This window comes from Leopardus geoffroyi, chromosome C1 (genome assembly GCF_018350155.1).
Source record: "Leopardus geoffroyi isolate Oge1 chromosome C1, O.geoffroyi_Oge1_pat1.0, whole genome shotgun sequence".
Taxonomy (NCBI): Eukaryota; Metazoa; Chordata; class Mammalia; order Carnivora; family Felidae; genus Leopardus; species Leopardus geoffroyi.
Window position 1 is genome coordinate 33,960,148 of NC_059328.1, and position 66,131 is coordinate 34,026,278.

General features: G+C 51.8%; 4 protein-coding genes, 1 long non-coding RNA gene and 1 pseudogene across 8 annotated transcripts in view; 4 read left to right on the plus strand and 2 right to left on the minus strand.

Moving 5' to 3' along the window:
* Positions 1 to 3,384, plus strand: part of CFAP57 (cilia and flagella associated protein 57) — an 81,034-nt gene extending 77,650 nt beyond the window's left edge. The window contains exons 24-26 of the mRNA XM_045476954.1: positions 1,284 to 1,514; positions 2,838 to 2,987; positions 3,235 to 3,384. The gene's annotated coding sequence lies outside the window, so the exon portion shown is untranslated. The remainder of the gene's footprint in view (positions 1 to 1,283; positions 1,515 to 2,837; positions 2,988 to 3,234) is intronic.
* TMEM125 (transmembrane protein 125) lies at positions 3,375 to 4,651 on the plus strand. The gene has a single exon (XM_045476956.1). The coding sequence runs from the start codon at positions 3,375 to 3,377 to the stop codon at positions 4,032 to 4,034; it is 660 nt and encodes a 219-aa protein (XP_045332912.1). The 3' UTR covers positions 4,035 to 4,651.
* A 9,543-nt stretch (positions 4,652 to 14,194) lies between these two features.
* CC1H1orf210 (chromosome C1 C1orf210 homolog) lies at positions 14,195 to 17,926 on the minus strand. Of its 4 annotated transcripts, none has more exons than XM_045476960.1 (4): positions 17,623 to 17,926; positions 16,044 to 16,205; positions 15,208 to 15,325; positions 14,195 to 15,086 (listed from the first exon to the last, which is right to left on the minus strand). In XM_045476960.1, the coding sequence occupies exons 3-4, from the start codon at positions 15,224 to 15,226 to the stop codon at positions 14,767 to 14,769; spliced, it is 339 nt and encodes a 112-aa protein (XP_045332916.1). In that variant the 5' UTR covers positions 15,227 to 15,325; positions 16,044 to 16,205; positions 17,623 to 17,926; the 3' UTR covers positions 14,195 to 14,766. The 4 variants fall into 4 exon arrangements, with proteins under 4 accessions (XP_045332916.1, XP_045332913.1, XP_045332914.1 ...); XM_045476957.1 differs by having other exon boundaries at positions 16,112 to 16,205; positions 17,623 to 17,925; XM_045476958.1 differs by having other exon boundaries at positions 16,112 to 16,205; positions 17,528 to 17,634.
* Positions 17,927 to 19,989: 2,063 nt separating this feature from the next.
* LOC123597737 lies at positions 19,990 to 23,792 on the minus strand. Its single transcript, XR_006712234.1, has 3 exons — positions 23,332 to 23,792; positions 23,056 to 23,133; positions 19,990 to 20,256 (listed from the first exon to the last, which is right to left on the minus strand). It is a non-coding gene; the product is annotated as an uncharacterized LOC123597737 (long non-coding RNA).
* A 6,054-nt stretch (positions 23,793 to 29,846) lies between these two features.
* Positions 29,847 to 50,910, plus strand: LOC123596787 (annotated as a pseudogene).
* On the plus strand, positions 40,143 to 60,559 carry TIE1 (tyrosine kinase with immunoglobulin like and EGF like domains 1). The gene is made up of 23 exons (XM_045476961.1): positions 40,143 to 40,298; positions 42,520 to 42,831; positions 42,921 to 43,031; positions 44,409 to 44,564; positions 44,709 to 44,840; positions 44,993 to 45,133; positions 45,323 to 45,451; positions 46,249 to 46,394; positions 46,634 to 46,778; positions 49,123 to 49,281; positions 49,427 to 49,564; positions 49,765 to 50,061; positions 50,637 to 50,927; positions 51,175 to 51,365; positions 53,885 to 54,095; positions 54,258 to 54,368; positions 54,548 to 54,738; positions 55,711 to 55,824; positions 55,926 to 55,996; positions 57,163 to 57,203; positions 57,292 to 57,388; positions 57,473 to 57,572; positions 60,063 to 60,559. Exons 1-23 carry the CDS (start codon positions 40,241 to 40,243, stop codon positions 60,132 to 60,134), a joined length of 3,414 nt encoding a protein of 1,137 aa, XP_045332917.1. The 5' UTR covers positions 40,143 to 40,240; the 3' UTR covers positions 60,135 to 60,559.
* The last annotated feature ends 5,572 nt before the right edge of the window (positions 60,560 to 66,131 follow it).

Consider the following 66,131-nt stretch of genomic DNA (forward strand, 5'->3'; position numbering starts at 1 on the left):
TATTGGTTACCTCCCAAGTGCCAGGCAAAATGCTGGCTTCTAAGGTCATGATGGTTAGCAAAACGGACACTAAGGGCACCGTGTGTGGGGGGGGGGGATGTGGGGAGGTGACCAGTAAGTAAATAGGGGCAATTACAGCACATGCACCAAGAGCAGCTGTGGGGGAAGCACAGGGGCCATGGGTGCACCAGAGAAACCTAAACCGGCCTCAAAGTCCGAGAGGGCTTCCTGGAGGAGGTGACATCACAGTTAAAGAATTCGAGTTGGCCACACGGAGCCTGGGTGGCAGGACGTACCCCATGCAGGGGAACTCGGAGTTCAAAAACCAACCAGAAGGGCAAAACAGTGGACAGAGCATACAGAACTGAATGACGTGACATGCAATCTGGCTGGATGGCAGGGGGCCAGTGGCAAATGACTGGTCTGGTTGTAGATGGCAGGGGCTGTGTGAGCCCTGCAAAGGAGTGTGGCATATATCCTGAAGTGTTGATTCTGCAAGAGTTTTAAGCAGGGGAGCTCTGGTGTACTCCTGAAAAGCCTTTACCCCACCTCTTCCTCCTCCTCCTCCTCCTTCTCCTCCTTCTCCCCCTTCTCCTCCTCCTCCCCCTCCTCCTTCTCCTCCCTATCTCCTCCTCTTCCTCCTCCCCCCCTTCTTCCTCTCCCTCCTCCTCCTCAGGGGGGGCTCCCATCCCACCTCCCCCAGCAGGAACCACATCCAGGAGGCAAGCCTACTGCAGTCACATACTTGGGGCTTTAAGGAGACTGATCAAGGGGCTTGTAGGGACTCCAATCCAGGGATGAGTGTACTGGGACTGGGTTTGGGGATCAGCTGGTGTTGGAATTTGGGGCCGAGGCAGGATTTTAGTTAGGGGCTGGGACTTGGGGGCTGAATTGAGGGACAAGAGTCAAGGTTGTGGTCTAGGACCTAATTCCAGAATTTGGAGCTGGGGTTGGGGTGAGGAACTGGAACGAGGTTTCAAGCCAGATTTGGGGTCGGGATCTGGAGTCGGGATTGGAATTGGATTTGGAAATGGGGCTGGGGGTTGGGGCTGAGATGTGGGGGAGGGGTTGCAGCCGGAGCTAGGAATTCTAGTTAGGGTTTGAAACTGCAGCTGGGCTCGGGGTTAGGTTTAGGCTGGAATGAAAGTTAAGCTGGGCTTGGAGCCAGGGGATGGGTTAGGGTCCAGGCTCTGGGGCAGATAGACAACATTCCTCCAGCTACCCAGAACTGGGAATTGTGTTCGAGCCCTAACAGCAGTTGACAGAAGCCCCTCCCTTCCCAGGAATGCCTCAGCCCAGCCGAAGGAGCTTTGCCACGTCAGCCAATCGGCTCAAGCCCTGCCTTGGAAACACCTGTTGATCCCCCTCCCCCCCCCCCCACACACACACCCGAGAGGCTCACCTGGACGCAGGTTAGGCAGGTGAAGCGCCTCCCCTCCCCGGAAACGAAGCTGGAGCGTCCCACCTGCCTGGCCCAGCCCGCTCTGGTCGGATCCAGCACTTCCAGGTTTCTTGTGAGTGCCCCATGGTCCCCTGACCCCCCACCGCCCCCACTCTCTCCCACTGGCGCTTCCTGACAACCTCCACCCCACCCCCGGCCTGGCCCCGCTGTCCCTGTGCCAGCACTTTCGGACCCCGTGAAGTCACAGCCCTGAGGAATGCCGGGACTGACTCCAGGTCCCCTCCCACGGCCCCTCCCCCACCTCCCTTGGGGGCACCTGCACCTGCTCCTCCCACCTCAAGTGCTAGGCAGCCCCTGGAGTGGGGTTGCGATGGACCAGTAACCTCATCAGAGGTGTAACCCATGCACAGCCACATTAATCATTTTCCGGGACTGATCCAGGACCTGCATCCTATATGAAGCAGGAGTCCTCTCCTAAATTAAAGAGGAGAACATTGTGTTCTCTGATTCAAAAAGCACGCTTTGGGCATCTGTGCGGGCCCAAGAATTCCCACTGGAAATTTGAAATGGCCGTGTCAACTGACTCGTCCCCATCCTTCAAGAAAATGTTACTGTCCTCACTTCTCAGATAAGGAGCCTGAGGCGCTAAGAGGTGAAGTCATCCGGGGCTTCTCTGACCTTCCCCTGAGCCCCTCTTCTGACTAACCCACACCCAGCATTTATCACATACACACACCTGCTGTAAACTCGGGCTCCTTGAGGGCAGAGACCACAGCTGCTTTATTTCACCCAGTTTGAGTCATGCTGACTGGTCTCTAGAGGACATATTAAAAGAGTGACCACCGTCAGGTCCCTTGCCCAAGTCCCATGGGTGGTAAGAACAGCAGCTGGGGTTCCAGCACAGAGCCCTCCTTCTCCCTTTGCGCCACTTTAGAGAAATCGTGGAGGAGGATGTCATGGGGGATTGGTGATGGGGAGAACGGAGAAGAGTGGGAGGCAGGAAGACGGGTGTGGAAGAGGGTGATGAGGCAGGAGCCATGGGGATGGAAACAGGGACTGGATGGAGAGAGGTTTGCAGGTGGCCTCCCTGGGATTACACTCCACAAGGAAGTAAGGAACATGAGAGGGGGAGGAGGTCTGGGCTAAGAGCCTGGGATGTGACCCGTTGCATCAGAGGTGACTATGGAACATCCAGGTAACAATTGGCTTCGGGGTCTGGAGCTCAGGAAGGAGATCCAGGTTTGAGGGAGAAAGCGATTAGGGCACCAGCGGCTGTGGATGGAAATCAGAGGAGATGTTGGGGAAGGAGAGATCTAGGGGTTAGATCCTGACCCACAAGAGAAGTAGCCGCAGCCCGAGAGAGAGAGAGAGAAGATTCAGGGTCAGGCTGCTGGTTCCAGAAGAGTTAAGTCATTAGCCCCCTCCCTCCCCACAGCCCTCCCCCCAGGAGCCAGTGGTGACAGCTGAGGCCATGTGAGTCGGATCCTGAATGAGGCTTTATCTCTGCTCTTGGTCCCATCATCCACTGTGGCACCAGTTCCTTCGCCAGCCGGGATGGGACAGGCAACTGAGAGAGCCCGGAGAGGTCAGGGGCTGGGCCAGGGGCTTCCCTGGAGGGGTGGGAGGTGTGCTACGTGGGGGAAGTCCCCGGGGTCATTAGAGAAGCATTCCCAAGTGGCAGTGGGGGGGGGGGAGGCGGCGGGGGGAGGCCGTCGGGGGACACTGGGGTGGATTCCCTGGGATCATCCCCAAGGCTCCCAGAAGAGACCATAAAGGCCGAGCAGGCTGGGGAGGTGACAAGTGCGATTCCCACCCCCCCACCCCCCCCGCAGGTGATGGTGGCCATACCCTGGACTGGGAGAGGAACAGGACTCTGGGCCTCTAGCTGCCGAGCTGGTGGGTGGGGCTCTAGGCCATGACCCGCACCCTCTGACCCCTGATACTGACCTCTGTCCTCTGCCCCGCCCCCTCTATGCCGGAAGGAGAGGCTCAAGCCCCGCCGGGCGGGGGGCCGCCCCCGGACGCGCTGGCGGAGCAGGTAGAGCTGTGGTGGTCCCAGCAGCCCCGGCGCTCGGCGCTCTGCTTCGCCGTGGCCGTGGCGCTCGTGGCGGGCTGCGGGGCGGGTGGCGTGGCGCTGCTGTCCTCCACCAGCAGCCGCTCGGGTGAGTGGCGGCTGGCGACGGGCACCGTGCTGTGCCTGCTGGCCCTGCTGGTCCTGGTCAAGCAGCTGATGAGCTCCGCCGTGCAGGACATGAACTGCCTCCGCCAGCCCCACCACGTGGCCCTGCTGCGGAGCGGCGGCGGGGTGGACGCCCTGGTCGTGCTGCTCAGCGGCCTGGTGGTGCTGGTCACCGGCCTGACTCTGGCCGGGCTGGCCGCCGCCCCGGCCCCGGCCCGGCCCCTGGCCGCCATGCTGTCTGTGGGCATCGGCCTGGCCGCCTCGGGTGCGCTCTTGCTGCTGGGCTTGCTGCTCTATCAGGTGGGCGTCAGTGGACACTGTCCGCCTCTCCGTGCGGCCGCCCCCTCCACCCACGCCCACCACGGCGGCGACGGCAGCATCTTCAGCATCTCGGGACGGTTCTCTGCCGGGCGGCGTCATGAGACCACGTCCAGCATCGCCAGCCTCATCTGACCGAGCCCGAGTTCCCCTGCCCGCGACCTGCCTCAGCGACCACGGCGCCGTGCCAGGGTGGGAGTGGGTGTGAGTGTGTGCTTGCACGCGCACGTGAGTGCGTAGGTGTCCCCAGGACCGTCCAGCCCGCCGTGGGATTGCGTGACGCGTGTACCCACACATCCATGCCACAGGAAGGTGGAACTGGGGGCTTGTGGCTGTGGAACTGTCAGAGTCTACCCGTCTGGACCTGGGGCCCCTGAGGATTCTTGGCCCCTGTTCCCAGCCCCCCTCAAATCCAACCCTGCCTTGGAACACCTATCAGATTTCCGGGAGCGACTGTCCTACCCCAGAGACCATACGGGCGACTTCACTGAGGAGAGTACCCGGTGACAAAGTGCAAAGAACGCGGGCTCCACAATGTGACAGGACTGGACTGGAATCCCCCACCCGCTGGGGGGCCTTGGGCAAGTGACTTAACCTCTCTGAGCCTCAGTTTCCGGAGAGTCACAGTCGTGGTCGTGGACCACATCGTATACGGAAGGACTGGGCACGCGGCAGGTGTGCAATAAAACTGGTGGCCGTTGTCACTGTCGCTGTCGGTACCTCACCATCTCCCCTCCCCCTCGGCTTTCCCCTCCCCGACAACTACCGCTTCTACGGTGCACACTGCCTACCTCAAGCTGACAAAAGCTACCCTGACGTGTCCCCTATCAGGCCTGTGATTTCTCCTCACAGGTATGAGGAAGCTGGAGGGGAGAGGGGGGTGTGAGAAGGGGGGTGGGGAGGAGCGTGGCCCGAGTCCTTCACATTTGCTCCCGTGCTGGTTCAAGATGAAGTCTTAAGTGCCGGGGTTTTACCAGCTAGTTTCTCTGGAGGTTGCCACTCCCTGCCCCACCTCTGGAATCAGATCGTCCTGGCCTATGTAGTAGCTGCAACTGCTGGCCTTCCTCCGGGCCCTTCCGCCCCCACCCCGGGTATGGGAGGGTTGTTTGAAACCCCCCTGGGGGGTAAGAGTCACTGCCAGCTTGGGGTCAGCCCCAGGATCTCCCATCTACGGTGCAGAACGGCCTATGTGGCACCCATCACCTTCCACCAGAACAGGAGCTACGGTTAGTTTCATCACTCCCTGCTTCTCGAGGTCAGATGCCATGCAGCCCCGCCAGGGCACCAAGATGGGCTGGGAAACCAGACAGGCCTCCAGGGGGCCCCAAGTGTGGAGACACAGGTTCTCCAACAGGAGGAAATTGCTTTCGGGAGTCAAGACCTAGGGGGCCTCCTGGAGAAAACGCCGCCGGGCAGATGGATGAGGGAAGGGTGTTGCCAGCCAAGGAGGGAGCAAGGTGAGTGGGAAGAAGAGGGCATGTCCAGGAGGACAGTGGAACCTCTCCCCAGGACCCGTGGCATCTCAGACCCCACATATTCAACATCGGATCCCCCTCCTCATCCTGAACCAGCTCCTTGTCCCACCCAGAGGGGGCAGTGGGGGGGCACCCTTCACCCAGCACCTGGGTTAGAAAGCTCGGTTGTGGTCCCAGACGGCACCCTGCCTCCCTCCTTATCCTGTGTCCAGTGAACATCACCTGCAGACTTCCCCACAGATGTGTGTGCGGTGCTCAACCCTCCACACTCACCCCCCAGCGCCCTGTCCATCTCTGCCTCATTTGTGCAGCCTCCCGCCTGGGGTCCCTACTTTTGCTTTTTTTTTTTTTTTTTTTTTTTTTTTTAATGTTGGTTTATTCCTGAGAGAGAGAGTGAGCAGAGAGAGAGGGAGACAAGAGGATCCAAAGATCTGTGCTGCCAGCAGAGAGCCTGATGCAGGGCTTGAACTCACAAACCATGAGATCATGACCTGAGCTGAAGTCAGACGTTTAACTGACTGAGCCACCCAGGCGCCCCTCTTTTCTTCTTCAGTTCACCTCTCTCCCAAGCCCAACACATACACCTGAGCCACAGTGACTGTTAGGGAGGTATTGGCGGGCAGAGGGGTGGGGTGGGAGGACATGACCACCTGTTCACCCATGAGCCAGACCCAGGTGATGGGAGGCTCCTCACCCCTTCCCCTGCCCTTGGAATGTGTGTCCCACTTGCCTTTCTGGCTCCGAGAAGCTGCCCCAAGGACAGAGCCTTGGGACAATGATACAGCATTGAGACTATCTGGACTGTACATGAGATGGAACCCAGTTAAGGCCTCTATATAAACTTTTAAGATATGAGAGGCAGATGCAGCGGTCTACTCGACTTGTGGCCACTCAAGACAAGCCTCTAAGGGAGTTTCCTTGCCTGTTACACCTGCCAGTCACCACTCTGGAGTGGCCTATCTCTGTCTTCGGCCTCTGTCTGACCTCCATGTACCGGGGCCAGCTTCAGATTACACCCGGGAAGCTCCAAGTTGCAACCCAGCACTGTCCTAAAACAAAAGTCCTTCCCCGTGCCCCCACCACACGCAGGCTACTGTGCAGGATCCCCGACATGATTCGGCCTCCCTCACACCTCCAAGCACCCCATGAGCCAGCCTCACGGAACTGTTGTGACCTCCGCATAATCTCACTTCTCCCAGCCTTTGTGTGCTCTCTCCTCCTTTCCTCCATACCCTTCAAGACCCGGTTCTTCAGGCCTCTTCCCGACCCTCTCCTCCTAAACTGATGAGTTGTCTGTTTTCTGTGCCTGTCCTTGCGATTGTAGACACCAGTCTGCAATTCTTTCTCTGTGTGCCTGTCTCCTTAATCAGGTGGTTGGCTCCTCTGGGGGGATTTGGGTCTTGCCCATCTGCGCACCCCTTGTTCCCAAGGTGGGCCTGACATATAGCAGGTGCTTTGTTGCATGGATGAAGGACTCAGCTTGGTTGGAAGGCAATGTGTATGCAAGGATCAGGGAAAGACCCACCTAGAATAGGAATGGGTAGGAAACTTAGGCCACTGTCCCCACTGTTGGCCCTGAATCTTTCTGCCTCCCCACAAATTCTCACCCTTCCAGGGTTCCCAAGAGGAATCTATCATTATCACCAGCTACAGGGCTACCAGAGAACCCCACACTGCCTCTCCATCCTATAATATGGGGTGAAATGCGATTTCTTTTCAGCTAAGACAGGGTTACTCTTTCAACATATTTGCTTTAGAAAACTAAAGGAAGGAGCACCTGGCTGGCTCAGTTGGTGGAGCATGCAACTCTTGATCTCGGGGTTGTGAGTTCCAGCCCCATGCTGGGCATAGAGATTACTTAAAAAAAAATAAAAAAAATAAAAATAAAATAAAATAAAATAAAATAAATAGAACGCTTTAAAAAACCTTAAAGAACAAAAAAACAAAACACCTAAAGGAAAACAGAAACACAGACGCCTAGAGAAGGGGGAAGGGACGGGTTACATCACACAAATGTCTAGATCAGCAGCTACTGTAGGCAGGGCCTTTGTTGAGCTTTCCTGGGAAAGATGCCAGATGAAGAATATGGCCCGTGGCCCCAGAGGGCTGTTCCAAAGGGCAGTGGAAGTCAGCACCCACACACCCAGCTATAACATGGGTCTGGGTGAGAGCGAGGTCCAGGCACAGGCAGGGCAGAAATGCTACTACTTCCGGGATCTCTAAAGCAGACTTCCCACAACCTCCAACCTCAAGCTTGTTTGCTCAAAGCATCTCACTGAATCCTCTCTTGGTCTACATTGCAACTAGCCATCTACTGGCCCCTCTGCTCGCTCTCTCTCTAAAGCTGTCCCCTCCTGTCTTCATCTCCCTTCTGGTTAAAATCCCATCGCCCAACATTTCACCCACTCCTTCACAGAGTCCCCAACCCCTTAGCGCCCCGCTCCTTTGAAGTTCACCCAGCTGCTTTTGCCACACCTACTGCCTCCCAGTGACCAGGTATTAGGCCAGGCCGCCTGGTGTCACCACGAATTCCTCATCACCCATCTCGACTGGTCTGCAATTCTGCTCATCAGTTACGCTGCATTTCCCTGGTCAGCTCCTGCTTTCACAGCGGGCCCCCCAAGTTCTCTCCACTCCCCTCACACCTCAGCATCACCCCCTGCAGATGGTGTGACCTCCCCTGTCAGGAGAAAACGAGGGTCATGTGGTGGGAGGCCTTCACCTTGCTCCCCCCAAATCGCTCCTCCTTCACTCCTATCCGTGGAATGGCCTCGTCAGCCCAGCTGAGGAATTTGGACTTTGTCCTCAGGACAATGAGAAACATGGAAAGCTTTTAATTAGGGAAGTACTTTGGCCAGAATAGGATTTGGGGCCAGCTGGCTGCAGCGTAGAGCCAGGAATGGGCCTTAGGAGAAAAAGAATCAGAAGAAATGTCCAATCAGGCCCAGAAGTGCCATTGCTGCTGGCCCCTGAGGGATGAGAAGCAGCTGGCCAAGCTAGAGAGGTTGAGAAGAAAGAGGGCCAGAAAGAAGAAAGAGCAGAAGAAGGGTCCAGAGAGGAGAGAACTTGGCTCCTGCAAGGAAACACAAAGGGTTTGTGTGGCTAGAACTGGAGCTTCACTGGCAGGAGGCAGGAGGTGCAGCCAGGGAGGAGCCCTGGGCCACTCTTTCAGAGGCTCTGTACAGGTGGCACCATTTAAGGTCAAGAGGAAGCCAGGGAAGGATTTGAAGCAGAGGTCAAATTGGGTTTTAGGACGGTCATTCCCCCTGCAGCACAGAGAATTAACTGGAAGAGGTAAAAACAGAGGCAGGGGAATCAGTTGGTTGATGAATGCCATCGGCAGATGCACAATGACGGGGGCCAAAGGGATGGCTGTTGGGACAGAGTGAAACACAACAGATTCGATGGACGTTCAGAGGGTGGGACCAACATGTCTTCATGACTCAGGAGCTTTTTAAGATGGGAGAGGTGTGAAGGGTTGACAGAGTGTTGATAGAAAGACAGGTTTAAGACACAAGGCAGAGAAGAGGCTGTTCTTAAAGTCCCTGAACAGAGAGGCAGGGAGGGTGCCTCCAGGGCACAAGATGGTGGCATTGGGCTTGCGGTGCCACTTTGACAGGAGAGAAGGAAGAACGTGGACACAGGTAAGTTTGTGGGGTCTGTAGCAGGAAGTTGAGGGAGGCCCTGACCAACAGCTATTTTCTCTGTGATGCAGAGGCCATTTTAAAGAGCTGCTATGGAGAATGAGAGAGGAAGTGGAGTGATCCGGGCCTAGATAGAGGTCCGCACTGGGCAGCAGGGGAGGTAGAGAGAGGCATTTGCCACATGTTCCTCCTGGGCTCAACACATTCCAGATTCTCAGCTGTGTCACCTGGACCCCTGGATATTGGAGAACATGTTCCAGAAACTTCTGATCTGTTCCAATCTGGGTGGTCTTTACATCATATCCAGTCACATCTCCCGTGAGACCTCAGGCCTTCTGGGGACACTCAGGTTTCTGGAGGAGCTTCCTCTGGGCCTCAGGGGACCAACACATACTCAGTTTTCTGCATGCTGACAGGGGCTGCCTTCTTCACTCTTCCTCAGGACCTGAGAGGCTCCCTGGACATGGCCATGGAAGTCAGCCCCAGCGACCGGGACAGCCCAGCCAAGGATGGAACGTACCACTTCCACCCTCACGGCCTGCCCTCCCAAACCGGGAGCTTGTGCCCTAAAAATTCTCAGCTCCCATTCACTCAGGGGAGAGGGTGTCGGCCCAGGCAGGGTGGGAGCAATTCCAACCACCAAAGGTCCCCTCTCTGGATCTGTTTCATCGTTACTTTGGGGTGAGATCACGGCGTTGCTGTGAAGTGAAGCAGCCGAGTCGCCGTTAACTTGTTTGAGCTTCAACTTCTCTGTCTATAAAATGGGGGTGCCTGCCCAGCAGAGCCGTGTAAGGAAGGGCTAGAGCATCGGTGCTATTATGGCTGATTTTGTTCTTGCTGTGACTATATTCTACAGTAGCCAAGATTCTAATTCAAGGCCTTTGCTGCCCCCACCAGATCTTCTGACCTGAGTCCTGGGAAACAGGCACATTCAAATCCCCAGCCCAGAGTGAATGAGGAGGGAGGAGGCTTGGCAAGCTCCTCCTTCAGGATTAAGACTGCCCCCTGCTGTAGGGAGCTAACCCTGAGGGTACCCATAGGTTTGTCGCTAATACTCGCTGTGTTCTACTTTACATACTAACATTCAGTCCTTCTAACAACCATATGATGTAAGCACTATTATCATCCCCATTTTACTGAGAAGAAATTGGAGCCCTGAGACAGTAAGCAATTTGCCCAAGGTCACACAGCAAGTTAGTGAGAGCTGGGACTTGAATCCAAGTAGTCTGCTCTCAGCTCACTTTGCTGCTCTGCTGAACTTCTTAAACTTCATGCCTGTGGCTTGTGTGAACCCATCGTTGGCCTCCATACAAGGAAGAGGGATGTGGCCTTGCTTTGGGGGCAGTGGGACAAGACAGCTGGGAAGCTGAATTGTCCTTCACAGTCAGGTCTGTCTGGGTCAGGCTCTCAGGACAGAGAAGGTGCTGGCAGCTGCTGAGGGTGCAGGACAGGGTACAGGGCTAGGAACAGAGGCAGGCTGGGGCCAGGGCCTGAAGCCAGAGGAGGGAGGACCAGAGAGAGGTCTGGCTGAGTCCCAGGTATCCCACAAAGTCTAGGATCCCTCAGCTTTGAACCTGTGGGCCCAAATCATGCTCCCTCTTTGTGCTTGGGCTCAAGCACTCAGAGCGCAGTGGAAATCACTCCTCAGAGGAATCTAGGAAGGCCTCTTAGGACAGGGTACAAGGTCCTACTCAGGGGCCTGCTCAGCCAGGCATGATGCCCACAGTGGGTTCCTAGAAGAAGCCCTCCCTGCTGACCCTGGCTGGGTGCTGGGCTCAGGGAAAGCAAGCCCTTCCCTTGCCTGGATCCCTCAGAGGCTCTGACTCGGGTCCCAAAGAATACATGACAACGGGGACAGCTGAGCTGCTTCCAGGCCCAGAACTGCAGGCAGGACAGTGTCCCCCCCGCACCCCGCCCCCTCCCCAGGTCGGCACTGAGGGAGTGTAAAGTTTCCAGCAGCTGAGTTTCCAGCAGCTCCTCCCTTGTTCAACACATGCCCTCCACCCCTTAGTTCTGCTCCTCAACGTCCTCCTCAAGGTCTTGGGCTGGGGCAGCCTATGCTGCTGTCCCAGACACAGGAACTTGCCAGACCTGCAAGAGTCAGACTGTCTCTGGACTCAGGAACAACTGCTGGGGTTGGGAACATGGGCTCTAGGCTCTGCCACGTCCTCCACTGCTGACAAGCCCTTAGATGTCAGTGTTTCCCTGTTTAGTCCTCAGAACCTCCCCAACTCCACCCAGGCTCCTGATCTTCTTCACTCCTGGCTCTTGGTGACCCCACTGCCAACTAGTCCCAAACACACACCCTGCAGACCAGAGTCCTCCCGGGTGCACCCAGCTGTCTCCAGACTTCTCCCCCTGGAAATTGCACATCAGGCATTGAATCCTTGTTCCCGCAAAGCCTGCCCCTCCTCAGGGTGCCCAGCCCCCCACCCAGAAACCAGGGCAACCTCGTTGCCTCCTTTCTACTTCCCACGGCCAGCAGCCAGCAAGCCCACCAACCCTGCCTCCCTCGTGTCTCTGGAATCTCTCTGTTCCTGCCTCAGCTTAGGCAGATCTTATCACCTCTCTCTGGGTGTCTCCCCTCCAACCCATTGGCACAGCATCCAGAATGACTTTTCTATCATGATTACCTCACTCCCTGGCCGAAAACATCCACAGATGAGCCTCAGATGCTCTCATGTTGAAGTGCAAGCTATCTTGGCATGATGGCCCTAGCTGATCTGGTCCACCCTTCAACTTCACCACTGCCGAGGGCATCCCTTGACCCTCCACTGCAGCCCCCCTTGACCTCCTGCCTTTTTCTCAAGCTCCTCCCTGTATCAGTCCTGCCTTCACCCTCCTTCTCTGCTGGCTCTTTCCTCAGAGGCTAACATTGCATTCAGTGAGCATGTGTGGGGTGGCCGCCTGGTTCCTGATGACTTCCCCTTGTCTGGGAATGACCTGAAACCAACAGGCAGCCTCCCCAAATCACATTTGCACTATAGAAGCCTGCTACTGGTCACAGTGGGTTGGACCAGTGGTGGATATTTGACCCAAACTGGGCTGATGAGACTCTATCACCGGAGTATTTGAAACTTGCCATCGAGAACTCAGGAGTCCCATGCTTGGAGTGTCATTAACGCTCACAAGTGACAGGGCACAAAAGGTACCATTCCTGTCCTCAGGCTGCTAGAGCCACCTGTTTCCTGCCCTCCTGAGTCAGCTGTCCCTTCAATTCTCCTCCCATTGCTTGCAACTGAAAAGAAGCTTAACTTTGTCCCTTCTTAAAACTGCCTCCCTTGCTTGAATTATTTGGTTTTTTGGTGTTGAGTTGTAGTTCTTTATATATTTTGGATGCCAACCCTGTATCAGATATGTCATTTGCAAATCTCTCCTCCCACTCAGGTGTCTTTTAGTTTTGCATAAGACATGAACAGACATTCGTCCGTAGAAGACAGAGGGCCAATAGACACATGAAAAGATGCTCAACACCACTCATCATCAGGGAAATGCAAATCAAAAGCACAATGAGATGCCACCTCACACCTGTCAGAATGGCTAAAATAACACAGGGACATCTGGGTGGCTCAGTTGGTTAAGTGTCCGACTTCAGCTCGGGTCATGATCTCACAGTTCGTGAGTTTGAGCCCCACGTTGGGCTCGCCGTTGTCAGTGCAGAGCCTGCTTCAGATCCTCTGCCTCTCTCTCTCTCAAAATAAATTTTAAAAATTAAAAAATAAAATCAGGGCCCCTGGGTGACTCAATAAGTTAAGTGTCCGACTTTGGCTCAGGTCGTGATCTCGTGGTCCGTGAGTTCGAGCCCCGTGTGGGGCTCTGTGCTGACAGCTCAGAGCCTGGAGCCTGCTTCAGATTCTGTGTCTCCCTCTCTCTCTGCCTCTCCCCCACTCGTGCTCTCTGTCACTCTCTCTCTCAAAGAAGGAATAAACATTAAAACATATAAAATAACAAAATAAAAAACGCAAGAAACAAGTGTTGGCAAGGATGTGGAGAAAAAGGAACCCTTGTGCACTGTTGGTAGGAACGTGATATGGTGCAGCCACTATGGAGATTCCTCAAAAAGTTAAAAATAGAATTACCCTAGGGTCCAGCAATTCCACTCCTGACTATTTACCCAAAGAATTTGAAAGAAGGTGTGCATCGCTATGTTTATTGCAGCATTATTTACAGTAGCCAAATTATGGAAGCAGCCCAAGTGTCCATCAATAGATGAATGGATAAGAAGATGGTATATACACACAAGGGAATATTACTCAGCCATCAAAAAGAATGAAATCTTGCCATCTGCAATGACATGGGTGGAGGTAGAGAGTATAATGCCAAGTGACATAAGTCAGTCACAGAAAGACAGATAGCATGTGCTTTCACTCATATGTGGAATTTAAGAGAAAAATGAACAAAGGGGGGAAAAAAGGAAACCCAGAAACAGACTTTTAACTACGGAGAACAAACAGATGGTTGCCAGAGGGGAGGTGGGTGGGGAGTGTGTGAAATAGGGGACGGGGATTAGGATACAACTATCAGTACATGAACACTGACTAATGCATGGAACTGTTGAATCACACACAAACAAAACAAAAAAACACAAAGCTGCCTCCCTTGTCCCAATCTCCCCAACAGCAAGGATGACCCGGCCCTCCTCCTCTTCATCCATTCTTGACCAAGTCTTCCACGGTCGCCTCACTCCCTCACCTTTCATCTACTCATTCCTCAGCCTGCAGTAATTAAACAAACTTGACCAATACTTATTTAGCATCTGCCATGCGCAAGAATGAGAACACAGAATGAGGCACAGCCTGTGTCTTCAGAGAGGTCACAGTCTAACTGTGGGGACGGGCACGGTAAGGGGTAGGTGCAAATTGCAATACAGATTAAAATAAACCGTGGCAAAAAGAATAATAAATAAAAAAGACAAAATAAAATAAAATAAAATATAAAATAAAATAATATAAACCAGGACAAGAGAATAGTAGAGAAACTCACGGGGTGTTATGAGACGGAGGGGCTCACAAAAGGCATCCCCCGGAGGAGGGGACATCCGAGCAGTTCTATCCAGCTATGAGAAGGAATGCTTTTATGCACAGGTTCCACCTCAGGAAAACTGAGGAGCAGGGACTCCTTTTTACTTTTGTTTAAAATGAAAATAGATTTATTAATACCCGTGGAAAGTGTAATATACTGTAACCGTTTAGATGACTCACTTTATTGATAGGGAAAATTTTCAACAAGAAAGTTGGCACACTGCTTGGCACCCGCTAAAATGTTCTCATCGGGCTCATTTGAAATGCTGGCAGGTAGATGGGCTACAGGGAGTCAATGGACCAGGGACTTTCATCACAGTCACGGAGGATTGGCAAGAACAGAAGGGCAGTATAGGCCGGGGAGAGAGTGTGACCAAAAAGTGCATGGAGAAACACCATGTAGGAGAGAAGGAAAAACAAATAATTACTTTAGTAGGGAGTGGTGTCGGGAAAGGCAAGAAAGGGAACCAAGAGGCTGACAGAGGCCTTATTTCCCTAGCCCGGCCCTTGGTAGCTGTCCTGAGAACAGCAGGGAGTCATCGAGGGTGATTGAGCAAGAGGAAGTTTGTCACTCGAGCAGCAGCAGTGTCAGGGAAGGGAGGACTGCTCTACCCCTGGTGAGCCCTTACACCCTAGACACCTCCGTCCCTGAGGCTCACGGTCCCCTTGTGGTATCCACTATCCTTCAGCTGTCAGGTATGGGTGGGGGGTGACCAAAGATCGGGGCTCAGAAGGAAAAGTGGTCCCTGCCGCCCTCTGTCCCCAGCCCGCCGGCCCCAGGCTGAATGTAATTGTCCTCGATGAAGCCATCGTCATCTTCTTCACCCACCTCCGGACAGACACCCTTCCTGGTTCCGGGGAGCGGGCGGTGCTGGTAGCTGGCACGGTATTTGCGGCAGAGGTGGCACTTGGCAGCAAGCGCGATGAGGAGAGAGAGGACCACAGCCCCCAGCACGACGCCCACCAGCACAGGCCATGCCCGGGCCCCAGTGCCCAGCCCAGGGGAGATGGCTGATGCCGTGGAGAGCTCTGAGGGCCCCACAGTGGCTGCAGAGAAAGGGACAGCATTATGCATGGGGCCCCAGATGGGTTCCCTGGGGAGACCGAAAGGTGTGGGGACAGGGTCCTTCTCCCAACCCCCTCCCCAGCCCCCTTCCCATTCACTCACTTTGGTTTGCCTCACTCATGAAGGGGCCTGGAGACACCGGTGAGCCTCAGCTTCTGCCAGAAGAGCCGTAGCTCCAAGGAGACCCCCCAGATGCCAGGCAGCCCTGGAGCACAGAGTCCTAGAACATATACACCACGTGCAGGTGTCATGGGAGGCCACAGGTACACATTCCAGGGCAGACTCACAGCCATGTTAGGGCGCTGCACCAACTCTGGGCACTGGACAATTAACCATAACCGATTGTGCACGAAAGAGAAGCTGAGCACCTGGAAATTGGCTATTTGTAAGGGAAGACTGTAGGGTCCAGCTCAGAAAGCAGCTGAAACAAATAAATCAGTGCTGGAACTTGCTAAGCACTACGTATGATTCAGGCACCGGGCGGGATGTCCTCACAGAACACTGTAAGGTGGGTATAAACATTATCCTCTCTCTGTAGATGAGGACTCTGAGGCCCAGAGGGGTGAACCAACTCGGACAAAAGTCCCGGGACTTGAACCCAGGTCTCTGACACCAGGGCCCAGAGCCCAATCTGCTACACTGCCTGATAGGCTGAGGTTGGGAAGATGGGACAGAGGCAGTTCTGGCTCCCAGGGGTCAGACAACAGCAATGGCTGAGAACTAATGAACAAAAGTAGAGACCACACGTGGAGGACGGTGCCTGTCCCTACCCAGGCAGGGGGCCCCTCTCCTCCTCAGGCAGGAGCCCCTGCCACCCCACCTTGACTCTCAGCTCTTCAGACACATCCCTTGTCCATCCACCTCTGCCCAGAGGGAAGCAGTTTCAGCGAGTAGCCAAATGCAGATCATCTGGATCAGGAAATTACCTAGGTAAGAACCACTAGGGCTAGGGAGGAGAACCTCTGGAGGAGCAACACCTGAATCTGAGGAGTACTTGGGGAAGTACCTGTCAGAGGAACAGCTAGGACTGGAGATTATTGCAGGTGGACCACCTCAATCAGAGGAGTACCTGGGGAGGAGGATCCAGGCTAGGAAAGCACCTAGGAGAGAAGCATCTGGTTTAGGGGAGTACCTGCCATATATTCTTTAATACTGATATCTTAATGATATTCTCCCTCCTCACCTCCAACCTGTCACCAAGCCCCATCAGTTCTTCCTGGAACTAAGTATCTCCGGAATGACTCTGTCCCTCCTCTGCACCCAGCCACTGCCCCAGTCCAAGCCACCTTCATCTTGTACCTTGACTTTTACAATGCCCCCCCCATCCCATCTTTCCCCACCTCTAGTCCACTCCCCAGAGTGGTGGACCTAAAGCCCAAATCTGATCCCATCACTCTCCCGCTTAAAAATCCTTCCAGAGCTCCCCAGGCCCTCGGGGCTATACACAGATTCTTCGGCATGTTCTTCAAGGCTGCACAATCTAGCACACGGCCCTGCAGCCGATCTTGTCTTCTCCACAGTCCCCACCCCCCCCACCATGCTCCACCCACACACACCTCCCACCTCACCCACTCTCTTGTTTCCCAGACACCCCTCCTCGGTATTTTGAGTTCCCCATCCCCCAAGGCCAAATCAAACCACACCTGCCTATGAGATTGTCCCTTGACCCCTCAGATGACCCCTTCACTGGCCTACCCAGTCAACTACCCATCAGGATTGGCCAGTTACTGGATGGGCAGCTGCCTGGGGGCAAGGACCGAGCCGATTAAAATGTGCCCGGGCTCTGGCAGACAGCTGGGTGCTCAGCAGCTCAGTCTGGGTGAGAGGTGAGTCTGGGCGAGCTGGAGAGTGAAGCGGGTATTAGGAGAGCTAAGGCCGCCTGGGTAACTCCGTCGGCTAAACATCCAACTCTTGATTTCAGTTCAGGTCATAATCTCTCAACAAGCTCCGCGTTGACAGTGCAGAGGCTGCTTGGGATTCTCTTTCTCCCTCTCTCTCCCCCTCTCTCTCCTCCTCCCCCACCCTCAAAATAAATAAATAAACTTTTTGGGTTTCTTTGTAAAGAAAGGAGAGCTAAAGCACTCATTCACTCATTGGATGCCTACTCTGGGCCCCACGCTAGGCACTGGATCCCCCCAAAGTAAGATTTTGTTAACTGGAAGTGAATTGTATTCACTTTGAGGTCTGTAAGATTTAACCCTACTCCTTCTCCTGCCTGCTCTGTCCCTGTGAATTCTTCCCAAGGACACGGGCTGTCACCCTACCCCCACGTCTCTTCCACCGACAAACACACACCCTCTGATCTCACAGATACACACACCCCACTCTGATTTTGTGGTTCCTTTTCTGCTCCCAGGAGCCCTCAGGAATCTGTGGGATCCCCCTCCCAGGCCCCCCAAGGTCTTCCCCTTCTGCTCCCCACCTGTAGGAAACTGTGCACAGTCCTTGGATGAAGCTTCCGGCTGGGGCGGGCAGAACCAGAACAGGTGGGTGGGCCAAAGCCACCACCTGACTCACCTGGGGACGCAGCCGGCAGGCGGGGCTGAATCCGCAGGGAGGGCGGAGGGCTGGGCTGCAGGCAACGCCTCCAATCAGGACGACTAATTACACTTCACCCCAAGCTTTTGCAGTGAACCCTCTGGCGCACGCCCCACCCGCACCCCCAGCGCGGGGTGCAGAAAGTGGGGGGAGGGGAGGGGTGTTGGTGCAGCTGGGATCCAGAGAGGGGTCCTGCGGGCCCTAGAACGGGAGGGCAGACACCTCAGCAGGCAACTGCCCAGGCTGACGGCCCTGATAAGCTAGTGAATTTCCCGTGACGGGTACAAAGTCCAGAGTTGGAAGAGGAAGATTTGCAGGCCTGGGAAGGCTGTGGGCCGGAAGTGGAGGGGAGGAGGTGGGAATTCTTCCCTGGCAAAGCCGCGGGGACCAAGGACGCTCAAAGTTGCCTGCAAAAATGTGTGTGAGCCTGTGCAGGAGTTGAGGGGAGGATGGGGGGGGGGGGGGCGGATACAGGGGTGTGGAGGGAGGTAAATGGGGAGTGTATCTGTGCCCTTGGGGAGTTACTGTGTGCGAGAGTGTTTACCGGGATGGAGCCGTCCAGCCTTCATCTGGATCTCAGAGGATACTGGGAGTTCAGAGAGCCTCTCTCCAGAGAGGCTCTCTGAACCTCTCCCTTTTTACTCCTCCTCCCCAGGCCCAGTGCCTCCTTGTCATTTAAGACCGAGCTCAATGGGGCCCCTGGGTGGCTCAGTCGGTTAAGTGTTGGACTTCAGCTCAGGTCATGATCTCATGGTTCTGTGGGTTCCAGCGCCCCCGCCCCACGTCGGGGCTCTGTGCTGACAGCTGGGAGCCTGCTTCAGATTCTGTGCCTCCTTCTCTCTCTGCCCCTCCCCAGCTCGTGTTCTGTCTCTCTCTCTTAAAAATAAACACTTATAAACATTAAAAATAAATAAATAAATAAATAAATAAATAAATAAACCCAGCTCAAGAGTCACCTTTGGTGAGCTCCCAGTCCTCCCAGACTAGCACCGCCTTCCCCCTGCAAGCCCCACCTTCTTGTCCTGAGCACCCCCCTGTGCTGCCCCTTCTTTTTGTGGAGTGAAAGTGGAGCCAGGTTTTGACATCTCTGGGTTCCCTGCACCTGGCACAGGGCAGTTCTCAGTAAATATTTAAAGGAGGACGAGTTAAACCATGCAGGCACAAGAATTCACAGGGACCCACAGGGCACAGCCAGAGCAAGGGCTACAGTCAGGGGTTTGCAAGTGCAGCATGGTAGAACGGAGCCTGGAAGGTGAAGGTCAGTTCATGCAGGACCTTGAATATCTTAGCACGGAGTTGAAGTCCTACTGCCCTTGGCCCCTTCCGAACTCTCCCGCCTTGTCTGTTCCTTACCCAGCTCCAGTCCGAACTGTTCTCTATTCCTAGGACCCACCGTGCCCCCAACCTCCCTAGGAACCAGTAAACACGAGGTCGGTCTGTGTCCGTCCTGTTCCTCTCCACATCCCTGATGTCTAAAAGGGCAGTAATAAATGCTTCTGAAGTGAATGAATGAGAGGAAAGTGATTATTACCCCGGATGGGGCAGTGAGGGGCCAAGGAAGGTTTGGGCTCTCGCTTTGATTTTGAATCCAGGAAATCCTAGGATCCAAAAGATAATCATTGAACACCTACCAGTCCCCACCTGGGACCGACCAGTCCCACTGCTGTTTCTTTTTTATTTATTTATTTATTTTAATGTTTATTTATTTTTGAGAGAGAGAGAGATCGACAGAGCACCAGCAGGGGAGGGGCAGAGAGAGAGGGAGACACAGAATCTGAAACAGGCTCCAGGTGTTGAGCTGTCAGCGCAGAGTCCCAACTCGGGCCTCAAACTCACAAACTGTGAGATCATGACCTGAGCCGAAGTCGGTCACTCGACTGACTGAGCCACCCAGGCGTCCCGCCCTTGGTTCTTTTTTAAATGGAGGTATTCGTGTAACATAACCCAATTCCCATGAAAAGCATTCACCATTTTAGTCATTTTCAGGGCACACTTCAGTGGCATTTAGTACATTCAGAATGTTGCGGAAGCACAGCTATCTAGTTGTAAAACACTCTCATCACACCGGAACGGCACCCCATTAAGTAGTCACTCCTCATTTTCCCATCCCACCAGCCTGCAGCAGCCACTAATCTGTTTTCTGTCTCTCTGGATTTGCCTGTTCTGGGTATTCCCACAAATCCCACTTGTGCCAGATTTTTAATAAACTATTTCGTTTAAACCTCATAGCTGTACTATGAGATAGATGTTAATTATCCCTTTAACAGATGATGAAAATAAGGCTCTGAGAAGGTAATTTGCGTGAAGCCCTACAGAAGGAGACAGCGTCTGCACATCCATCAGTCGTGTATTCAATGAATATTTATTGAACACCCATCACAGAGCCACAACCAGCCCATACAGCACACATTGCAAAATAGCAGAAGGCAACTTGCTGGATGCCCCCAGTGCATGGAGAGCAGAGAACAGGCCAGATGTCAGCGCCCGCTCCCCAGCCAGGAGCTCTGATGCAGTGAACAACCTTTACAACCTTCCATGGCATCCCTGGCAACCATGTGGTAGGCTCAGTGCTAGCACTGAGGACGAAGTTCCCACCACCATACAGCTTTCATTCTGGTTGGGAAGACAGACAATACCCACGTAAAGAAATAAATTAATTCAGATAGTGGTGAGTGCTATGAAAAGTAAAATAGCTTAGGGGCACCTGAGTGGCTCAGTCAGTTAAGCGTCCGACTTCGGCTCAGGTCACGATCTCACAGTTCGTGGGTTCAAGCCCGGTGTCAGGCTCTGTGCCGACAGCTCAGGGCCTGGAGCCTGTTTCAGATTCTGTGTCTCCCTCTCTCTCGGCCCTTCCCCTGCTCGCACTCTGTCTCTCTCTGTCTCAAAAATAAATAAACATTAAAACAAAAAAAGTCAAATAGCTTCATGTGATAGGGAGCTGTAGAGGTGACTGCTACCGCACAGTAGACAGTCAGGAAAAGAGGAGACTCACTGAAGAGGATATGTTCGAGCTGAGATCTAAGAGTGAGATGGCAATCATGCCAATATCTGGGGGAAGAGCGTTCCAGAAAGAGGGAAGAGCCAGAACAAAGCCCAAGAGGTGGGAGCCTGGCTGGCTTATTCAAGCAACAGAACAGAGGCCAGCTGGAGGGAGTGCAGTCAGTGGGGAGGGACAGAAGGAGCTGCATGGGGGGCGTGTGGGGCCAGCTCACGTGGGGCCCCATCCTTCCCTCCCTGGGTGAGAGGGGCTGACTTCTTTCACTCCCTGTGAAGGAGGAACTAGAGGAGGGCAGGGTAGCAGCAGGGAGACCAGCTGGGAGGTTATTTCTATCGAGCAGGAGAGAGGCAATGTGGCATCAGAGTAGTCGGTAGAAATGGGGAGGGTCTCCTGGGTGGCTCAGTCGGTCAAGCATCTGACTTCAGCTCAGGTGATGGTCTCGCGGTTCATGGGTTTGAGCCCCGCCTCCTGCTCTGTATTGACAGCTCAGAGCCTGGAGCCTGCTTCGGGTTCTGTGTCTCCCTCTTCTCTCTCTGCCTCTCCCCCATTCATTCTCTCTCTCTCTCTCTCTCTCTCTCACACACACACACACACACACACCCACACACACACACACACACACACACACATTAAAATAATTTTTTAAATAAAAGAAATGAGAAGTGCGCAGACTCTAGACATATTCTGAAGTTGACATGATTTTTCTGACTGGATGTGAGGTTTGAGGGGTAAAAAAAAAAAGGAATGAGGAATCACTCCAAAGTTTTGACCTGAGCAACTAGTAGGAGGATGGAGTTGTCATCGACTGAAATGAGGAGACTCTGGAAGGAGCAGGTTTGGGAGGGCGGTCAGGACCTCAGTGGTGGATGTGTTTGTTGTGAGACGCCCATGACACATCCAGGTCGTGTCCTAGGTGGGCGGTACCACAAACTAGCCTGAACTCAGCAGGAAGGTAAGGTCTAGACATACATATTTCAGAACCAGCAAAATGTGGATGATTTTTAAAGTCAGTCGTCTAGATGAGATCCCCAAAGGGAAGTGTGGAAAGAGAAGAGGGCCAAGGGCTGAGCCTTGGAGCATGCAGGGAACAGAGGTCAAAGAGGGGAGCAGAAGCAAGGAAGGAGGATAGGAGTGGCCAGCATGGTAGGAGGCAGACATGGGGGGCGGGGGGTGGTCTTGGGAAACTGGAGAAGAAAGCACTTCAAGGGCAGGAGCTTGGTTGGCTACGGCAGATGCTGATGATAGGCCAGTTAATCTATGGACTGAGAACTGACTTTGAAATTGGTCATGTGGCAGTCACTGGCCACCTTGACAAGAGCAATTTCACAGCATGGTGGGGACAAATGCCCAGCTGGGCATGATGTGTGACGTATGAGCGATGCATGAGTGTGGGAGCAGACGAAGACAAGACAACTCCTTCAAGGAATCTTGCTATAAAAGGAGCAGAGAGAAGTGGGACAGACTCTGGAGAAAGGTGTGGGATCCAGGGAGGACTTTTTTTTTTTAAGGCTAGGGGCTTTTAGACCATATGTGTTTGCTGATAGGAATAATCCAGGAGAGAGAGGAAATTGATGACACAGAGAGAAGGGACAATGGGAGTGAGAGTCCTTAAGGCATCAAAGGGTGTGGGGTCAAGTGTACAGGTGGAGGGTTGGGGTTGGACAGGAGCAGGGAGAGTCTCTGTGACAAAGTGAAGTGTACTGGTGAAATGATGGGAGCCTTAGGGAGTTTCCTTCTGATGGCTTCTGTTTTTCCAGAGAAACAGGAAGCAATGTCATCAGCTCAGAGTGAAGAGCGCGGGTGGCGGTGCTGGTTCTGGGGTTTGAGAAGGTGTTAATTCGTCATCCTGGGGCTCAGGACAGAGAATTGGTCTGGCCAGGATTGGGGATTTGCCTGGCAAAACTGATAAAGTCAGAGAGGGGCAAGGGAGCCGAGCCGTAGGCCAGGGAGTGGTTGCCATGATGGCCCGTGCAATCCGGGCAGGGTAAAGAGGGAAGTGAGGGCCAGGCACGGGAGGTGTGAGGAGCCCTGGAAAAGTGGGAGGACAGATGGATTTTAGGAGCAATTGCTGCTGTGCCAGAGAGAGTGGGTTGAAAAAATAGGATGCGGCCAGCATGTGGCACATGGAAGTGAGGGCTGCCCAGCGGATGCCGGTCTTAATACAGATACACCCTAGGACGTGAACCGTGGAGTGGTCCTCGGGCGGCAGGGGTGGGGCACAGACCACTGGTGGTTTCACTGTTCCCTGAAGCATGTTAACTCAACCTGCTAGGCAGAGGTCTCTAATAACATGCTAATAGCTCTATTAGTAAATGGAAGAGACAGGATTCGAACCCAGGTCTTCGGGCTCCAAGTCCAGCACCTTTCCAGTTATACCCCAACTAGATCCCTCTGTTCCTGTGAGTACAACTTACCATCAAGGGGTCATTTGTAGTGACAGACAACCATCATGTCAAAGATTTGATTGTATCTCCCAAAGGGAACTGAGGGTGCTGCTAATAGAACAGGGAACAGATGCTGAGCAAGCAAAGAATAAGGTGTCCTGCTCCCCACCTGAACCCACTCCCTTGTCCATCTGACCCAGCCCCTCCCTGGGGCAGACCCAGGGGTCTTCGCCTTGGGGTAGTTGTGGTCCCTCTTCAAGAAGCTGATGAGAGCAGGAAAGTGCTCGCAGTCACAAACGTGCTTACACGTCTGCATGTAGTAGGTGTTCCATAAAAGCTTGGCAGAGGGCTCCGGGATGGCTCCATGTGCTAAGCATCTGACTCTTGATCTCAGCTCACGTCTTGATCTCAGGGTTTGAGCCCAGCCTTGAGAAGCCGACTTAAAAAAAGAAAAGAAAACAAAAACTTGTCAGGTGGATGAATAGTTGGAATTCCTGGGGGGCTCACCTGGCCTTTCCAGGTTAAGAATTGGTGTTAACCCTTCGCCCTCTGTATGCAGGAACCTGTTCTATTGTGAACAGATGGCCCCTTTAAATAGGCAGAGGACCCCTTCTTCTTGCAAGCCCCTGGAGGTGGAGTCAGCACCGCCTTAGGACCACCCTCCATTCAACCTCCACCTTTCCTGAGGCTGACCTCCTGGACATGGCCCAGCGTTCAGAGCATCCCTGAAGTAGTCCCAAGTCTCAAGTGGGGAATGGGCTTAAAGCAAAGCTCGGTGGAACAAATCCTCTGACCTGGCCATCATCAAGAAGTCACACTTCACTCAAGTAAGCTCAAAGGCTATATCCCAGCAGAACTTTCCAGATCCAGAGCTGAGACCAGGGAAACACTGGAGATGGATGGGACCGTCCAAAGTTGCCTCACTTCCTCAAGGCGGACAAGCCTGTCCAGGGCCACGGTATTCCACGAAACCCTGAGGGAGAGCTTTACCAAGCTTCTTATAGCCCCAACCACACCACCCTGGAACTCCAGTATAATTACCTCGGATGGTTGCCACATCAATCCAACATCTTCTTCCCAAGTCGCCAGCCCCATCTTGCCTCATTTGATATATAATTAGAGATCATACGTGCCCAGTGTAAGGAGGTAGCAGTCTGCAGCCCCCACCCCCACCCCCCGTGATCCGTGATCCCTGGAATAACCGGGTCCAGGAGGACAGAACTCAGCAGGGGACACCCCCGCCAGGGATCACATGTGGCGAGAGGTGGCAGACCAGCTGTACAGAGTGGCCCCATCTTGCTATCCCCTCCCAGCCCTGCCTCCCCAGGCAGTAGGGGGGAGCAATCATCTCTCCCACAGTCCCGCTTTCTCATGGGGCTCTGGTAAGAAAGGGGGAGGGAGGAAAGCTGGAGCCCTCCTGAGACACCCCGGAGTACTGGGGCAGTCCCGTGTGGAAATCCTCTGGTGGCAGGTGCCACTTAAGGCTGAAAGGAGGCGTGTCGCCCCATGTTGGCCCATGTTGCTGTACCAGCGTCCCTTCCTCAGGATGGAGCTGGCAAAGCACCGATGGGCCTTCAGGGGGAAAGTGTGTCAAGAAAAGGGTGGGAGTCGGGGCCCTGCCTTCAGACGTTTCCTTGACACCCCTGTGTCACCACCAATGAATCATGCGAGCTAATGGCCTTGTGCCGTCATTACCTCTTATCCTCAAACAATATTCGAAATGAGATCGAACAAGCGGGAAGCAGCCCCATCACTCGCCCAGGCTGTGGATTCTGTGGGATGCGTGGCTGTGGCCCCTGGTGGCAGCTTTCTCTCATAAAACGTGCTTTGTAATCTAAGGAGGCGTGCTATTGTTTGAGGCAGAAGGACAACAGTCTTTTGTGTTGTGTGCTCTCGGTGCTAGGGTTTCAGGGTGAGGAGGGTGAAACCAGGTCCTGTGTACCCTCAAGGCCAGACACCCTGAGAAGTCGTGCCCGCCCATCTCTGTCGGGCCCCCTCTTGATCATAACCCAGCACAGCCTTGAATTCATTTTTCCGGAGTAAAACCCCTAATCCTTTCAGGGTACACAAGGGTTGGCTTTTCTTACATCGTTTTTAGGAGTTTGGGGGTGACACGGGCCCCCGGGAGCAGCCTCCCGGCGAATGCTGCCAGGGACTTCAACCTGCCTGCTCTCTAGTAGGACAGTCCAGCAGGCCTGGTACAGAGTTAAGCTCTCTGGCTAATGTGAAGGAGCATCCATTTCCTCGCGGGAAAAATGGGGATAACAATCAGGAAACCTACCTCAAAGGCAGAGAGCCCCTGAGAAGGCGTCAGCACCTTCACCAGCACCTGTAAATGTTTAATAACTGTTAGTCATGGTGATGGAGGTCTGTCGGTGTTCCACAGAAGGCTGCTGCTTGTGTTACTGGGCCGTTTTCCTTCTGACCAAGGTCAGTAAACGTCTGTTACATTTTAAGTAAGTCCTGAGCTTTGAACTGTCTGAACCCTCTGTGGGGTGTTGATTCCGGCTTCTGGCCTCATAGGGTTTCTGGGGTAGGGGTGGGGGCCAATGGCCTTCGTGAAGCAGTTTGCATGAAAGGAACTTCATTCAAAGCCTTGTTGGATTAACTGGGGCTTCCTTTAAATAAGGGCTTGTTCTCAGAAGCTTTCTTTATCCAACAAGGAGAAAGAATACAATGGACAGTCCTCATCACAGCTTGTCACAAACACCTGGCACATCTTTTCAGCTCAGAGTGAAAACACACACACATTCACTTGCTAACTCCAGGAACACAGCCTCAGCCTGACATTCCAGAAGCATTTGCTGACAAACTTCCTCCCAAATACAGTTATTTCCTGGAAGAACAGCAAAACCTGTTTTTGAATTGACAACACTGCTTCAGTTGCTGCTGAAGTTAAGTGAAGTTACTGTTGTTTCCACCGATTGACCTAAAAAAAAAAAAAAATCTTAAAAGAATGACTTTTTTTTTCTTTGCTTATCAACATGGAGACTGATTTATTGGTTAAGTCGATTTCAGGCAAAGACGGACTTAGGAATTGGGTGAACATGTTGCTTCTTTCAACCAAAAGAAAACTTCGTAAGTTGCTTAGGCAACATTTTACTTGGTTCTTCAAAAAGCAATTGTGACAAAGAGGAGAGAGAGATAAAGCACTTATGGAATATATAAAAACAGCAGCATTTGGGGTTGCACATAACAAAGAAATATCTTAAATACTTTTCAAAATATTCTAGGAGCCAATACACAAGGGCACGCTTCAGGAGAACGTAGGAATGCGAAGGGGAGGGCAGGGTGGAAACTACCCATTTCCTTTAACATCAGTGCAGAAAACAAAGCGGCATTCAACTTCACACACTGACTTCACACAGTTTGTAGATAACAGCCTGACTTACATCCAAGAAGCAAAGATGGAACCCTCACGCTGTGTATTTTCAGAAGTAACTGCATGGACACCAGGTGATGTACCCTTGTCTGGCAGATTTCCTTGGGAGGAGTCTCTGCGACTTACGAGAAGACCGATCGGACACTTACTCCAGTGGCCTTGATGTCAGTTTTGAGGGGCAACTTGGAAGGATTCATCTTCTTTACCCTCTGTCGACCCATCCAGCCCTAAATTTCACGCATAGTGTTTTGTGTGTAATTTGCATAGCAATCTCACCCAGATGGGTCTCCATCCCACCACCTTTTCTGCAAGAAGACTGTGGAACATGTCTACATAGAAAATGAAGTCGAATTCATAGGCGTTTTCAAAGGAGCCTGTCAGATGTTTCTGTGAATACTCACATGCAATCTAAAACCCTTAGTGCAGGTTAAGAAGCCACGTGGAACACCATGGAAGACCATGGAAGGGGCATAAATCAGCGTGTTGTCTGAATGACCTGTCAAGGGAGGTGGTGGACCTTGGAGAGTTGGGCTTTTCTGTCCCTCTTGAACATGAGGGTCACTTGGACAATGGTGGGCCCAACTCCTTGGGATGACGGCAGGAAATGGGCCCTTAACTTTCCTAAAATAAAAGTCAAGAAAAGAATGCTTTGGTTGGTTTACAGCTGAGCACTCCCTCTAATGTGGTACTTAATACCACAACCAGACATTCATGCTCCTGAGTTGTCTCATGTATAGTAGAATGCTTTTCGCCTTTTTTTCAAATTGAGGAAATAAATATGAAGAGCTGGATTCCTTTATGTCACGTGAATTTTACTTTGTTCTCAAATAGGCAATGTGGGTCGGAGATCAGAAAAATGGAAAAAGTGGGCAGTGTTGATGCTTGCTCCCAGCCCCCTGCTCCCAACTACCTCATTCTGCTCACCCCGAGTACTTTTATGAATTTCTGGGATGTCCTTCCAGTTTCTTTATGCAAATACAAGCACTATGAATATGCACACTTATTTTCTCCTCTCGTACGCGAAAGCCAACATATTGCACACACTGTTCGGCATCTTATTTTTTTCACTAGTGTGTCGTGGAGAGCCTCATATAGACTTAAAGTTTCTTTAACCATTTTTATAGCCACAGAATATTCCATCATATGGCTTCCTCAAAATCTATCGGCCCGGTCCCATGCTGACTGACACTTGGGTGTTTGCCCATCTTCTGCCGTTACATATAGCGCTGTAAGGATTAGATCCCAAGAATGGGAGTCGGAGAGTCAATGTGTTTGGGATTTTGACAGATATTTCCAAATTGCCCTCCGTGGGAGCTATTCCAACGTGTATTGTATGTGAGCATACCTACTTCCCCACAGGCTTGTCAAGACTGTTTTTGCCAAACTGATGGATGAAAACGGTACTTAGAAGAGTTTTACTTCGAATTATTCTTTTTACAAGTAAGGCTGAGCACATTTTTATATTTTAAAGGGCCATTTGTATTTAATTTTCTATAAACTTTTCATAATCATGGAATTATGAGTTAACATATTATCTTTTTTTATAGTCCTTGCCCATTTAGCTATTGGATTTTATGTGTTTTTGATTTCCAATCTGCAATGTGAATTACAAATATTTTTTACATTTGTCCCTTTTTTTTTTTTTTTTTTTGCCTTTCAGGTTTTTCTTATACACAGTAAATTTGATTAATCTTTTCTTTTAAGGTCTGTGGATTTTGAGGCTTAGTTAGAAAGGTTGCCCAATCCAAAGTCAGAAAGGAATCCACCCACATTTTCTTCTAATTCTTTTGTGGGCTTGATTTTTAACATTTAAATCTTAGACTATTTGGAGTTTGTCTTGATATATGATGTATAGATCCAACTTCATTTTTTTACATACAGCTACCATTTGTTGCAACACCCATTATTAGAAAGGATAACTTTTCCCACCGATTTGAAATACCACTTTTTAATCTATGCTAAGTTCCTGTATGTATTTGGGTCGATTTCTGGATTTTCTCTTCCATTGGTCTGTTTGTGTCCCAGTTCCACGTTATTTTAATTACTAATTTTAATTTACTTTTGTATGTAATATGTTTTCCATCCCGGCAAATATTGCTGTGAAGTAAACCACCCCAAAACTTGGTCATTCCAAATAAAATTGTTGTATTATATCTCCCAGTCTCTGTAAGTCAGGAATTGAGGAAAGTCACAGCTGGATGGTTTATCAGACAGTTAGGTTACCAGACAGTAACTACAAGTAGGAAAATGTTGGAGGAGAGAAGCTGGAGCAGCTAGGGGCTGGCCAGCCATCTCTTTCTCATCAGGTGACTTCAAGGTTTCTGTACGCGGACTCTCTACAGGAGCTGGTTTGGGCTTCCTCACAGCGTGGCGGCTTCAGAGAAGCGGGAAGGTTTACGTGGCAGCTCAGAGTGACAGTGCAAGTCCTCCCAGGAACTAGAAGCTGTCTAGTCTTTCTGACCCAGGCAGCATCCCATCCTCTGCGTTTGTCTTACTGCCAATGACTCCATCCCCTCCAAAGCCAAGAAGAGGAAACATGACCCCACCTCCCAGGAGGGCAAATGTCAAGGTCACATTGTAAGAAAAACACGTGGGGTAGGAGATACCGCTGCTGCCAGTGTGGGAAAATACAACCTGCCACGTGTTCTGATGGGGCTGGAACACCCTTCATTGGTCTTCTGTTTCAGAGTTTTCCTGACTGTTCTTACCAGGAGAAGTCTTTCAAGTAGGCTTTTTACAAATCTGACACTTGGGGCGCCTGGGTGGCGCAGTTAGTTAAGCGTCCGACTTCAGCCAGGTCACGATCTCGCGGTCCGTGAGTTCGAGCCCCGCGTCAGGCTCTGGGCTGATGGCTCAGAGCCTGGAGCCTGTTTCCGATTCTGTGTCTCCCTCTCTCTCTGCCCCTCCCCCGTTCATGCTCTGTCTCTCTCTGTCCCAAAAATAAATAAACGTTGAAAAAAAAATTAAAAAAAAAAAAAATCTGACACTTGAGGTGAATTCACTGATAATCGTGGGTTAACCTTTTATCTTTCTCATAAAGTGCATTTGGTTCTCGTTATGGACAATCTCTCACTATCAGATGTGATTCGTTTCTGAAAAATATGCTTTTAACAAATCAAGCAATAGGGATGAATGTTGGGTTTGGCAGGGGAGAGGGTGGTTCTGAGACAAAAAGCACTGCCCCAACCCATGTAGTAATGGATTCGAGTCGGAGACATCCTATGAACTCACGTTTAGCTTAATATAAATACAAATCGTTAAATATAGAAATACTTATAGATATGTGTATATGCACAAGTTGGTATAAACACACAGATTTCCTTGCTCTGTTGGCTGAGAGGGTCTAGCAGCAATATCCCAGGAGCAATGAGCATACCTGGTGCCCAGCTTTTGGTTTCTAAAGTCATTCTCAAGTAAAAGAAAGCACAGCTCCTCAGAAATGGCTGATACCAGGGGCACCCGGGTGGGTCAGTTGGTTAAGTGTCTGACTTGGGCTCAGGTCATGATCTCAGATTTTGTGAGTTCGAGCCCCACGTCGGGCTCTGTGCTGACAGCTCAGAGCCTGGAGCCTGCTTCGGATTTTCTGTCTCCCTGTCTCTCTGCCCCTCCCCTGCTTGTGCTCGCTCTCTCTCAAAAATAAATAAACATAGACCACAATAAAGCTAAACATCTCTTTCCCAGCCACTGGCTGCCAGAAACTCATTGAAGTGGACCATGAACGCAAACTTCGTAACTTTTGTGGTACGAATGGCCACAGAAGTTGCTGCTGATGCTGTAGGGGAAGAATGGAAGGGTTACGTGGTCTGAATCAGTGGTGGCAATGACAAACAAGGCTTCCCCATGAAGCAGGATGTCTTGACCCATGGCCGTGTCCGCCTACTGCTGAGTAAGGGGCATTCCTGCTACCGACCACGGAGGACTGGAGAAAGAAAGCGCAAATCTGCTCGGGGTTGCATCGTGGATGCCAATCTCAGTGTTCTCAACTTGGTCATCGTGAAAAAAGGGGAGAAGGATATTCCTGGACTCACTGATACCACCGTGCCTCATCGCCTGGGGCCCAAGAGAGCTAGCAGAATCCGCAAGCTTTTCAGTCTCTCGAAGGAAGATGATGTCCGCCAGTATGTTGTGAGAAAGCCCCTAAACAAAGAAGGTAAGAAACCTCGAACCAAAGCACCCAAGATTCAGCGTCTTGTTACGCCACGTGTCCTCCAACACAAACTTCGTCGGCGCATTGCTTTGAAGAAGCAGCGCACGAAGAAAAAACAAGGAAGAGGCTCAGAAGATGCTAAGCTTTTGGCCAGAATGAAGGAGGCCAAAGAAAAGCGCCAGGGACAGATTGCCAAGAGACGGAGGCTGTCTTCTCTGACAGCTTCTACCTCAAAGTCTGAGTCCAGTCAAAAATGAGATCGTTGTAAGAGGAACAAATAAATAAGATCAGACATCAAACCACCTTTATTGCTTTTCTTCATTCAGAAGAAACAGACAAATGGAGAGAAACTCCAGTCACAGGAAAGGGAGTATTGTCCATCTGATGGCGTACGAAGCGTGCGGGAGATCCCGTCAAGTGGAGGGGCTGAGACCACACTGGGACAGTGGTAGAGATGGCCAGGACGGCGTTCTGGGGGGGAATGGGTGGACAGGTCAGGAAAGGATTCTGAGCAGAATGTCCGTTGCTTTTTTAGTGAGTCATGGAACAACTTGGGGGAAATAAAGGAGACTATTAAATAAATAAATAAATAAATAAATAATTGCCTAGACAAAGAAGTGGAGGGGAAGAGAGACATATCTCCCTTTCAGAAGAATTCTGAATACTTTATGTAAAATCTCAAGAAGAAGGAGCAGAAGTCCCCCCTCCTTAAGTGTGGGCTGTATATAGTGACTTCGGAGAGGACTGTGCAGAAAGGCGGGAAAAGAAGTGACGATTCAATGGGACAACCTGACAAATAGCACCTCAGCTAGGTGCTCAGAGTCAATATCAACAGTGATAAATCTGTAACCCCAGCCAACTTGGGAGAAAAACATCAGACAGATTCCCATAGAGGGACATCCTGCAAAATGCTTGACCAGTACTGATCAAAATTATCAAGGTCATCAAAAACAGGAAGCCAGAAAAACAGTCACACCAAGAAGAGCCTAAGGAGACAGGGTAACTAAATGTAATGTGGTATCGTGGATGGAATGCTGGAACAGAAAAAAGGCCTAAACTAAATCTAAATAAACTATGGACTTCAATTAATAACAATGTATCAATATTGGCTCATTACTTATGGTAAATATATCATACTAATGTAAGATGTTAATAGTAGGGGAGAAACTAAGTGTGGCATACATGGGAACTCTGTACTATCCTCTCCATTTTTCTGTACATCTAACATGGTTTTAAGAAGTACAATTTATTCAAACAAACAAACAAACGAACAAAGCACTGCCTCCTCCAGCTCGGGAGAACAAGAGTCACGAGAGCCTTTGGGCTGCGGTTATAGGCAGTGCCAGCATTTCCCATAGTTCTGAGGCTAAGGAAGCCCAGCCAGGTGCCACCAGCCCCATCCCCGACTTCTTCACGGGGTCAAGGTGAAAGGTCAGGTAGTCTCTTGATTTAAACCTAAGATGAGGGGAAAGGATATTTTCCCCAAGACCACCACCATCTGAAGTACAATCTAAGTGGGGCCTTGACCAGCCAGCCAGCCCTAGTCCCTAAGACTAAGCTCCCACCCAGCCTCCTGCCCACTACCCAACGTGGTCTACTGCTCCTTATTTTTCCCCACTTCCTCCCCTTCCCTGCCCCGCCCCCCCCCCCCCCCCGACCTCCATTCACAGAAGAGAATGGAAGACGGGAGATGGACCAACTTGGAGAAAAGCAGTCCCCAGCCCCAAATAAGCAAATACAGCAGGTCTCCCATGGTCTGGAGTCCTCTGAGCACCATGGGGTCAAGTAGGACGCTCATTGGTCATACTTGGCCAAGGAGACCAACATGACCAACTCAACTCCCATCATTTTGGAGGAGGTCTGTCCTTCCCATCACACCCCAAGAGAACTTTGAACCGCTGTGTAGGAAGGACAGAATTCCATCTTGAAATAGTTTAAGACTCTTGATGTCTTACAGTCAAGACAGAGGTGGTACACAAATCAGGAAGGCCTGTGTTGGAAACGCCCAGTGCAGAGTCTTTATATGTCTGTTTTATGTAAAGATACAGTATGTTCTGAACAGTGAGGGAAAAAAGGAGCATATCTTTACAGGTGACCCGTCCATACCCCTGTTGGACTTCCTTCTATCTTGTGGCCCTCACTTCCTTGCCACTCACACAGTCACACTATAGACTCTGTCATACCCCGGAAATGCTATAATCAAAACAAATTCAGGCCTCGGCTCTGACCCCAGCCACCTATCCCCCTAACCCTCTTCGTCTGTTACCCCACTAGACTAGTGTGTCACAAGAGACAAGGGCAAAAAGCAAGAGTAAGCATTCGGAAATATTTCTATCAATCTGACGTTGCTGCGAGACATCAGAGCGCTCTACCTGTGGGCACGGGGAGACCACATCGGGTGTTAAAGAATCCACACGGCAAGCAGCGTGGGCTGCCTATCAGGCATGCGCAGTAGGACGACACATTGGTCCCGTGATTTGAAAAGCTGCATCGTCTACTCCTCCACCTCGCCTATCTTCAACCTTGAAGCAGGTATTTCTTGCTGCTCCTGTAACCCACTCGTGGAGAACAAATTCTTCTCTGAGAGAAACACCTCAGAGTCCAGGCATTCACCTCTTCCCTTCTGGTTTCACGTCTTTCTCAACCCCACGGTGGATCCCAGAGGGAACCTCCATGAACATTCACACCATTCAGGGCGTCCCCCGGTCTCCACCAGGGGTGACTCCATTTCCGATTCAGGCTGCTGATTTGGTGCCGGGTTCCTGTGAGAGGACCACCCTTTGTGGGGGTGATGGAAACTGGAAATTCCCTCCAAGGAAGACCCAGCCCCTCCCCACGCCTTTCCCTGTTATAATACAACATGACAAACACACATTTATTACAAGGAAGTTGAAGCTCGTGTATCAGAGGTGCAGGAGGCCATGAAAGAGTATAGCTGTACACACATGCTGAAGCCAGGCGGTAGCTGGGCATCGTGTGTGTGTGTGTGTGTGTGTGTGTGTGTGGAGAGGTGGTCGGTGGGGGGAGGGGGAGGTTAATTATGTCCCTCTGGTCAAAATGGAAAAGACAGCTTCTCTTATCGTTTTTCTCAGACTGAGCAATTATTAGCGCCTGCAGGAAAGAAAGTAGCACAATCAGGGGTGAGCCTTCTTAGGGCCAAATCGGATCCTACGGTTCTGCAGCGGTTACTCTGGAACCTAGCCTCCCCACAAAAGAAACATCATTCCAAAGGAACCTCACTATGGATCAGACATCACTACATGTGTCACTGAATCAAACACTGAGCCTCTAATAGGAACCCCAGTAAAACATGGGCCTTGCCCCAAAGAGGGGGTTGGTTCCCGTTCTTCAGACAAACGGCCTGAAGCTTCAAGTCTTCGGGTTTCTGCCATGAAAGGATCTCTGCTGCCTTTGAGGCTACACATTTCCAAGCATGAGGTTTGTCCTTGTGGTTGGCTGCCTCCTCAGCATGTGGCACAGGGTCTGGCACACGGGAGGGGGCTTGGAAGGCAAGTGGATGCAGGCATGAGTTCCTGTGAAGCTATTGCCCTGTCCCCATCTTGGTTTCATTAACCTGCTCCTGGAGAAGGACTGTGCTGTCTATGGTCTGAATGTTTGCGTTCCCCCCGCCCCCAAAAAAATTCATGTCGAAATCCTCATGCCCAATGGGGGGTGTTAGGAGGTAGGGCTTTGGAGGTGATTGGGCCGTGGTGGCAGAGCCCTCATGAATGGGATTCATACCTTTATTAAAAAGGTCTGGGAGGGACGCCTGGGCGGCTCAGTCAGTTAAGCATCCTGTCAGTTCAGGTCATGATCTCTCGGTTCGTGAGTTCGAGCCCCACATCAGGCTCTGTGCTGACAGCTCAGAGCTTGGAGCCTGCTTTGGATTCTGTGTCTCCTTCTCTCTCTGCCCCTACTCCCGCTCACATTGTCTCTGTCTCTCTCTCTAAACGTTAAAAAAAAAAAAGTTCTGCAAGACCTCCCTGTCCCCTCCTGCCCTGTGAGGGACTGTGACCTGGAAGACAGCCCTTACCCTGCTAGTGCTGGCACCTGATCTCCGACTTCTAGGCTCCCAAACGGTAAGAAGTGTTGTTTATAAGTCACCCAATCTGAGGTATTTTGTTATGGCAGCCCGAAAGGACCAAGGGAGACTGCTTCTCCAAAAGCAGCAGCCCCAAATCTAGATCCGCTATGAAAAATACGCAGTGGTTTTCACGATCGCTGGAAATAACGGACCCTACTGAGCACATACAGACCTATTTTTTTTTTTTTATCACATTTCTTTATTTTTGAGAGGCAGAGAAAGACAGAGCACAAGTGGGAGAGGGGCAGAGTGAGAGGGAGACACAGAATCCGAAGTAGGCTCCAGGCTCTGAGCTGTCAGCACAGAGCCCGATGAGGGGCTTGAACCCACGAACCGCGAGATCATGACCTGAGCTGAGGCCGGACGCTCAACCGACTGAGCCACCCAGGTGCCCCACTTGCAGACCTATTTAGCTCCACAGCCTACCGTGGAGCATGAGGCTGCCCCACTGGGTCTTGAGAGCTCCAAAAACACAAGTCCATTTTTCAGTTGTTAGGGGCAAATGATAGTTCATTTCATTTCCCTTTCCTTTCTGGCCCAACTATGGTCTCTTACCGGTAACACCGCAATTGTAGGGCCCAAACACTTGGCGTTTGGAAACTAAAATTGGCACATAGAGTTTAAAAGTCTCAATGTAAACGGCACTAAAATCTCCACTTCAGCTTTCCACTAGGAAGCCCGGCTGCCCTGAACCCCCTGGCAACATGACAACACTCCTGGATGTGCCCCCATGCCAACAGCTGGAATCCCCACCTTTCGAAGGCAGGCAGCTTTGTCAACAGTGAATTATCAGCCTTGTGTGGGGCTGGTCATGCTGCTATTCCTGTGCTTTAAAAAAAAATTATCTTTAGTTTAGCTCTTTCGTTATCAGTTTAGTTTGTTTGGGTTCAAGGCTCGACCTTTCAATGTGTAGAGCTGCATATGTGCGTTAACATTGTTTCTAGTCTAGGACTTCCCAGCAGCTGAGGCTTGAAGATATGCATTATGGTTTTAAGGATGCCTATTGCAACAGCAGATCCACGTACAACAACGCACTCAAAACGTGTCTGTGCAGGGATATTTCATGTGTGACTCGCTGTCTATAAATCGGTGCTGTTTAAATTACTTGCAGCAATGCTCCCTGGGACAACACGTGCACTAAATTCTCCGCCACGTGATTTCAAGACATGTAAAAATACACTTTTCCACTTCCAGGACATTGTTGTATAACACAAGTCTTTGTAAATGAAGTCCACAACACTTGTGCTGCATTAATCTACAGATCTTTACTGCTGAGTGTGTTTCCCAGCTGAAAAGCCCACGGGGGGCGGGGGGGGGGGGGGGCAGATGGGCCCGGAGCCTTGACACATGTCACAGGCTCAAACTTCTCCATTCGGAGCAGACACTTGTGCTAGTATCTGTGTCACTTTCCAGAAGAACAGATGCTGCCAGAACATTCTCCACACATTTGCAACATGCTATCAGGCCCACCAGGTTTTCCCAGAACCGAGGGAGATGTTCCACGAAAGTGAACCGTGCCTACAACCTGCCAAAGTGCTCCTCCGGCATTCCCTGGCAACTTTCTCATGCCAGATTCAAAGACCTTGGCACCAAGATGAACTGAAGACTCGTCAGAGGCATCAACCACCTCACTCCCGCCCTGAGACTCATCCAGAGAAAGTTCCTCCTTCCCAGCCTCGCACCTAGGAAAGCGGGGTCTACGGGCCTATGAGGTAGGGGGATCTTCCCTGATCCTTTGATGCTACAGCAGCAAAGTCTCTCCTGAAGTTCTCTCTCAGAAGTTCAAGTCCCAGCCTTGCCACAACCTCAGAGTGCCCCCAAACCATGCGGGCTTCACTTTTCCTATCTGTCAAATGAGAAAACTATATGAAGGGAAGCAGAATATACCACCCTAAAATCTATCTCGTTGGCATATCGATTATTGAAGCTGGTCGTTTTTTGAGGTTTTTTTTTTTTTTTTTGGTTTTTTTTTTTTTAACGTTTATTTATTTTTGAGACAGAGAGAGACAGAGCATGAACAGGAGAGGAGCAGAGAGAGAGGGAGACACAGAATCCGAAACAGGCTCCAGGCTCTGAGCTGTCAGCACAGAGCCCGACGCGGGGCTCGAACTCACGGACTGCGAGATCGTGACCTGAGTCGAAGTCGGACGCTTAACCGACTGAGCCACCCAGGCGCCCCAAAGCTGGTCGTTTTTAAGAAACAGAAGACACAGGTGAAGTTCTAAAAACTGAGTAAAAGTTCCTTTTAGTAGGAGATTAACATTGATAAGGAAAATCTCCACTTATAAGAGTGTCTCCCTCTTATTGTACCAGGAATAAGGGAATGACTCAATCTCTAGAATCTCTTATCAACAGAGGGCAAAAACTTACATCTGTACAACCACCTTACCCATGTTTACGGTGCTTTTCTCGTAGTCTCCCATAACTGACTTGCCACCCCCAGCATCCTCTTCTGTCTTTAGCTGAAGGGTTTTTATTTTTTAAACGTTCATTCATCTTTGAGAGACAGAGAGAGACACAGCATGAGCGGGGGAGCTGTCAGCACAGAGCCCGATGCGGGGCTCGAACTCACGGACCGCGCGATCATGCCCTGAGCCGAAGTCGGCCGCTTAACCCGACTGAGCCACCCAGGCGACCCTAAAGATGGTATTTGGCTTTGGCCATTTCTAGGAGTTACTCATTTTTCCTGGGTCTCTCCTGCGGAGGTGGAAAATTTTTTTCCCTTTTAGGTCCTTTAGCTCGTCGAATAATTAAATTGACATAAACCAGATTAATAGGAGAAAAACAAATTTACTTACATATGTATGGGAGCCCTGTGAAATATGAGACCCAAAGAACAGCCCGGTAGCTGAAGTTTATATAACATCCTGAGCTAAGGCAAGGTTGGGATACGAAGAGGAGGTGGGCATTTGCAGGAAGGCAGAAGAGATGAACGAAAAACAAAGATTTCCCCAGTATGTGCACAGTGAAGGAAACCATCGACAAAATGAAAAGGCAACCTACTGAATAGGAGAAGAGATTTGCAAATAATGGACCCAATAAGTGGTTGATGCCTAAAATATAAAAAGAAATTCTACACCACCAAAAACACCTCACGAAGAATCTTGTTTAAAAAATGAGAAGCCCTGAATAGATATTCTTCCAAAGAAGACATACAGATGGCCAACAGACATATGAAAAGATGTTCGATATCACAAGTCATTAGGGAAATGCAAATCAAAACCACAACGAGATATCATTGTGTCAGGAAGGCTAAAATCAAAAAGACAAGAAAGAACAAGTGTCGGTGAGCATCTGGAGAAAAAGGAAGCCTCGGAACATAGTTGGTAGGAATGTAAATTGGTGCGGCCATTGTAGGAAATAGCATGGAGCTTCCTCCATACTACCATATGATCCAGTATTTGTCCTACTGGGTATTTACCACCCCCCCCAAAAAGCGAAAACGCTAATTTGAAAAAATATATACACCCCTATTTTTTTCTGCAGCATTGTTTACAACAGCCAAGATATGGAAGCAACCTGAGTGTCCATCAACAGATGAATGGACAAGGAGGATGTGGTGTAATTATACAATGGTATGTCACCCAGCCATAAAAAAAAAAAAAAAAAAAAAAAATGAGATCTTTAGGTCATGATCAATGGTTCGTGGGATCCAGCCCGATGTCAGGCTCTGTGCTGACAGTGTGGACCCTGTCTGGGATTCTCTCTCTCCCTTCTTCTCTCCCCCTCCTCCTCGTGCACTCTCTCCCAATCTCTCTCTCCCTCCTTTTCTCTCAAAATAAATAAACTTAGGGGCGCCTGGGTGGCGTAGTCGGTTGAGCGTCCAACTTCAGCCAGGTCACGATCTCGCGGTCCGTGAGTTCGAGCCCCGCGTCAGGCTCTGGGCTGATGGCTCGGAGCCTGGAGCCTGTTTCCGATTCTGTGTCTCCCTCTCTCTCTGCCCCTCCCCCGTTCATGCTCTGTCTCTCTCTGTCCCAAGAAATAAATAAACGTTGAAAAAAAAATTAAAAAAATAAATAAATAAACTTAAAAAAAAAAAAAAAGACGTCGCCATTTGCAACAACATGAATGGACCCAGAGGGTATTATGCTAAGTGAATTAAGTCACACAAAAACAAACACCATAAGATTTCCCTTATATGTGGAGTCTAAAAAACAAACAAACAAACAAACAAGAAACAGACTCAAATGCATAGAACAAAGTGGCTGTTGCCAGAGGAGATGGATAAAATAGATAAAGGGGATTAAGAGGTACAAATGTCCAGTTATAAACAAAAAGTCACAGGGAGTAAAAGTACAGCACGGGGATTATAGTCAACAATATTATAATAATGTTGTCTGGTGACAATCTACACAGATCGTGAGGAGCACTGAATAATGTATAAAATTGTTGAATCATTATGTTGTACATCTGAAACCAACATAACACTGTACATTAATTATAACTCAAATTTTTAAAAAAGGGTAGCCTGTTATGCAGTTAAGTTTCTTAGGCAAAAAGGAATCTCTGCCTGGCTCTGGCTCAGTCGGTTAAGCGTTTGGCTGCAGCCCAGGTCATGATCTCGCGGTCCGTGAGTTCGAGCCCCGTGTCGGGCCCTGTGCTGACAGCTCGGAGCCTGGAGCCTGCTTCGGATTCTGTGTCTCCTCTCTCTCTCCCTGCTCACCTTCTCTCTCTCTCTCTCTCTCTCTCTCAAAAATAAACATTAAAAATAAAGAAAAAATGAATCTCTGCTAGCAGCTTTCTTCCTGGTACAGGCACCCTTTCCAATATAAATTCAGGCAGTTGAAAGGGAGCTATCCGAATCTGCTGGGTCTTAAATATTTTTAGCTCAAAATAATCTTCATGCCAAGGAGGCACATTGCAGGAAGACTTGTTCTGAACCCCTTCATTCCTGTGTATACGAGAGCTATCCATGTTATTAAACTTTTTTGTCCCATTAATGTTTCACATCAATTATTAGAACAGCCAAAGAACCTGGAAGGAAAAACTCGTCCACTCTACATACACAAGATAGAGTCGAAGCGCCTTTCTTGCCCTGAGTGGGAGTTCTTGTGTTCCTTTGTCCACTTTTACACCTGTGAATGGCTCTCCGGGACACCCATGTAACTGTGTCCTGGGCACATACGTGAGGAATTGCCTGGGCTGTATTGTGTGTATGTGCTGGGGGGAGGGGAGACCCTAGAACAATATCCTCCCCCCATCCCTCCTCAATAGGCGGAAGCCACTGGCTTCCTCCCTTTCCTGCCTCCTGCCTCCTGCCTGCTTACAAGACTGAGGACCAGAGGGAGAAGAGGAGGTGGGAAATCAGTCCAACAGTCCCTAGGTCTGTCCTTACAACTCTCCCCCACCTCAAGTGACCCCATTCCAGGGCCTTCCAGGCCACACCCATCCCCAGCCTTGGGGGGTGCCGGACTGGGGGGGTGTGCAGAAGCAGGATAAGTCCTCCCCACCCCTTCCCTGCCATCCCTCCCACCCAAGCCACCTCATTTCCTCTTCCTCCCCAGCACCAACACAAACTAATCAGTACAGGCTGACCAGCCAGTCCCAGAATAGCTGACCGGAGGCCCCGCTTGTCCTGGCCGACCTGGTCAGCCTCCAGAGTATGGTCTGGCTGGGGCCCCTTTTGCTGATCCCCAACCTCTTTCTGGCTTCTCATGTTGGTAAGTCTCCCCCAAGCCACCCCACGCCCCCCAGCCCCCAAAGCCCTGATTTTCTCCTAGGAAACCTTATCGTCACTGTCATCACCTTCATCCGCTCCCCAATCAGCTAGAAAGTGGGATCAAGGCCTCTAAAACCCAGGCAGGCACTAGAAACCATTGTAGCCTAGAATTGGGAGTAGAGCAGCTATTGACTGAGTTAGATTTTAGGATCAGTAAAGAGCAGCAGGGCCGATGGGGGCCCCTGCAGTTTTCAGTGGGTGCTCATATGTTGCTTCAGTGTGTTGGAGTCATTCAATTATTCATTTGACAAACATTTATCTAGCACCAATAATATTCCAGGAGCTGTGCTACAGGCCATTGGTTGAAAGGCAGACAGCTTCCAGGTCTATACAACAGATTATATGATGCTGACCTCCTATGGCTGTCATGGGGTTTAAATGAGGTAATTTATGCACAGCGTCCAATGCCCAGTTGTTAGGTAAGGACTCCTGGATAAGTAGTAGCTGATTCCTTCATTTATGGCCAAAGAGCATTAGAATGCAAAGACTATCTTTGAGTGGTAGTCGGGGATGTGGGACATGGGGTGAAGGATAGAGACAGACACAAGTAGCTCCACAGGAGCACTGAGAAGGAGTCAGCTACTCTGCTTGAGGGCAATAGATGACAAGGGAGTCCACAAAGCCTTCACTAAGAGCGGTGGCCTTCACTCCAGGCAGCCAGAACAGTAGCTGCAAGTCTCAGAGATATGGAAGTGCATGCGAGAGAAGTTTCGTGGAGGGAACTCAGCAGGAGGGGCAGAGTGTGAGCAAAGAGGGGCCCAAGGGCATGCCCTGTATCCTGAGAGCAATGGGGAGCCGTGGGAGGGTTGCAGACCAGACAGTCACAAGGTCTTAGATGGATCACTTTAGAGGATGAGTTGGGGAAGGAGGAGTATAGCTATTGGGATGATCCAGGTCAGTATGGGTGAGGGCTAAACAAGGGTGGGCCGAGAGATGGGGGTGAAGTCAAGAGGCTTTAAGGAAATGGAATCTGCAGAATCTTGAGACTGATTGCGGCAGCCAGCATCCCGCTTAGAGGTGTGGAGTTTACAGTCAGGCAGCCTGGCTCTGCCAGTTATTAATTGTATGCCCTTGGGCAAGTGGCGTCTCTGAGGCTTCGTTCACTGGCTATAACAGTGGAGTAATAACACCCATGACCCACAATAGTTGTGATAAAATGAGAGAACATGAAATGCCTGGCATATAATTGGCCTCCAATAAGCATTATTGTGAAAGTAAGGACATGAGAGGACTCCACAAAGTTCGTGTCTCAGGTGATTGGTGCCGTCTGTTGAGTCAGGGAGCACGAGGGAGAAGCAGTATTGGGGAGAGCTGACAGAAACGCAGGCCCAAGCGGACAGGCTGTCCCAGGGTTGTTGACTCAGAGGTGATAGTTACAGCCAGGGGAGGACATGAGCTTGCTCCAGGAAGCCTGTAGAATAATTACTATTACCCTCGTCTGTAAATGGAAAGACATCAATTTCACCGGGGGATGTGAAGATCCAATGGGAAACAGGTGCTCCGGCATATGGTGGGCGGTCAGTAAACGCTAACTCCATTTATTCGTGGTAGGCTTTGGAAGAATAGTAATTGATAAGCTAAGTGGCATTTAAACTAGCTAATTGCTTGGCAGTTACCAGGCAGGGGCCGAAAAGGAGGGGCTCCCTTCCTTTCTGCCCCGCAACCACCCGGCTGCAGAAGTCCACCTCTCTCTTAGACCCCACCTTAAAGCCCAGCCCCACAAGCCTGTCTAGATGTCTGCAGAGGCAGGGAGGGCTTTCTCTCCAAGGCGATTCTGTTCTCCATGGCTCTCCTGGCCCTCACCCTCTGGTGGGGGGCAGGGAGAGCGGCTGCCCTCCGCGGAACAGCTTGAGGCAGGTCCGGACTCAAGGGGGGCTGCCAGGGAATTAAAAAGTGAGGAAACGGAGACAGAGAGCATAGATCATTCTTTCCGAAGCTGGGCCGCAAAGGGCAGCCATCTGGCAGGAGAAGGGGGGGGGAGGGGGGGCACGAGGAGGCCAGAGAAGAGGCTTTGTTTCGATTTTAGGACGAAGAGACCTGGGGGCGGGGGAAGGGGCCAGTGCGCCGGCGGGAAAGAGGAAGGGAGGGGAGGGAAACCCTCGGCGGAGCGCGGGGCGGGCCGGGGACCCCGTCGGATGGAGGACTTGGCGTCCCCGCCGCAGGCGCCGCGGTGGACCTGACGCTGCTGGCCGACCTGCGCCTCGTCGAGCCCCGGCGCTTCTTCCTGACCTGCGTGTCCGGGGAGGCCGGGCCGGGCCGGGGTGCCGACGCCTGGGGCCCCCCTCTTATGCTGGAGAAGGACGACCGCATAGTGCGCACGCCACGGCCCGCGCAGCCCCCGCACCTGGTGCGCAACGGCTCGCACCGCATCACGCTGCGCGGCTTCTCGCAGCCCTCGGACCTGGTGGGCGTCTTCTCGTGCGTGGGCGGCGCGGGGCGCACGCGCGTCCTCTACGTGCACAACAGCCCGGGAGGTGAGTCGGGCCCCGTGGGGCGGGGACGGGGACGGGATGGGGGGGGGGGGGGGCGACGTTGACCTCTGACCTCACCCTCCACCCCGCAGCGCACCTGCTCCCGGACAAGGTCACACACACGGTGAACAAAGGCGACACGGCCGTGCTTGCCGCACTTGTGCACAAGGAGAAGCAGACAGATGTGATTTGGAAGAGCAACGGTGAGAGGGGTGTCTGAACAGGTTGGGCAGGTAAACCTACCTGCCCGAACACCTCCATGCCCTCAGCCTTCCCAGCGTTAGCCACTTACACAGCTTTCAGCATGAAACACCTGTTACCCTCTCCCCCACCAACCTCTGCCCTGGATCAGGTCCTTGATAAGCGTCTGTGCCCATCTCTTTAACTCTGGGCTGTTCTCCTCCTCTTGCACCCAGAGGACTAGCAGCCTTGGGGTTGGCTGCCTTCTTCCCTGTTACACCCAAATCAGCATTGTGTTAAATCCTCACCTTTGACTCTCCCCCGGGAGTTAGCAGATGCTGTCACATTTGCTCACCTGGCAGGGAGCAGCAATTCCCAAGGGGAAGAAGAGAACTGGTAACTCGGCCCAGGATTGCCCCCACCCTGGTCCTATCAGGCCCTCTGGCCACCCCATGGGAGGAAGCCGATATTCTGTGTGGCCCCAAAGACTTAGCCCTCAGACCCACAGCCCTTTGGCTGCCTTTTGCCTCCCTGGGCTCCTGAGGGAAGAGGACCCTTCCCTTGGGCCAAGGGGTTTGCCTCCTGAGCACCAGGCCCCCTAAACTAATGAGAGGTCTGAGAGAGTCAAGTAGACCTGGGCTCCCTACAGTCCAGTCCTGGGCAAAGAGGCAAAAAGGAGGTGGGACAGGGAGAGGGATTCTAGTATTTGGGTCTGCAGGTCCTGGAGGAAGAGGCTTCTGGGAGAAGTCTCTAAGTAGATAACCTTTGAACTGTGCCTAGAATGAGACATGAGAATTAGCCACACGAAGGAGGAGGGAAGGACATTCCAGGAGGAGGACTGGCTAAGAGCAAAGGCAGGAAGTGCCAAGATACCATAGTGTTTCTAGGAGAGAAACCAGCAGTTCCAGAACTCAGGAATGTTAGGAATCAGGCAGGGTGCGGAGAGGTATGAGGCCAAAGGGCCAAGCGGTGGCCAGACTGGTGAACACCATGTGCTAAGGAGCCAATAATCAGGGAGGAATCTGAGCAGGGGGTGCTGCAGAGGCTTCTGTTGGGGAAAATCCCACTGGCTGCTGAGTGAAGGATGACTAGGAAAGCGGGGAGCGGGGATGGAGGCAGAGAGTGCCTTCCGGAAGGCCGTGGTGGTGGTGGTGGCCTTGAGTGTGGAAAGAACTGGACTGCTTTAGGAGATGAGGAGGAGCCAGACTGAGCAGGACCTGGTGACTTACTGGGGGTTGGTAGAGCATAGAGCAGAGGATGTATGCCAACTTTCTGGCTTGGGGACAGATCCTGGCTGGTGCCTCGGCCCAGTTCTGGCCACTTGTACGAGGCTCACACTGATGTGTCCTGGGCACTGGCTGTCACCGGCGCTGAGGCCCCTGACCCATTTATGCCTCCAGGATCCTACTTCTATACCCTGGACTGGCATGAGGCCCAAGATGGGCGGTTCCTGCTGCAGCTCCCAGATGTGCAGCCACCGTCGAGCGGCATCTACAGTGCCACCTACCTGGAAGCCAGCCCCCTAGGCAGTGCCTTCTTCCGGCTCATCGTGCGGGGTTAGGAGCAGAGGGCAGAGGTGGTGGGTGGCATGGGAGGCTGGGAGCCCCGTGGGCACTTCGTGTGGGCTGCCAGGGCTGCCTCAGTCCTCGGCAGCACCGGTAGGTGGGTGACAGCAACTGGCTGAGAGCACATTCCTTCAGGCTGCGGGGCAGGGCGCTGGGGACCAGACTGTACCAAGGAATGCCCAGGCTGCCTGCATGGAGGTGTCTGCCATGACCTGGATGGCGAGTGTGTGTGCCCCCCTGGATTCACGGGTACCCGCTGTGAGCAAGGTAAGGAGGGTGGGGAGCTAGGACCTCGGCGGGAGAGGGTGCCTGGCTGGGGGAAGATTCTTGAACCAAGAGCATGGGTGGTGAGAATGCCCGGCAGGACCTGGACTTTGAGGCCCAACAGTGGACCCCGTGCCCACATGTCTGGTTTCTAGCCTGCAGAGAGGGCCGTTTTGGGCAGAGCTGCCAGGAGCAGTGTCCAGGCACATCGGGCTGCCGGGGTCTCACCTTCTGCCTCCCAGACCCTTATGGCTGTTCTTGTGGATCTGGCTGGAGAGGACACCAGTGCCAGGAAGGTATGGGCTGACCTGCCAGCCACAGTCCCTGACCCGGAGAGCCAGCCACATACTAGACCTGGACCCTCCCCTTTGGCTCTCGTTGACACACCCGTGCCCTCTCCACCCAGCCTGGCATCACCCAGGCCCCAGCTGTGCCCTCATTGCCCCTGGCCTATGTCCCTCTAACCACAACCCCTCTGTTCCCAGCCTGTACCCCTGGCCACTTTGGGGCAGATTGCCGCCTCCAGTGCCAGTGTCAGAATGGCGGGACCTGTGACCGCTTCAGCGGCTGCGTGTGCCCCTCCGGATGGCATGGAATGCACTGTGAGAAATCCGGTATGATCCGTCAAAACAAGTCAACCTTCACCAGACATCTCTCCCTGGCTCAAGGTCCCGCCCTCAGGAAGCTCACGGTCCAGGAAAAGTTCTCAGTGCCCAGCCCACATCACCCATACGGGGATGGGCTGCAGCCGAGACTTGGGGGGAGGGCCAAGAGGAGGCCCCTGGCCAGGCTGAGTTTCGGAGGGGGCTTCGGTGAAGAGGTGAGATCTGAGATGGGGTATAAGGATGAGAGCCACATGGCTGGGGAAGGAGCACGGGCAAAGGCCCAGGGGCTGAAGACTCAGGGTCGGGTGCCAGGACGGTGGAGTACGGGGCGGGGGGGGGGGGGGGGGTTGGGGGGGGGGGAGTGGTCAGAGGAGTCAAGCCTCGGGGACTTGGAACGGCAGGCTACCATGACAGGGGCAGGAGGGAATTGCTGAAGAGGCAGAAGGCAGTCAGCTTGCTGTGAGAGAGGACCCAGGCAGCTGGGTGGGGAGTGGAGGCAGGAGACCCCAGAGGGTCTGTAACAGAGCCCAGAAGCGAGTGAGGCCTGAACCGGTGTTCGGGCTGTGAGGCCGGCGAGGGGCCTGCTTTGGCTGAGAGAGGATATCAGGTCGGGGGTGCAGGAGGTAGACCCTGCGGCTGACCAGAGGTGGGGTGCCAGGGCCCTGTAGGACTCTGCTGGCAGACAGCCTTGAGCGACCGAGGCGATGGTGATGCCTCTGCCAAGATGCAGGCCACACGACCAGGGGCACCCTGGCGGTCGGCGTCTGCCTCGCGGGGGCTCCAGCATGTGTCCTTCCTCTCCCTAGACCGGATCCCCCAGATCCTGGATGTGGCCTCGGAGCTGGAGTTCAACTTGGAGACGACGCCCCGGATCAACTGTGCGGCCGCAGGGAACCCCTTCCCGGTGCGGGGCAGCATGGAGCTCCGAAAGCCGGACGGCACAGTCCTCCTGGTCAGCCCCCCGCCCTTGACCCCAGGCCCCCCATCCCGCCAGCCTCACGGTTGCTCCCTCAGACCCCTGACCCCTCAGGGCTTTCTCTAGGCGCTACCCGCTGGCCCGACCACAGGTCAGATGGGGTCAGGCTAATTGCTGAGAAACTACCACTGGTCTTCTGTCCCCTCATCCGTCCCCACATCTGTCACATGGGTGCACATTCTCTATGGTCTGCCCCCTTTCCCTGTCTCTCTCAGTCCACCAAGGCCATTGTGGAGCCAAATAGGACCACAGCTGAGTTCGAGGTACCTCGCTTGGCCCTCGGGGACAGTGGGCTCTGGGAGTGCCGTGTGTCTACGTCTGGTGGCCAAGACAGCCGACGTTTCAGGGTTAATGTCAAAGGTCAGTGATGTCCTGGGGCCATGGAGGATGGGCAGTGGGCAGAGTGGGCACTAGGTGATGCCGCTAAGACTGGGCATTGTAGAAGGAAGAGAGAGGACATCTAAGGTCACCGCCCAGGACCAAGCAAAGAAGAGGTCTGGGCTGGACAGTGTCAGAGCAGGAACACAGCTCAGTGCTATCTGCAAAGGACATCCCATGCCCTAGAAACGGGATACCCTCCTGCCTGGCCATGCTGGCCCTCTCCACCTCTTCACAGCCCCTGCACGCAGCATCCCTTTAGCTCTGCCTCTGGGATGCTGCTTCCTGCTCTGAGTCATACCCCAGGGCTCTCAGTGCCAGGACAGGGGAGCACATGGGACGCCTAAGCTCAGAGGGTAACCTGCTGCCCAGAGGAGCTGCATAGGGTTTCCCCAGTGAGTAGGGAGGGAGTGCCCAGGATGGCCCAGAGTGGAGTCATCCAGCCCAGCTCAGGCGTCTCTTCACCTTCTCCAGCATCATAAGCCCTGGCTTCTCTTTTCTTTTTTTTAATTTATTTATTTTGAGAGAGGTGGGGAGAGGCAGAGAGACAGGGAGAGAGAGAATCCCCAGTAGGCCCTGTGCTGTCAGTGCAGAGCCCGATGCGGGGCTCAAAGGGGCTCAGTCTCACGAATCGTGAGATCACGACCTGAGCCGAAATCGAGAGTCAGACAGACGCTTAACTGACTGAGCCACCCAGGTGTCCCCTGGCTCCTCTTGCCCTCTGCTCCTGACAGCCCACCCCCGTGACAGAAGCCCAGACCTCCCTCATCTTCCTCTTCCTTCCCACTGGCTCACCGCCACCCCTCCCACAACTTTGTGGCTGCCCCACCAGCAGGAAACATCAGTGTGGCCAGGCTCCACCTTCAGCCTGTGTCTTCTCCCCAGGCATCTGACCTAGGCAACACGGGTTCGAATCCTCCCCACAAATCCCTGGCTCTGTCGCCTTAAGCCAGCTGCTTAGTCCCTCACTGCTTATTTCTCTCTACAGTGAGGACATCAGCGTTACACTAGCTAGGATTGCTGTGAAGCAAGTTAGATGATACCTTTAATGCATTTAAGTTGCATTTAAGTTAGATGATGCGTTTAAGCCCTTAGCACAGTGCCTAACACAGGGCCTGTGCTGGATAAATGTTGGCATTTATTGTCATGATTCTTAAAGGGTCCTCTCCCAAGTTTCAGCTGTTCTCTGGCAATGCCCAGGCTTGATCTGCAGGCTAGACCACTCTCCTGAGCTCCAGACCCATGTGGTGGGACCTCCAGAAGTGGGGTTCTGGCTCTGAAGTCAGCGTGGAAGTTCCCTGGTGTATGACTCAAGGGCCCACTTCATCTCCATCCACCTCCTGGACAGCCCTAGGCACAGGGGGCTCCACAGATCCAAACCCGACCTTCATCTCACACCTCCTCATGATGTGCTCATTTCTGTCAGACACCACCGTTCCTCCCCGCCCACTGAGCTCTCAACCCCGCATCCTCTGCCCTGCCTCCTGCCCTCCCTCGCTTCCATCTACCCATTCCCCCATCCTTCCATCCTGCTTAGAAAAATCAGTCTGGAAAATGTTTGAAAGTGGCGAGGGAATCAGTCATGGCATTGATCTACTGATCTGGTAAGAAAAGCTAAGGCCAGGACAAGGGTGTCATGGCCATGGAATGAGGAAGCCAGGCAGGAACACAAAAGCTATTTGCAGTAGAATTGGCTGATTCTAGGTGGCCTGACCGACAGACCAAGTTCAAACACTGGTTGTACTTCCTGCTGGCTGCATGTCCTTAGGCAAGGTAGATGTCTCCGAACTTCAGTTTCTTCTCTCATAACCCAGGGTGAAAGCCCCATCTGAAAAGTAGCTGTGAGCAGTAGAGATTGTACATAGGAAGCAGCTGGGATAGAGCAGGTGCTTCATCACTGGCTACCTTTTTTTTCCCCCCAATTAAGAGAGTGACAAACGATAGGGGGAGGGGCAGAGAGTAGGCTGATGCCATGTTATCTCCCTGCCTTGGGTTTCAGCCCCCTCTGTCTCCCCTACACTGCGTGGACAGCATACCCTCCCCCAAACCCATCTAGCCATATCAGACCTCTTTTAATGTCTTTGGGGATACTCTCACATCCTCATTGCCAGATCTGTGTGCCCCGAGCTGCTTAGGGGGCAGAATGCTATCCTGCTTGAATGCTGGCCATTCCGGTCATCTGTTGAACTTGGTCTCTCCCCAGCCTAGAGGGGGCCCTGATCCAAACCAAGACCCAGAGATCTCTTTGGCCAGAGTAGAATCCTCTTATTTTTCTGAGGACTGGGCAGGCTGTCTGGGCCCTGCCTTACCTTGGGTCTCCTGGCAGTGCCCCCAGTGCCCCTGACTGCTCCGCGGCTCCTGGCCAAGCAGAGCCGCCAGCTCGTGGTCTCCCCACTGGTCTCCTTCTCCGGGGATGGACCTATCGCCTCCGTCCGCCTGCACTACAGGCCCCAGGACAGCACCATGGCCTGGTCCGCCATTGTGGGTGAGCAGGGAGACAGCTGGGGGCGGGAGGGGGGCTGGGGCAGGACAGGGGTGTTGGGTAACAATGAGAAAGGACAGAACGAAAAGGGGGGAAGACGGCAGCTTCTGGAAGAGGTAGGGGGCTGAATGATGTGTCCTGTCTCCAGTGGACCCCAGTGAGAATGTGACTTTAATGAACCTGAGGCCGAAGACAGGATACAGTGTCCGTGTACAGCTGAGCCGGCCAGGGGAAGGCGGGGAGGGGGCCTGGGGGCCTCCCACCCTCATGACTACAGATTGTCCTGGTGAGAGGCCAAGAGTCATCCCTTCCTGTCCCCCCAGGAGTTACTGTTCCTATGCACTCAGCAGTTGTCATGTCTTGTCCACCCCCAGGGGCCCCTGCCTTTCCCACTGGAGTTTGTCCCACCCTGTCCCCTGGGGAGCACTCTCCTGTCCAGCCCCAAGGACCCACTGAACGGTTCTGACCCCTGACCTCCGGTCCCAGAGCCCTTGCTGCAGCCATGGCTGGAGGGCTGGCACGTGGAGGGCCCTGACCGGTTGCGAGTGAGCTGGTCCTTACCCTCGGTGCCTGGGCCACTGGTGGGCGATGGTTTCCTGCTGCGCCTGTGGGATGGGGCACGGGGACAGGAGCGGCGGGAGAACGTCTCGTCCCCCCAGGCCCGCACCGCCCTCCTGACTGGACTCATGCCTGGCACCCACTACCAGCTGGATGTGCGGCTCTACCACTGCACCCTCCTGGGCCCTGCCTCGCCCCCTGCACGCGTGCTTCTGCCCCCCACTGGTATGCTCAGGAAGGGGGTTATGGGCTCGGGATGAGGGGAGGACATGGGACACAGGAAACGCCAGACCCGTAAGGACACGGGAGGTTACAGGAGAGCGGATAGACCTAGAACACAAGACGTGTGGAAAACGTGGGCATAAGGGAGAAGCAGGATATCAGACAGACGTGAACACAGGGAGGACATGGGGTGGGCAGATATTGGAGGCTGGTGAGACGTAGGTCAGCAGGAGCATATGGGATGGGGAAGGATGGGGAGGCCATGGTTTACGGGGAGAACAAGGTCATGGGGAAGATATGGTGTACCAGGAGGACATGGGGATCGGGGGAGCACAAGGCACATGGGGAAGGCCCAGCACCCTGGGAGGATCCAGGACACCAGGAGGGCCTGGCACAGAAGGAGAATGAGAGGAAGCAGAAGCTTGGGGATGAAGGGAGGGAGCCATAGGGAGAGGATGGCAGGGTGGCTCCCATTCTGGGGTCCACCGAGCAGGGGACACAGCTAGAATGGATCTGACCCCAGAACTACATACCCTGCTCCTGCCTGAGCCCTGCCTTCCCCGCCCCCGCCTCCCCAGGGCCCCCAGCCCCCCGACACCTCCATGCCCAGGCCCTCTCAGACTCTGAGATCCAGCTGACATGGCAGCGGCCAGAGGCTTCGGCTGGGCCTATATCCAAGTACATCGTGGAGGTGCAGGTGGCTGGGGGCTCAGGTGACCCCCTGTGGATGGACGTGGACAGGCCCGAGGAGACAAGCACCGTTGTCCGTGGCCTCAACGCCAGCACACGCTACCTCTTCCGTGTGCGGGCCAGTATCCAGGGTCCCGGAGACTGGAGCAGCGTCGTGGAGGAGTCTACCCTGGGTAACGGTAGGAGCTCGTGGCTTGGGAGCTAGGACACCCAAGGCCCTTCCTGACAAGTGACGGGAGTCCTAGTACTGGGGACCCTGACCCTTCCCTTCTTAGGACCCATTGTCCTAGCGCTAGGAAAATCCTGTCACTCCAGTGGACCGTTGGCCCTCGGCCTGACACCCCTCGTCCCTCCTGGTACTGGGATCTCTGACCTCTCCCTCCCTGACCCAGGCTTCCCACGATCTGCCCCTCTTATTGTGTCCAGGGCTGCAGAGTGAGGGCCCGGTCCAAGAGGTCCAAGCGGCTGCAGAGGGCCTAGATCAGCAGCTGGTACTGGCCGTAATGGGTTCTGTGTCTGCCACCTGCCTTACCATCCTGGCTGCCCTCCTGACCCTGGTGTGCATCCGCAAAAGCTGCCCGCACCGCAGACGCACCTTCACCTACCAGTCAGGATCGGTCAGTCCCCTGTACCCACCCACGTGTGCACACCCCCATCTACGTTTGCGCACACACAGTACCCGTACACCCGAGTGTGTGTGTGTATGCACGCGTGTGTGTGTTTGTGTTGCAGCCATGGGACTGCACTCAGCAGTGCTCTAGGGCACAACACATAATTGTCTTTATTTTTCTAGAACTGAACTGCGTTCATAAGTCAATTTATGTTACTGGTGAATATCGCTGGTTCAAAATAACTCTGTTCTGTCCATGTTTCACCACGGTTAATTCAGGGTCCTCCCGCTTCTCACTGGAGGTGCCGTAAGCCTGGGTGGTGTGGTGCTGACACGGGGTGGGAAGGGGGGCAGGGGCACACCTGGGCCTCATGCTGGCATCCATCCTAGCGGACCCTCCTGGACATGGGAGCCAGCCTCCATCTGCACACATTTGTGGCTGATGCCCTTAGCCCTTCTGTGGCCTCCTGCCAACAGGCCGCTCGTACTGCGAGTTCCTGGTCCCAGCCTCCATGTCTGCGAGTGTCAGGGCCAGCTCCAGGAGACTTCAGAGCCCTGAGGTGCTCCCTGTGCCCTGCGAGCATGTTCTGTGGCCCTCATACCCTTTGTCTCGACCCCTGTCACAGTCGTTCCTACTGCTCCAGAGTTGTGCCAGCTCAAGGCTCACCTGTTGCTGCCGGGGAAAGGCAGTGATGCCTCCTCTCTTCCTGGCCTCGCCATAAACCTGTCTGTTCTCGGTCTGTGCCCCTCCAGCCTGCGGGCCCATACTTGGGGTGGGGGTGCGGGGCAGTGCTGGCTTCTCTTTAGGGACCCAGCATCACCCCCTCTTGTCACCACCTCCCATCCCTCTCTCCTACCTGCCCATCCCCCACTGCTGTCCCTGATGATCCAAACTCTGCCCTTGGTCCTCCGTGCCTGGGCTCTTGATAGTTACAGCCAAGCCCTGGCATTTCAAAAAAAAACAAAAACAAAAACAAAAACCACCACCAACAAAAAAACCCTCTTCTGTCTCAAGGGCTGATCCTTGTGATAGAAAGTCTAGTGTCCAAGGCTATTGTCTCTGCCATGCCTTTAAAAACTCCCTTCAGAGATTCAATTGGCTTCTTTGTTCCAGGCTGCTCCCTCTGAGGTCAGTGCACACAGAAAGCCAGCCGCTGCTAAGGTGGGGGAAGGGTAATGAAAACAGATGTGGAGGGAAGGAGGTGGGAAAGCAGAGTTTTAACATACATATATATATAATCCTAGTTTCGAGATCTGCCCTGCCACATGTGCCTGCATGAAGGTGTGTGTGAGCGCCACACAGGAGTACCTGTGTGCATCCACTTGTGGGCACCCCCACCTGTGTATGCGTGTGTCCCCGTGCTTGTGCTCCTCCGTGGGATGGGTACGTGTGCATGCACGCGCCTACATATGGTGCCGCTGCTGGGCCACATGTGCGCCCTCGGCGATTGATGGCTTCAGGTGAATCCACATGCCCCATGTCCTTTGCCCTCGCCCATGGATCCGAGCTTCAGCTCACTTAGGGAGCCCCGCCACCAGGTCTGTGTTAACCCCCTTCCAGTCCTCATAGCGGCAGTGCCCTTGGTCCCGTTCAGCTGTTTCGTTTTCCTGCCATCCGCCCTGCCCAGGTGGCCCAGCTCCTACACAGTTGAGGGAAGTGGATGTTCCTCTTTGTGACAGTCTTTCTATCTTCAGCTCCTGGGTGGTTTTAGAGCTATAAACGGATGCCAAGTGGGTCTGCTTCTGCCACTGTGGAGAAAACCCCTCCACTGACTGCCAGCAGCTTGGGGCTTAGCCTGTAGTAGGTGCTTAATAAATGTATCCTAGCCCACTGCCCAAGGCTAGAATCCTCTCCAGAGTATCCTTGATGGCAGAAAAGCCTGGCTGTGACAGCAGCACAATGGGAAGCTCACCACTTCCCATCACAGCTCACTCCCATTCTTTCCTGTCCTAAACGTTAGAGATGTAGGGGCACTTGGGTGGCTCAGTCAGTTAAGCACCCGACTCTGGATTTCAGCTCAGGTCACGATCTCATGGTTCATGAGTTTGAGCCCCGCATCAGGCCTGGTGTCGGGCTCCACACTGTCAGTGTGGAGCCTGCTTGGGATTCTCTCTCTCCATCTCTTTCTGCCCCTCCCCAGTTCTCTCTCTCAAAGTAAATAAATAAACTTAAAAATTTTTTAGAAATATCCTCTTTCCATTGACTCATGGCTTCATGGCTTCTAGCAACCCTAAGCCCCCCACACCTGTTTTTCCAGAGCCCCACATACCTACCTGCTCTGCAGGCTGTGGCCTCTGCATCTCTCTTGGACATTTGTCCACCCAGCAGCCCCACTGATGGCTTCGTCTTCTATGATACTGTCTCAGTATGTGTCTTCTGCATGTCTGTTCCTGGCTGACCACCAGAGTGCCCTCTGCGTGGGTCTCTTTCCATTTGTCTAGCTATTCTTTGATGCCTGTCTGTGCCTTTTGCCGGCCCCATGTCTGCTGCATGGACTGTCTGCCCATTTGTCCCATCCTATGAAGGGTGAAGAAACCATCCTACAGTTCAGCTCAGGCACCCTGACGCTAACCCGGCGGCCAAAACCACAGCCCGAGCCCCTGAGTTATCCAGTGCTGGAGTGGGAAGACATCACCTTTGAGGACCTCATTGGGGAGGGGAACTTTGGCCAGGTCATCCGGGCCATGATCAAGAAGGATGGGCTCAAGATGAACGCGGCCATCAAGATGCTGAAAGGTTCCCTGGGAGTGACCCCTGACCCCAGGCCTGCCCCTCTCCTTTGTCCCACAGATCCCAGGCCCTACCTGGCCCCCTCCCGCAACTGACCCCAGCCCTCTCTAGCCATGCCTCTTCTCCAGAATTATTTCTGGCAAAAGTGATATTGGCTTCTTTCCACAGAGTATGCCTCTGAAAATGACCATCGTGACTTTGCGGGAGAATTGGAAGTTCTGTGCAAACTGGGACATCACCCCAATATCATCAACCTCTTGGGGGCTTGTGAAAACCGAGGTGAGCCCCCAGCTCATCACCTGCCCCTTCTTCCAAAACCCCGTCGACAGCCACCACCTCTGTCCACGTCACTAGCTTGCCGGAGCTTCAGGCTCCCTGTCTGCCACCGTTGGGTGCCTGCTGCCCACAGGCTGCCTGCATAGAAACCTTCACCCCGTACCTGCCTCCTTCCCTCTCAGGTTACTTGTACATCGCTATTGAATACGCCCCCTACGGGAACCTGCTAGACTTTTTGCGGAAGAGCCGGGTCCTGGAGACGGACCCAGCCTTTGCCCGGGAACACGGAACTGCCTCCACTCTCAGCTCCCGGCAGCTGCTGCGCTTTGCCAGTGATGCTGCCAACGGCATGCAGTACCTGAGCGAGAAGCAGGTGAGTGTGGGGAGGGAAGGCGTGCCAGAGGGGGCGCTGGGTCAACTGCAGGAGGTAGCGTCAGCAGGCTGTCATTGGATGTGGGGTCGAGGAGCACAGAGAAGGATGTGACCCTGAGCTGCTGGCCTGGCTAAGTACACGAGAGCACAAGGCGAGAAGCAGGCCTGGAGGAGGTGTCACGTTTGAAGCATCGGAGGAACATCTTGGTGGAGATGTTGAGTTGGTGGTTACAGATGCCGGCCTAGAACTCAGGAGAAAGAGCTAGGCCAGAAACAACAATCTGGAAGCTGTCATCCCACAGATGGTGGATGAATCTCATGGTGAGGGAGTGGGTGAGACCCACCAGGACAGGGTAGAGGTGGAGCAGGGAGTGGAGGCCCGAGCCCCAGGGTGAGGACATCCCGCTTGAATGGAAGGAAGGAGGGGACAGTAGCAGGAGGCGAGCATGATGCTGAGGAAGGACATTTTAAAGTTAGTGGAGTTTTGAGGGTCTTTGAAGCAGAGGAATAGGGGCCAGTGAGAGGGAGGGTTTGCTGGAGAGAAGTCTCTGAGGAGGTTGGAGGACCTTGTGGGCAAGACTTGGGACTCAAGGGAAAGGTCACTCTGGGCAAGAGGAGGGCCTTCCCCACTTTCCTCAATGAGGGGAGAGGAAAACGAGGCGGGGCGGGAAGGGAGCAAGTAAAGAGAAGGAGATGTGGTGTGGTCACCAAGGACAAGCCCGCCCTTGTCCCAGGAAGAGGGATGCAGCCTGAGCTTGGCCATGGGCAGCTCACAGGGAGATAGGGACAACCAGCAGTGTGAGTTTTCTAAGGCAGGAGTCGCTGGTCCAGGATAAGGCCTGGTTGACTGGGAAGAAGGGTGAGGGGCTCTTACAGGGATGGAGGGCCAGCTGTGGGGCCAGACTCCTCACTGGTCGAGGAGTCCTGGCCTTTCTCATCCCCAGTCTTCCCTGACTTCTGACTGTGCCTGCAGTTCATCCACAGGGACCTGGCTGCCCGAAATGTGCTGGTTGGGGAGAACCTGGCCTCCAAGATTGCCGACTTTGGCCTTTCTCGGGGGGAGGAAGTTTATGTGAAGAAGACGATGGTAAGTCTTAGTCCCCCCACCTCAGGTTCCATGCCTGCCCCCGGAGCCCCACACACCGGTCCCTCCTCCTCACCCAACCCCTCAAACCCACTCTCTCCCAGGGGCGTCTCCCCGTGCGCTGGATGGCCATTGAGTCTCTGAACTACAGTGTCTACACCACCAAGAGTGATGTGTGAGTATGGGGCTCAGAAGGAGCAGGGCTTATGGTCCCGCAGGGATGCACACAGACATAACGTAGACACGCCTCAGACACGTCTCAGATAGTACAAGGCACGATTGGGACATTCCCAACGTATATTCCACGCGTGACATAGGTGTGACACAAGTGTGCCTTGGATATACCTTGGCGATGCTCAGCATCTTAGTGGGAAGGCGGAGGGGAGTGGGGGGGACAGTGCTAGTTAGAAGGAGGTGTGGTCTTGGAAGGTGTTTCAGTGGTAGGATTGGGGTAGGGAAGTTTAGGGCTGTGCTCATCTAAGAGACTGGGAGATACCTTGGAGAGGTTTGGGAATGTGGGTGGATAATGCCTAGGTGGATGGAAAGACCACCCCAGGAATGTTCTCACCTTCGTCTCTGAAGGGTGGTATCATCCCCACCTGAGGACCTAACCAGACCATAACCCCCAAGACCCCCTCTTTGTGCTCCTCACCCCCATATGACCATCGTGGCCCACCTCTGCTCCTCTTTCCAGGGAACCTGGCCTGCCCATCCCTCCAGCTCTGGCTCTGCCCATTTGCCACCAGCCCTTTGGCCTGGCCTGCCTTGCTCACTGTCCATCACACCAACCGCCCCTCTGACCACCACTCAACTGCTTCCTGCTTCTGCCCCCAAACCCCCTAGGTCCCCTCCCCCTGACTAGAACTCCCACCCTGGTCTCACCTGCATGGAGGTTGCAACAGCATAAGAGGCAGTTAAAAGCAAGGGCTTTGGAATCAAGTTGTCAGGGTTTGATTCCACTTCTACCACTTACTAGCTGTGTGACCTTGGGAAAGCTAGCTAATCTCTCAGTACCTCAGTGTCTCCATCTATAGAATGGGGAGAATGATAGTACCTACATCATAAGGTTGGTGTGAGGGTTCAATGAATTAACATATATGTTAAATGATGAGTGCCTGGCCCATAGTAAGTGTGTGATACAAATGTTAGCTATGATGATGTTGAGCCTGGGAGTGGCTATGAAGGACTTTGAGTGGACAGAGACGGCAGCTGGCCAAGGCAGACACTTGCAGAGTAGACACACGCAGGGGGCGGGAGGGGCAGCACCCTTGGGGTAGATGGACACTGAACTGCTGGGCCCTGGGGTCTAGAAGATCGCTAAGTACATCCTTCTCATTTCAGTTGGTCCTTTGGGGTCCTCCTCTGGGAGATCGTGAGCCTTGGTGAGTCCCTGACCCCCACCCGCCAGAGTGCCCTCTCCTTACCCCCACCCCGGTCCCTGGGCTGAGAGAGTTTTGTCCTCTCCTGCAGGGGGCACGCCGTACTGTGGCATGACCTGTGCTGAGCTGTATGAGAAGCTGCCTCAGGGCTACCGCATGGAGCAGCCTCGTAACTGTGACGATGAAGTGTGAGTCTCCTCAGCCTGGAGCCCCGTGACCCCATCACCCCAGCTAGCCCTGACCCCTCATCTCAGCAATGCCCCCATCTGCAGGTACGAGCTGATGCGTCAGTGCTGGCGGGACCGTCCATACGAGCGACCCCCCTTTGCCCAGATTGCACTGCAGCTGGGCCGGATGCTGGAAGCCAGGAAGGTGAGGAGGCTGGGATGACAGGGACTAGGGCTCATCAGGCTCCAGGGGTGTCCTCTCATACGAGCCAGAGAGCAGCAGCCTCTATGTCCTTGTCCCCACCACTTGCTGCAGGACAGCGAGGCGGGACCTCTGGATGCCACCCCCCCTTTCCAGTGCCCCATGGGTTGGACACGAGGCTCTCCTAACTCTTCTGAGGCCCCAGCAGCAAATCCCTCCCCTAGCTCCCAACTGTTTACCCATCTTCCTCTGCTGGGGCTATCAGCCCATTCTCCTCTGGGCCACCTCTCCTCACCTGGCACAGAGCCAGAGTGACAACGCATGAATGGCCAACCAACCAAATGGGCGGATGGAGGAATGAATGATACAGTAAGTGAATGAATGGAAAGAATTAGTGGATGGATGATGTAATAAACATATGAATAAATACATAAATAACTGACTCTAGTAACCATGTGGATAAATAATCAGATAAATATAAATGAAGAAACCTATCAGAGTAAATGCAAAAAGCGTTCTTCGTTTAAACTAATGACTAAATAGCTATAGGAATTCACAAACTGTCTCAAGAATAAAGGAATGATCAGGAGCACCTGGCTGGCTCAGTTGGTGGAGCATTCTTGATCTCAAAGTTGTGAGTTCGAGCCCCATGTTGGGTATACAGATTACTCAAAGATAAAATATTTTTAAAAAGCAAGCAAAAAGTAAGGAATGACCAAATAACCATATAAATGGCTAAATCACCCAAAATACCCTGATGAATAAATGAATGAATGAACAAAAAATTCACTTGTTGAGTGCATTAACAAAAAAACTAAGATGTAGGATAAGAAAGATGAGATATATGCAGTGGACCCTTGAACAATGTATGACTAAGGGGTACTGATCCCTTATGTAGTCAAAAATCTGCATATAACTTTTGCCTTTCCCAAAACTTAATTACTAGTAGCTGAACTTTTGACTGGAAGCCTTACTGATGACATAAACAGTCAACTAACATGTATTTTGTATATGTATTATACATTGTATTCTTATACTAAAGTAAGCTAGAGAAAAGAAAAAGATCATGAAGAAGAGAAAATACACTGACAGTCCTGTACCACATTTATTGAAAAAAATCTGGTATAAGTGGACCCATACAGTTAAAATCCATGTTGGTCAAGAGTCAATTATGTATACAATGGACTATTACCCAGCTATGAAGAGAATGAAATCAAGGGGTGCCTGGGTAGCTCAGTCGGTTAAGCATCTGACTCTCGATTTCAGAGTCTCATGGTTCATGAGTTCAAGCCCCACATCAGGCTCTGCAATGACAGCATGGATTCTCTGTCATGGGAATTCTCTGTCTCCCTCTTTCTCTCTCTGCCCCTCCCCAACTCACACTTCCCAATAGATTTTTTTTTTAATATTTGTTTGTTTTTGAGAGAGCACGAGCAGGGGAGGGGCAGAGAAAGAGGGAGACAGAATCCAAATCAGGCTCTGAGGTTGTCTGTGCTGTCAGCACAGAGCCGGGCATGGGGCTCAAACTCACAGACCCCAAGTTCATGACCTGAGCTGAAGTCAGACACTTAACCAACTGAGCCACCCCGGCGCCCCTACAACTCTCTCTCCCTCTCTCTCAAAAATAAATAAACTTAAAAAAAAATAATAAAAAGAATGAAATCTTGCCATTCACAACAACGTGGATGCATCTAGAGAGTACTATGCTAAGTAAGAGAGAGACAAATACCATAGGACTTTACTTATGTGTGGAATCTAAAAAATAAATAAAACAGAAATTCATAAATACGGAGAACAAACTAGTGATTGCTCGAAGGGAGAAGGGGGGCAAAAGCGGTGAAGACTAAGAGGTACAAACTTCCACTTATACAATAAATAAGTCACAGGGCTGAAAGTACAGCATAGGGAACAGAGCCAATAATACTGTAATAACTTTGTGCGATGACAGATGGTAACTGTCAAATCACTATGTTGTACACCTGAACCTAATACAATATCGTACGTCCACTACACTTCAGCGAAAAAGTTTAAAAAAAAATTTTTTTTTAATGTTTATTTATTTTTGAGACAGAGAGAGACAGAGCATGAACGGGGGAGGGTCAGACAGAGAGGGAGACACAGAATCTGAAACGGGCTCCAGGCTCTGAGCTGTCAGCCCAGAGCCCGACGCGGGGCTCGAACTCACGGACTGTGAGATCATGACCTGAGCCGAAGTCGGACGCCCAACCGACTGAGCCACCCAGGCGCCCCGAAAAAGTTTTTTGAAAGAAGAAAAAAGAAAAAAAATTCCTGTGGAACAATTGTGTCAAGGGCCTCTCACCTGGATGCCGAGCTGTGGTCTATCCTGGCTGGTGAGGGCTGCCCTCAGCCATTGGGCCATCTTGAATCTAGTTCAGTGTCTCTTCAAGTGCCCCCAGCACCTGGAAGTCAGGGAGCTCCAGGCCAGAGTCGCCCGCATCCCTGGCCCCCACTAAAGCTTGCTCTGCCCCCCAGGCCTATGTGAACATGTCGCTGTTTGAGAACTTCACTTATGCGGGCATCGACGCCACAGCTGAGGAGGCCTGAGCTACTGTCGAGCCAGAACCGGGCTCTGCTGGCCAGAGCAAGCTCCGCTGTCCACCCTGTGACTTCGGATCCTCACAGCCTCTGACCTGAACTTCGTCAAGCAATCTTTTTTTTAACTTAAGAAAAGAAGGGACCCTGGGGTGGGGTGGGCTTAGGGGCCTTGGGTCCTCATCCCTCGCAGCTGCTCCCAGGCCACGTGCAGCTACTCTTACAGCGACCCTTCACACCCTTCCTTCTAGTTGAGCTGCTCCACGAGTGTACCCCTCTTCTGCCACTCCCCACGCTCAACCACCCTCCCCCTGCATCTCCTCCACCCAAGCCGGCACCCACACCACTAACATTCCCCTTTAGGCTACGTCCCCGCCCCCCACCCCCAGCCCCCAGCTTTGTAATCCCAAAACAAATAAATGCTCTGAGAAACCCCAGCCCACGTCTTCGACTGCTGGCCAATCCCAAGGAAAAGTCGAACCAGAGGGCAACTGGACTAAGAAAAGAAACGCTGTCCCGAGTTGCACAGTCGCAGGCCCAAACCCTCTGTTGGGGTCACCTCTCCACGATATGGGTGCTGTGGAAGACCCATTTTACGCAGACCCCACCATCCACGTGTCTGTGCTATGAGAAGCTGTTTCCCCATCACCAGCAGGGCTCCCTACATCTCGCCGTAGCTGCCAGTCTAGGAGTCTATGCTGGGTCCAAACTGCACACCAGGGGTGACTCAGACTGACGCCTCAGCGCCACACAGGTTCCAACTTCTCCTTACGTCTCCAGGTGGCCTTCCCTGGTAGGAAGGCTTGGTAGCCACCTTACTGGCCGGCCTGTGGGCCCCAAAGGAGGAAGGCAGAGGTCACTTCGAACTTCAGCCAGCCACAGTAGGATTCCTTTGCCTTCCTCAGGGTCTCATAGTGTGCCGGGAGGCGCCCTTGTCCTCCGAGCTAGGCCCGCATCGCTCCCTCAGGCTGAGTGGCCCTCGGGTTTGCTTCTCCTTTGGATTTGCCACTGCTGTCCTCAGATTTCTCTCCCACTGGTCCTTAAGAAACAAGACTTGTCTTGGGGCACCTGGATGGCTCGGTCGGTTAAGCGTCCAACTTCGGTTCAGGTCATGATCTCACAGTTTGTGAGTTCGAGCCCTGTGTCGGGCTCTGTGCTGACAGAGCCTGGAGCCTGCTTTGGAGTCTGTGTCTCCCTCTCTCTGCCCACCCCTATTCGCTCTCTCGCTCTCCTTCTCTCTCAAAAACAAAAAAGAAACAAGACTTGTCCTGCTGCACACTTTTTTTTCCCAGTGAATCAGATGAAATCAAAGAAGGCATAGCACAGTGTGGCATTGCTTAAGAGCATGATTCTGGAATCCCACAGACCCATGTCCACCTTCCTGCTATATCACCTACTGTCTGTGTGACCTTGGTGGAGTCACTTAACCTCTCTGAGCTTCATTTTTCTTCTCTGAAAAATGGGGTTAGTAATAGCTGCCTCACTGTTGTTAGCACTGAGATCACACGGGCACGGGCTGCACTGAGGCTGGTACATAGTAAGTACTAAGTGTCAGCCGATGTTATGTACAAATGCAGGGAGTTTGGAAGGGGTGGTTGTGATGATCAGAATCTGTATTCCAAGAAGACCTGAATGGTTGGAGCTTAGGGCTGACGTTAAGAAGAAATGAACTGGAGTAATTGGGAGGCTATGCAGGACAGGGGAGGTAGAATTTGCTACAATGAAATTTCAGATCTACTTCAGGGATATCTTGAGGTCCAGGATGTAGGGATTCAAAAGCTGTCCTTGAAGGTGCCTGGCTGGCTCAGTCAGAACATGCAACTCTTGATCTTGGGGTCATGAGTTCGAACCCCATGCTGGGCATGGAGCCTACTTAAAAAAAAAAAGTCCTTGATGGAGACCAATATATAAACAAAGGTGACCCTGTGGGGTGACAGGTATATAAACAATGAAATAGAGCAGTGTAAATAGAGCAGTTATCAGAGAAGGAGGGGGCCTGGGAAACACATAGAAGGGAGGTAGAGTCAGAAAACTTTTCCAGAGAAAGTGACATCTTAATTTAGGCCACGAAGTAAAAGGAGTTTGCCAGGCGGTAAGATCCTGGCGGAGGAAACAGCACCTGTGACATGGATATGTTCAAGAGCTGCAAAGAGTTCTGTCACTGGAGCAAAGGGAGAACATAGCTCTGTGAAGGGACCCATGCTGGGCTTTCCAGGCAGCGTCAAGGAGGGGGGTCTTTATCCTCAGGGCAGAGAGCAGCCACAGAAGAGCTGAATAGCCGGGTGTGCCCTGATCAGATCCGCATCTTTTAAAAGACCACCCAGGCCACTGTGTGGAGGATGGATTACAGAGGAGCAAAGAGTGAAGGTGAAGGTATGCCCATAAACGTAAATACCTTAGATGAAACGGACAAATTCCTAGAAAGAAAAGAACTACCAAAATTGACCCAAGAAAAAATAAGGCAATCTGAATAGGCTTATAACAAGTGAGGAGATTAAATTGCTAATTTTAAAACTACCATCAAAGAAAAACTCACACTCAGGTGGCTTCACTGGGGAATTCTACCAAACATTTAAAGAAGAATAAATACTGGGCCGCCTGGGTGGCTCAGTCGCTTAAGCGCCAGACTTCAGCTCAGGTCATGACCTCACAGTTCATGGGTTCAAGCCCCGCGTTGGGCTCTGTGCTGACAGCTCAGAGCCTGGAGCCTGCTTCGGATTCTGTGTCTCCCTCTCTCTCTGCCCCTTCTTGGCTCACACTCTGTCTCTCTCTCTCTCTCTGAAAAATAATTAGACATTTAAAAAAAATAAAGAAGAATAACTATTAATTCTTCACAAACTCATCCAAAAACTAGGAAAGAATAGTTTTCAATTCATTCTGTGAAGCCAGTATCATTACCCTGATAGTTAGAGCATAGACATCACAAGAAAACATCAGACTGGTATATCTTATGAACGTGGATATGAAGAATATTTCTTATTTCTCAAGAAAATACAGTTAACTCTTGAACAACATGGGTTTGAACTGCATGGGGTCCACTTATATGCAGACTTTTTTCAATAATTTATAGTACTAGAAATGTATTTTATTTTCCTTATGGTTTTCTTAACCTTTTTTTTCTCTAGCTTACTTTAGTGTAAAAATACTGTATCTGATACATATAACCTACAAAATATGTGTTAATCAACTGTTATCAGTAAAACTTCTGGTCAACAATAGGCTATCAGTAGTTAAAGTGGAAGGTTATATGCAGATTTTTGACTGTGTGGGAGGCTGGTGCCCGCTAATCCCCACATTGTTCAAGGGCCATCTGTATTAACAAACAGAATCCAGAAACATATAAAAAGGATTATATACCAAATGGGATCTATCTCAGGAATGCAAGGTTGGTTTAACATTCAAAAACCAATTAATGTGGGGCGCCTGGGTGGCTCAGTCAGGCGTCCAACTCTTGACTTCAGCTCAGGTCATGATCTTACAGTTCATGGGTTTGAGCCCTACATTGGGCTCTGTGCTGACAGTGCAGAGCCTTCTTGGGATTTTCTGCCTCTGTCTCTCTCTGCCTCCCTTAAGCTCTCTGCCCCTCTCCCACTCTCTCTCTCTCTCTCAAAATAAATAAACTTAAAAACATTTAATGTAATATATCATATCAATAGAATAAAAAATTTCAAGCTACATAGATCATCTCAAAACAGAAAAACCATTTGACAAAACCCAGTACCCTTTCATGATTAAAACACAAGCTAGGAATCAAAGGAAACTTTGCCAACCTGACATAGAGCATTTCAAAAACCCACAGCTAACATCATATTTAGTAGTGGAAGCCTGAATGCTTTCCCCCTAAGATCAGCAACATGACAAGGATATCTGTTCTCCCGACTTCTATTCAATGTTGTACTGGAGATTCAAGCCAAAGCACCTAGGCAAGAAAAAGAAATAAACAGCACCCAGACTGGAAAGGAAGAAGTAAAACTATCTCTATTTGCAGATGACATGATTGTGTATATCAGAAATCTAAGGGATCCACTAAAAACTATGGGAACTAATAAGTGAGTTCAGCAAGCTTGCAGTGCATAAGATCAACACACAAAACAGTTTTCTTCTACACATTTGCAATGGAAAATCCAAAAATGAAGAAAACAACTCCATTTATAATAGCATTTAAAAAGGTAAAATACTTATGAGGACTTTAAGAGACAAAACAGATGAACATAAGGGAAGGGAAACAAAAATAAAAACAGGGAGGGGGACAAAACAGAAGAGACTCATAAATATGGAGAACAAACTGAGGGTTACAGGAGGGGTTGTGGGAGGGGGGATGGGCTAAATGGGGAAGGGGAACTAAGGAATCTACTCCTGAAATCATTGTTGCACTATATGCTAACTAATTTGGATGTAAATTTAAAAAAAAGAAAAAAGAAAATTTTTTTAAAAGGTAAATACTTAGGAATGTATATAACAAAGAGTGCAAAACTCATACTCTGAAAACTACAAAACATCACTGAAAGAAATTAAAAGAAGTTTAAATAAATGGACAAGCAACTCATGTTCATGATTGGAAAACTTAATATTATTAAGGTGATCATACCTCCCAAATTGTTGTACAGACTCAATGAAATCCTCATCGGAATCTCGGCTAGCTTCTTAGTAGAAATTGACAAAGCCGATTCTAACACCCATATGGAATTGCAGGGGATCCAGAAAACCCAAAATAATCTGGAAAAAGAATAACAAAGTTGCAGGACTCACACTTCCCAATTTCAAAACTAACTACAAAGCAGCAAATATCAGATAAATGAATAGAATAGAATAGAATAGAATAGAATAGAATAGAATAGGACAGTCCAGAAATAAACCCATGTGTCTAAGGTCAACTGATTTTTAACAAAGGCACCAAAGACCATTCAATGGGGAAAGAATAGTCTTCAACAATGTTGCTGAAACAAATGAATAGCCACATGCAAAAGAATGAAGTTGGACCTCTACCCAAACACTATATACAGAATTAACTCAAAACGGATCAAAGACCTAAATGCAAAAGCTAAACTATAAAACCCTTAAAAGAAAACACGGGAGTAAATCTTCATGACCTCAGATTTGGTAATGGACTCTTAGGGCAACAAAAGTACAAGTAACAAAATAAAAAGTAGATAAATTAGATTTCATCAGAATAGTAAACTTGTGCATCCAAGGTCACCATCAAGAAGGTGAAAAGACAACCTACAGAATGGGGAAAATGTTTGCAAATCATGTATCTGATAAGGGACTTGTATCTAGAATATATGAAGAAGACTTACAACTCAATAATAAAGAGTCAACCCAATTTTTAAACGAGCAAAGGATTTAAAAAAAATTTTTTTTAACATTTATTCATCTTTGAGAGAGCGTGAGTGGGGGAGGAGCAGAGAGACAGGGAGACACAGAATCTGAAGCAGGCTCCAGGCTCTGAGCTGTCAGCACAGAGCCCGATGCGGGACTCAGACTCACTGACCGCAAGATCATGACCTGAGCCAAAGTCGGATGCTTACTGACTGAGCCACCTAGGCGCCCTAATTTTTTTCTTTCTTTATTTTTTGGAGAGAGAGAGAGTGTGTGTGGTTGCACACACGCACGTTCACATGGATGTTGGGGAGGGGCAAAGGGAGAGAGAATCCTAAGCAGGCTTCACATGGGGCTCAATGCGGGGCTCGACATGAGGTTTGATCCCACCACCCTGGAATTGCAACCAGAGCCAAAATCAAGAGTCGGTCACTCAACTAACTAAGCCAGGCACCCCAGATGAGCAAAGAATTTGAATAGATCTTTCTCCAAACAAGATCTACAGATAGCCAATAAGCACATGAAAAGATGTTTGACATGATCAATCATCAGGGAAATGAAAATCAAAACCATAAGGAGATACAAATTCACACCCACCAGGATGGTTACAATCAAAAAGATAACAAGTGTTGGCAAGGAGAAATCAGAGCCCTTATACACCACTGGCGGGAATGTAAAATTGTGTATCCT

Bases quoted from the DNA above. Each gene is read 5' to 3' on its own strand.
- TMEM125 (XM_045476956.1), top strand. From the start codon at position 3,375: ATGCCGGAAGGAGAGGCTCAAGCCCCGCCGGGCGGGGGGCCGCCCCCG.
- TIE1 (XM_045476961.1), top strand. From the start codon at position 40,241: ATGGTCTGGCTGGGGCCCCTTTTGCTGATCCCCAACCTCTTTCTGGCT. The intron at 40,299-42,519 runs GTAAGTCTCCCC...TCCCCGCCGCAG, and splicing joins CTTTCTGGCTTCTCATGTTG to GCGCCGCGGTGGACCTGACG. The intron at 44,565-44,708 runs GTTAGGAGCAGA...ACATTCCTTCAG, and splicing joins CTTCCGGCTCATCGTGCGGG to GCTGCGGGGCAGGGCGCTGG.